This window comes from Aegilops tauschii, chromosome 2 (genome assembly GCF_002575655.3).
Source record: "Aegilops tauschii subsp. strangulata cultivar AL8/78 chromosome 2, Aet v6.0, whole genome shotgun sequence".
Taxonomy (NCBI): Eukaryota; Viridiplantae; Streptophyta; class Magnoliopsida; order Poales; family Poaceae; genus Aegilops; species Aegilops tauschii.
Genome location: NC_053036.3, coordinates 296,448,014 through 296,519,911, shown reverse-complemented (window position 1 = coordinate 296,519,911; position 71,898 = coordinate 296,448,014). Strand labels below are relative to the sequence as shown.

The window sequence follows — 71,898 nt, the reverse complement described above, 5'->3', positions numbered from 1 at the left end:
GCTGACCCTTACCATTGCCGCCCTTCTTCCCCTTGTTGGATTTTTCCTCATCAGACCCAGGGTCCTTAGTGTTGTCTGAGTCAGCATACTTGATGAGAGCCGCCATGAGCTCTCCCATGTCATTGCAGTGACGCATAAGCCGCCCCAACTTCTGCTTGAGAGGTGTGAAGTGGCAATTCTTCTCTAAAATCAGAACAGCAGAGCCGGCTGTAATGCTATACGATGAGTGGATAATAGCTGAAACCCGACGAACCCAATGGTGGGTCGACTCATCCTCTCGCTGCACACAAGCGTCCAGATCAATAATTGACATAGGTTGCTTACATGTGTCTTTAAAATTCTGAATAAAGCGCGCCTTCAAATCAGCCCATGAATTGATGGAATTGGCGGGTAGCCCCTTCAACCAGGTTCGAGCTGGCCCATCCAGCATCATGGTGAAGTATTTGGCACATACGGCATCATTAACATCCAACATCTCCATAGCCAGCTCATAGCTCTCAATCCAAGCCTCAGGTTGAAGACCAGTTGTGTAATTAGGCACCTTACAGGGGCCCTTGAAATCCTTAGGCAGATGCTCATTGCGTAGAGCCGGCACTAGGCACGGTACACCAACGGTTCTGGAAGTCATCACAACCTCCACAGACAGCGAAGGGTTTAACTGAAGTTGCTGGTGAGCCGTTAATTGAGCCGCCAATTCCGCTTCACAACGGGCTCTAGCCTGATCCACAAGGGCCTAGGCATTGTTAACATCACGTGGTGGGTTATGCCCACGAGGCGGGTCATCATTGTGAGGCGGGTTACGACGTTGTTCGCTGCTGGAAACCGCTGACGACTCAATGCGCCGGCTGTAACTTCGACTTATGCGCGGTGTTGAGTGAATCCACTCACGGCTATACAAGTAAGCCGCATGCTGAGCCACAATCATCTGGAGAAGCTCCATGTCATTCCAGGTGTCCATCGCAGCTGGAGACTCGCCCTCGATTGGAATAGCTGCCAACCGCGAAGCTGCGGCAATCATATTATCCACTGGGTTGGAGTAATGACCAGAAGGTGTTGGTACCCGTTGAGGCGGGGTCAAATCCATACGAGGCGGGTCTGGCACACGAGGCTGAGCCGCCGCTCTGGTCACAGGTGCCTCAGCAGCCCTGGTCACACCGAGCGGGTTACTCGGTCCTGCTCTGGTGTATTAAAAAGATTCCGCCCCTCAAATTGTCAAGGTAGGCGGCTCTGGTGCCTCCTTCGAAGAACAACGTTTGACGCATTCTGATCCAGATTTAAATGAAAAGCTTCTGCCCTTATCCGCTGTGTTTCGGCCTCCAACGCGGCTTGCTCCGTGGCCATCCTGACATTCTCTGCATCAAGATCCTCTTGGGCCTTTGCCACCTTGTCCCGCAGCTTCGCCACCTCTGTGTTGTGCTGTACTTGATTTGCCGGAGTTACCTCTGCAGCTAACAGAGTCGCCAAGGCATCCAAGAGCTCAGATAAAACTTGAGCCAGAGGCCGCAAAGAGCCGCTTGCCCCGGCTGTCGCAGCGGCAGTTGAGCCGGATGTCATGGCCGCGGTAGTTGAGGAGTTCAACATTGGTTATGTGCCAGCCATGAAAATAGCAGCCCTGCTCGGCGGCTTATAGGGATCCAGAATAATGTCACCATCGAAATAGCCCCCAAGCCCGCCATCCTGAAGCTGATAGATTGACTCGGTCTCTCTAGTTGAGGACTCACCACCTCAATAGATGGTCGTCTCTCCACCAGACACAGATCCTTCCTCAAGATCCGCCCCATGAACAAAGCCAACAAAGGCATGCTTCCGGCCGGGTTGAACCTTGGCGGGTCATGCACGCCGAGCCGTCTCGACGATGTTGGTGCAGGTGTACGGCTCAGGCTCTGACTCGCCGATCTTGCCGATGAAGACATGAATTCTGCCAAAGGGGACCCGGTACCCGTACTCGATTAAGTCGGCCTCAGGGCCCTAGCCAACGTCGTCGATGTAGATCTTGCAGCGACGACTCTTGGTCATACGGCCCACGACGTATCCTTTGATCCCTAACAAGCTGCCCTTCAAGAACTCGAAACCGCCGTGCTCTGGCCCCATGGTGGGCGCCAGCTGTCGTGGTTTTGTCACGGCAGATGCCCTTGTGAAAGGACTTAAGTGTGGAGCCATCACAACATAGGTTAGCTCAAAGGGGTTGAGCGGGACAAAGGACACAAAGGATTTACCCAGGTTCGGCCCCTCACAATGAGGTAAAAGCCTACGTCCTACTTCTAGTTGTATTGAGTTTCGATTATAAGGGAGCGAATACGCTTGACCTAGCTCTTGATCGTTTGTTTCTTGAGTTAACTCGCTGCCGGGTCTCGCCTTTATATACATAGGTCAAGGCCCGGCGGCTTACAGGAGTACGGGTTAGATCACACAATATAACTGACCCTGTCTCTAAGTCATCTTGCCTTGTTAGGCAAGTTACCATTGGGCGACTCACACCTTCGGGTCTTGAGTCGCCTCCGGGTCATAGGCCTTCAACAGGCCTGCTTGTAAGCCGCCTTCAGTCTTCTTATCTTGTCTTCTTAGGCCTTCAATCATAAGTCGCCAACGATATGACCCGGCCCCTCCTGGGCGGGGCATATCACGGGGTTATATCCCCAACGGCATGCATTTAAAGTACTTCGGCGTGAGTGCTTTCCTAGCTGACGAGTGCTGATTTTTTGTTTGGTTACTACCGGGTTGTTTCTATTTTGTGCATGTTACTGTTTCCAACACAACAGAACGCAGATGCTCACATACACGCACCTCAATGAGCGCATGCACGCACACCCTATCCCTGTAACGCTATTCGGAGAGCTTGAAATTAATCTAGGAAAATGCAAACACAAGTGCCAACACTATACAACACCGATGCTGACATACCCCCCCCCCCCCCATGAACGGCACACACTTACACCCTACACATATAATGTTATGAGTAGTACAAGGCGTACCATTTTTTGCTTGTCCTACCTTCTATATAAAGTTAGGTTAATTATGATGCGATACCTAGGAACCTTTTCCCGCAGGACATCATAGAATAAACAAATCAAAAAAATTATGTGCCTTAGAGTATCCAGGTTACTATCATTTATACTGTAAGAATTATGCTTGATTTTTGATTGATAATGCATCTCTAATTACATTGCTCACGCGTACCATTTCTCACAACTTAGGATTATGGGACGCAACAAATATTATCAAAATATAATGTATAAAGAAATCGTCAATGCACTGTAATGCCAAAGGCACTATCTTTTGATTAGAGTATTTTCATTCATTTTTTGCTGTTTTGTGAACTAAAATTTGTATGTATTGAACATTGATATTGTTAGTTTTTTGACAGGCCTGCCAACACCGAGCCTAAAAGTGTGGACCTTTCTATAAAAGTTAATCCTTTATATTTCCTAATTCATTTTTCTGGTGTTTTTTCTTCTTCTGTATCTTGCTTCATTCACTAACACAAATTTTCATCTGCTGTAGGATAAGATATTATCTGTAAAATGAGATCTTTAAAATGTACACTAGAACAATTTTTCTTCGGTTCGAAGGAAGCTTCATTGTACAACTTTTGGTTGAACCAGACGATTTTTGAACTTGACTATCATGATAGAAACAACTTTGGCTGAAACATTTAAGTTATACAAGAAGAACGCCCGTGCGTTGCAACGGGGCTACATTAACTTTAAGAGTTCAATATTAATATTCTCATACATATCAAGTGACATTGGCGACCTTTTTTACCATCAAATCCTCACACACATACTCTCTCCGCGGCAGCCACCCACGCTGGGTCCTTCAAGTGCCGCTTCCAAGTGCGTATGCGCGCCAGCCACCCACGCCGGATCCTTCAAGTGCCGCTTCCATCGCACCAACTCCCAGGGCCACGGCCACGGCCAGGGCCAAGGAAGTCGCCCTTCTTCGCCCCCTTCATCGGCCGCGGCAACGCGGTACCGCGGCACCCGGCCTCGCCGTCCTCGTCCTCCGGCACCGTCGCGACCCAGTGACGCAACCCAAGCATCGGCCTCGAGAATCAAGAACGCTCGACAACGGAGAGGAAAGGGAAGATCATATACATGTCATAAGAAAGGGAGTTTATTTACTGCTCCCTCGATGTATTGTTTCCTTTGTTTGGAGATTGATTACCATCCGAGTTAAGATAAGGTTAATGTGATTGAGCGATTTTTCTGAAAATTAATTATTTGTTTTTTAATTAATGTGATTGAGTGATTTAAGGTAAGGTTAATTAATTTAGATTTGATCTTTAGAGATTGTTCGTGATTGATTCTACATTACTAAATAACTTACGCCAGTATGGGAAGTTCTGATCTATTCAGATTTCTTTCGTTGTGTGAGAGGGTGACGCGAAAATAAACCGATGAAGTGGGGGAGGGGACGAAAAAAATATACGAAAAAACCAGCGAAGATGGGAGGAGATACCAAAAAAAATCATGGGAGGTGGGACAAAAAAACCTGAAAACGAGACTACCAACTACCCCATTAAAAGTAAAGATAGATAAGTGTTTGTAACCATGGGTGAACCATTTTTTCGTACCTGTCGGTATTTACCTAAGTTAAATTGGCTTTTCTTTCTGCTAAATCCTATTTGGCGTCTTAAGCGCCCGTTTTAGTTGTTCCCGCAATCGGGCGCATACCCCCCCTCTCCTCGCGTCGCGTTTTTGGGCCTGGCCCGTTTTGCTTCCCGCAAAAATCGCGAAGCAAAAGAAAGGCGGGTGAACTGGGATTCGACCAGGCAACCTCCTGCTTCACAATACACATCACTAACCACCACGCTAGCAAGCCTAATGTGGTTACGTGCATCTTTCTTGTTCTTTTCTTCCTTGTCTTTTCTTTTTTCCTTTTTTCTTTTTCTTTTTTCCATTTTCCATTTTCCGTTTTTCTTTTTTCTCTTTCTTCCTGGGTTTGATGCAAAATCTATGAACTTTTTCTCAAATTCGATGAAATTTATATTTCAAATTTTGGTGAACTTTTTCTCAAATTCGATGAACTTTTTTTTTAAATCGATGAACTTTTTTAAAATCTCGATGAACTTCTTTGAATCTCGATGAACTTTTTTCAAATTCTGTGAACTTTTTTCAAACTCGATGAACAGTTTTTGAGCTCGATGAACTTTTTCTCAAACTCGATGAATTTTTTTCAAACTCGATGAACTTTTTTGAAACACGATGATTTTTTTTTCAAATTCAATGAACTTATTTTTAAAGTCGATGAACTTTTTTCTAAGACAAGAGTACATACAGTAGCAAACCGTTTTTTTCTAAGAAAAATAGTCTGTACTGTAGCAGTTTTTAGAATGAAGAAAAAAAGATCAAGCGGGAGCCAGCGATCGAGCGGGCAGCGATAGCCAGCGATCAAGCGAGCGGCAGCAGCCAGCGTTCGCTGCTGGGCCAGGCCCATGCTAGTGACACAGTTGGTGCTGGAATCGCCAGCGGGCGCTGAAGGCGCCAAGGAGGAGCTCTCTTTCTTCCTTTCTATAAGAAAAACGACACAACCGTGCCTCCGCCTGCTAGTTTTATATAGTCGTGGGAAAGTTGTTTTTGGGAAGGTTGAACTCTGCCCAGGCCCATCTGGAAGGCCCAGGCCTGTGCCGAGTCCAGCGCGAACCGACTATTATTGCCACACTGTCTATCCTACCCCCCGTTCGCTCCCTTCGACCCAACCCATACAAACTCAAACCCCCACGAAAACCCCTCTCTCCTCTCCGCTTCTCCCTGGCCGCCGAAACCCTAACCTAGCCGCGCGTCGCCGCCGCCGCCGGCGCACCAGTCACCATGTCGAACCCCAAGGGGTCGAAGATGCTCCAGTTCGTCAACTACCGGATGCGCGTGACGATCCAGGACGGCCGCCAACTCGTGGGGAAGTTCATGGCCTTCGATCGCCACATGAACCTCGTCCTCGGCGACTGCGAGGAGTTCCGCAAGCTCCCGCCCTCAAAATCTTCCAAGACCACAGGCGAGCGCGAGGAGCGGAGGACGCTCGGCCTGCTGCTTCTTCGTGGCGAGGAAGTCGTCTCCATGACCGTCGAGGGCCCGCCCCCGCCCGACGAGTCCCGGGCCAAGGCCTCCGCTGGTGTTGCCGCGCTTTCCGGCACTGGCGTCGGTCGCGCTGCCGGCCGTGGGGTGGCCACCGGCCCGCTGCTCCAGGCGCAGCCCGGCCTCTCCGGCCCTGTTCGGGGCGTGGGCGGTCCGGCCCCCGGCATGATGCAGCCCCAGATCTCGCGTCCCCCAATGCCGAACCTCTCAGCGCCGCCGGTGGCGTACCCACAGGTCGTCCGCCCGCCACCGATGGGTATGCCGCCCATGCGACCTGGTGGCCCGCCACCGATGCAGATGCAGTTTCAGCGCCCGCCGGGTCCCCCGCCTGCGCCATACCCTGGGGCCCCGCCGCAGCAGTTCATGAGGGGACCGCCACCGATGGGGCCTCCACCAGGGAGGCCGGGGATGCCAAGCATGCCACCACCGCCAGGGATGAGGCCGATGCCACCAACGCAGTTTGGACAACCACCCAGGCATGGAATGCCGCCACCACCGCCTGGTCCACAGCAGCCTGGACAGAACCCCCAGCAGTAGAAAAACCTTTCTGGTAAGTATCAGTACTAGAATTCTTCGATTTGCATTCTAATGTTGTTAAATACTCTGGCTAGTTGTGATGATGCACTGTTATATTGTTCATACTTTTTAGTTCGAAGAATCGTATCTTGATCTGTAATATTTGCAGTGGTGTTTATAGCCTGATCGTATTTTGAAATTAGTGTTGTGGTGGTTTGCTTACCTGATCCTAGGTCTAGTGTTATGCACAATGTTTAGCTGATGAGACCCGTCTTGTGTATCTATAACTGAATAGTGTATCTTACTACCATGCTAGAAGCCTAGAACATGCCATAACTCGTGGCTCTCCTCAGATCTAGACACCTAGCTACTGTTCAAAAAATCTGCTGATTAATCAGTTTACTGCCCGATTAATAGCTGCTCAGAGAGTCACCGAGTAAGCAGTTAACTGATTAATCTGCCGATTGGCCAACCAAGCAGCTACCAGTTAATGATTTCTTGGATATTGCACTCAGCAGTCATATGTAGTTTAATACTTAAACTAGCAAAGTGTCCTTGCACTGCAACGGATCCAAAATAGATACATGTTCGCAAGCTTGAAAATAATCACCCTAGTTTGGTATATATCAGTAAAAATATGTTAGTTTTCACCCAAAGTCTATTCCTCTTATCTTTTTGGATGAGTTGGGGGAGGGATGGGGCTGGTCCAGAGAGACCAAGGGGTTTTCTGCAAATATCGAGCAGATTTGGGAGGGGGGGGGGTCTTTTTGCCATGTCTTACCTTGCATGCATTAAATGTGGATCGGATGGTCAGAAATGATGGATGGCAAACACACACCATCATCACCATCCGGGTCTTTTATAGGAGTGGAGATTTGTTCTACCTATGTATGTACAAAAGTTCTCTTCATTCCAAATCAGTTCCATTTCCTCCTCTAGTCTATTATGAGATGGAAGTGCATCTGCGGTTCACATGTTATGTAGTCATGAATTACCTTTGACATACCATGAGTCAAAAGGCTAACTTGTGTAATCAAATCCATCAAATCTTTGTCAAATGGATGGTCTATGGGAGCTGTGTAACATAAAAAAATGCTGCACCACGAAGTAAAATTCAGTACTCCCTCCGTTCCTAAATGCAAGTCCTTTTAGAGATTCCAATATGAACTACATATGGATGTATATAGACATATTTTAGAGTGTAGATTCACTCATTTTGCTCCGTATGTAGTCCATATTGGAATCTTTAAAAAGACTTATATTTAGGAACGGAGGGAGTAATGTAAGTTTAATATGTGTGGTAATATTCGCCCAAAAATTCTGGTGAGTGATGTCATGTTGGGTGGTCGTATACATAGGTATTGAGGAAAATTGTTAGATGCGTTTGTATGAAGCAGGAAGCAGGCGGCAGGCAACGTGGAATCCTTTGGCCTTTTATTATGATCATTTATACTTGGGAGTTCAAGTAGTATTAGATCGTTGTCTTGAGTCATAAGTATGACACTTGGAGTAAAGTTGGAAATTTGATTTCTTATTTGGCAGCATTATTTTTTTCAAATATAGAAGATACAAGATAATGTAAATGCCAGAGAACTCTTCTTTTGTAGTGTTTTTTAAGAGTCTTCTGTGTTATCACAAAAGTACATCATTATGTACTCCTGGAGGTGTTGTATGCATAAGCATTTAATACGTGCTGTGTTGTGCATATTTGATTATTGGCGTGTGCCTTTTTGGATGCATCCAAATGGTGCTCGAGTTCGTCATAACCCCAAGCCATGATTAATCTATAATTTTTATTAGATACCCGTGTTCTGTCTAACGGCAATGATGATGCCTTAGTTGTAGGTAGTATTTGTGTTGAGCTCACCCCTATGGACCACATTAGTACTGATGTTTCCTAATGATTCTGTCATAGAGTGTGGCACATGTGCCCATTGTTCTGGTTTTGCTTGTCTTTGTACGTTTAGTTTTTCCCTTGTGAATCCTGGTGTACCTTGTGTTGAAGTATTTTTATGGAGAAACCTAGATCATCCTATAGGGACAGGGCAGAGAATGGGGTCGAATCACATGCTTATTCAACTTTAGGGACGTGTTTAAGCATGGAGAAAGATGTTTATAGCCAATAGGGATTGTTGAAATATGTGGTTATATTTGTTCATTTAGACTCTTTCATGTGATGTTCTTGCTGTAGCTACTAAACATTGTTAGCACAGTTGTAAGCTAGGTAATTCAGCTTGAGTCTGTATTACGCTCACCTTTATATTTGTTGCGGTTTCTCCTTGCACATCATTCTTCGATGTATGTTGTACTGAAATACGATCTCCTCTGCAGGTTTGGTCCTTGCAGTCCCACCTGTGGAAGATTCATCTTCGGAAGAGAGAAAAGTCTTGTCGGTGCAGCACTCTTGCTTTTGATGGGAGGAGACGGACTGTTTTCCAACGCAATGTACGTAAAAGAGGCTGAAGCTTGTTTAACTGTTGGTTGTTAAGCTAGGGACATGGATAGACTGTTTCGTTGTGTCAGTACCTTGTTGCTGGATGTGCTTGCACTTGTATTGAGATATTATTTCGCACTATTAACTTCAGATCATAAATTGCTTTGCTTGCATGTGTGTCTGTTTCAATTGTTCACACTTTTATGTGAATTATGCTATTACTCATGTGATCTATTCCAGTGTGCGGTGCTGTGTCATGGAAACAAATTTAGGGCTCCTTTGTTTGAAAGGATTTTTGTATGATTAGAAATCTTAGGATTTTTCCCTATGTTGGTTGTTTGATTCATAGGATTTAATCCTGTTGGAATTTTTCTAAAGATTGTTTTGTACTAATAGGATTTGTAGCATCCACTCAAACCTCCTTTGTTTTTTCCTGCGATTCAAAATCTTGTTGGACTGGATGAGCATGACATTCCAATCCTATGTTTTTATATTCCCACATCCATAAAAATACTTCCGTTGCATCCAGAAATGCAAGGGATAACTCCAGTTATTGTGTTCCAAAATTTTCTTCGTCTGAAATTGTATTTGGTCAAGTTATTGTGTTTATTGGATTTCCCACAAAAAGGCAGAATGTGGAAAGTTTCTTCTGCACACTCGTTGCCAGTATTGCCCTCACCCCCCCCCCCCCCCCCCCCCCCCACCTATTTTTCTGCAAACCCTCCGCAATTTTTGCTGTACCCGGCTGCGCTCATATTTCTTCCAAATGTATCTGTTCCTGTCGTTTCAGAACTATATTTTCCCACTACTTCTAGATCTATTTTCTATTATAAACAAGTCAAAGATAAATATTACTGCAAAGCAAACAATTCAAATATAATGTTTTCAATTACAAAGTTCAAATTCATATTCAATTTTATTCGGAGGACATATGCTCCTACTAGTTTCCATGATGCACACACAAGTGCTCTAACTAGATCATTGATAAGTTGTTAATGCACTTCTCAATCACGAAGTTTTTGATAAATCTTAAGAAAAAATTCAACTTCGGGCGCCTTTTGTGGGAGTTGAAATATGCAAATTTGACATTGGTTATGCTCTCATCCCCATCCTCCTTAATCATGCATATTTCATAATCATAGTGTTCATGATCACACGACAAATATATCACCTCCCACTCATTTGCACGCCCCTGGATCATGGTTTTAAAACTGGACTACCAGTTCTGGTTTTCATCAGTCGAACAGTCAGTTCAATTGTTGGATTTTAGAAAGACAAGCATATGCAAAAATAGGTAAAATAACTTATGTTCCATCATTTGACAGAAATTTTCATCGGTCGAACAGTCGGTTCAATTGTTGGATTTTAGAAAGACAAGCATATGCAAAAATAGGTAAAATAACTTATGTTCCATCATTTGACAGCCTGTTTGTGGGCCATTCTTAGCTTTGCGTCTTGCTTCCAATGCAACCTGGGTTTGATTCCCAGCGGGAGCAAATCCTTTTAATAGTACGTATTTTCTACGACCAACAAAATAAAAACGTCGAAAATGCCATGTTTCATTTAAATATGCATGTGCAGCTCAAGCACACGGTTAGTCCGCAAAAATTGTGTTGTCATCAACACCAAAACACTTAGGGAGGAAATGTCCTTTCACTTTGCTATTTGCCGGTGTGATTTTGTGTGTGTGCGTTAGTGTTGGTTGTGTGTTTTTTAATTATGCAGAGGTCAGGCATATGCTCATTATGTTTGTATCTCATTGATGTTTTATTTTTAGTTGACCAGGTATGTGTAGCATTGTCACGGGGCGAAATATTTTTTAGCACAATAAAACGGCAATACGGGATAAATCTTGATGCAGATAAAACGAAAATACTCCTTTATTTTGATAACTCAATAAAGCAGATCCCCGCAAATCCATGAAGCGTCGCCTCCGGGAACCGTGTCTTCTTTGGAGGCATCCGTACATGTTGTATATAAGGGATCCGAAACTATCAATAAAGACAACTCATTCATTCTATTTGATTGTCTCTGTCTCTCCACTTTTACCTTCGAGCAGGTAAAATGAAAACTAACGTAAGATGAAACCTTAATTTCTTTTCAATTAGTATAGTTATTATACAGAGATAACGTTTTTCTTGTGAGTAGACGTATAGAGATAAAATTCACCCTTCATAAAGAAAATGCTGACGGGAACCAACCATAGCACAGAGAGAGCAGGGAGGGTCGCAGGAAGCAACGTGATTATGGCACCTGCAGAATTCAATATGTTTGGCTTTTTCCGCCACCTCCCACCACTGCGACCCTTTTTGTCACAAATGACGTGCCACCGTGTCAGGCTAAGAGTTGTTTTCTCTTTTTGTAATTCCTACGTTTCTCTATGAAAGCAACTTTTCTGTGGTGAAGATGTGGTAGGTGCTTGTGCTTTACCACAAGAGCAGTACTAGACGATGTTACATGCCTAGGTGACATTAGACATCTACTGATGGGTCCTTGTGAAAAATTTCATCCTCAGCTTCAATGAAAACGTAACTGAAACTGAAAACTTAGTTGACTGTTCCACTGTCTAGAAAAAAAAGGAATACATAAGGGGAAACGTTCCAAATCACCCGACAGATTTTCATCGCTCGCGTCGACGCCTTCATTGGTTGCCACGCGTCCATGTGTGCCCCACATACAGCGCACCCCACCGTTTTAGAAATATCCGAGATGACTCGTCCCTCTTCCTCTCGTGTTTCACCCTCATTCTCTCAACCTTATGTTGTGAAAAGACCTCTGAAACATTTCTGTAACAAGACCTCCGTTGCAGAATAATTTTGCAACACGACCTTTGTTACGAAATTTTCTGAAATATTTCTGACTTCTATTAAATTTCTGCAAAAGGACCTTTGTCACGAAAAATTCTGCGACAAGACCTCTGTTGCACAAAATAATCTGCAACTTGACCTATGTTGCAAAAATTTCTGTAACATGGGATGTGTTGCAGAAAATTTCCGCAACGTGACCCGTGTTGCAATTGTAGAGACTGGCGCTCGTCCGCTTAATCCGCTAAATCGGGCGTCTCGCAAGGCGGCGTAAAAAGATCCGTCGGCCGACGCGTAGCAGCGCCCATACAAAAGCCATTCGACATAGATTTGTGTCACACACAGGAAAATCAGGTCGGCTAATCAGCCAGAAAAAGTCTACTATTGCGTGTTAACTTCATTTTGTCTCATGTGAATGAAGCACCATTCTGAATTTCTGATAATGCATAGTCGATCTTAGGCCTAGACCCATGAGGTGGGTGGAAAAACATGTCACTATTTATTGATGTACTTAACAAAAAAAGTCAAGTCAAGCGAGTGGTCACAAATCTGACAAACATGAAACATCCTTTTTCTCTCTTTGTCCATGCTGAGCCTAGGGTTTTTCCACTCATCACTAGCCGCGCCTTCACCATCATTGACCTTTCCTTCACCGTCTCCAACATCTACGCGCCTTGCATCCAGATCAGAGGACTTAAGCCACGTCGCCGCTAAGAATAGCCGATTATCCTTTGCCAAGTTTTACAGACTTTGCCACTTCTGTGGTTTGATTGCATCGATTGTGGAGTTTGGTCGATCCATGCTCTTGGTCGGGTGCGTTTCTCCGTCTAGCTACTGGTTTCAGTGCGAATTGACATGAGAGATGTTCTCATGCGCAAGAAAATCGTTGACAGGGCCACGACATGATGCCCCCTTTGTTTCGGGCCTCTCAAGATGGCCGACTGCCTCATCCTACGGTGCCCCTTCGCTCGGGGCTTTTGGGCGGCGGTGGGGATGTCTAATCATGACATGGCTGAGGATCGCCTATGTGACGCCCCCGATTCAATCATACACTAATCATGCACGCAAACGTGTACGATCAAGATCAGGGACTCACGGGAAGATATCACAACACAACTCTAAAAACATAATTAAGTCATACAAGCATCATAATACAAGCCAGGGGCCTCGAGGGCTCGAATACAAGTGCTCGATCATAGACGAGTCAGCGGAAGCAACAATATCTGAGTACAGACATAAGTTAAACAAGTTTGCCTTAAGAAGGCTAGCACAAACAGGGATACAGATCGAACGAGGCGCAGGCCTCCTGCCTGGGATCCTCCTAACTACTCCTGATCGTCGTCAGCGGGCTGCACGTAGTAGTAGGCACCTCCAGTGTCGTAGGTGTCGTCGTCGACGGTGGCGTCTGGCTCCTGGACTCCAACATCTGGTTGTGACAACCAGATAGAAAAGAAAAGGGGGGGAAAGAGGGAAAGAAGCAACCGTGAGTACTCATCCAAAGTACTCGCAAGCAAGGAGCTACACTACATATGCATGGGTATATGTGTAAAGGGGCATATCAGTGGACTGAACTGCAGAATGCCAGAATAAAAGGGGGATAGCTAGTCCTGTCGAAGACTACGCTTCTGGTCATCTCCATCTTGCAGCAGGTAGAAGAGAGTAGATTGAAGTCCTCCAAGTAGCATCGCATAGCATAATCCTACCCGGCAATCCCCTCCTCGACGCCCTGTTAGAGAGCGACCACCGGGTTGTATCTGGCACTTGGAAGGGTGTATTTTATTCAGTATCCAGTTCTAGTTGTCATAAGGTCAAGGCACAACTCCGGGTCGTCCTTTTACCGAGGGACACGGCTATTCGAATAGATAAACTTCCCTGCAGGGGTGCACCACATAACCCAACACGCTCGATCCCATTTGGCCGGACACACTTTTCTGGGTCATGCCCGGCCTCGTAAGATCAACGCGTCGCAGCCCCACCTAAGCACAACAGAGCGGTCAACACGCCGGTCTAATCCTAAGCGTGCAGGGGTCTGGGCCCATCGCCCTATGCACACCTGCACGTTGCGAGGGCGGCCGGAAGCAGACCTAGCCTAGCAGGCATTCCAGTCCAATCCGGCGCGCGCCGCTCAGTCGCTGACGTCACGAAGGCTTCGGCTGATACCACGACGTCGAGTGCCCATAACTGTTCCCGCGTAGTTGGTTAGTGCGTATAGACCAAATGGCCAGACTCAGATCAAATACCAAGAACTCGTTAAGCGTGTTATTTTGAAGTAACCGCGGACGCCGTCCAGGGCCAGGCCCACCTCTCTCCTAGGTGGCCTCAACCTGCCCTGTCGCTCCGCCACAAGATCCACCCAGAGGGCCGTCGGGACAAAGGTCCTTTCAGCCCCCAATCCGTGAATCACTCGCGGGTACTCCTCGAGTCGGCCCGACTTTAGTCACCACATGTATCATGTATAAAGTATATAGTATATACCGTGATCACCTTCCGAAGTGATCACGGCCCAGTAGTATAGCACAGCAGGCGGACAAGAAGGTAGGGCCACAGATGGAATACTAGCATCCTATACTAAGCATGTAGGATTGCAGGTAAAGGTAACAACAGTAGTAGCAAGGACAGGCTATGCATCATGATAGGATTAACGGAAAGCAGTAACTGTTGGGAATCGTAGCATAATTTTAAAATTTTCCTACGCTCACCAAGATGCATCTATGGAGTCTACTAGCAACGAGGGGAAAGGAGTGCATCTACATACCCTTGTAGATCGCGAGCGGAAGCGTTCCAATGAACGTGGATGACGGAGTCGTACTCGCCGTGATCCAAATCACCGATGACCGAGTGCCGAACGGACGGCACCTCCGCGTTCAACACACGTACGGTGTAGCGACGTCTCCTCCTTCTTGATCCAGCAAGGGGGAAGGAGAGGTTGATGGAGATCCAGCAGCACGACGGCGTGGTGGTGGATGTAGCGGGTCTCGGCAGGGCTTCGCTAAGCTTCTGCGAGAAAGAGAGAGGTGTTGCAGGGGAGGAGGGAGGCGCCCAAGGCTGTTGTGTGCTGCCCTCCCTCCCCCCCTTTATATAGGCCCCCTGGGGGGGCGCCGGCCCCAAGAGATCAGATCCAAAGGGGGGTCGGCGGCCAAGTGGGGGGGAAGGGGTGCCTTGCCCCCCAAGGCAAGGGGGAACTCCCCCCCTAGGGTTCCCAACCCTAGGCGCATGGGGGGAGGCCCAAGGGGGGCGCCCCAGCCCACTATGGGCTGGTTCCCTTCCACTTTCAGCCCACGGGGCCCTCCGGGATAGGTGGCCCTGTTGGGAATCGTAGCATAATTTTAAAATTTTCCTACGCTCACCAAGATGCATCTATGGAGTATACTAGCAACGAGGGGAAAGGAGTGCATCTACATACCCTTGTAGATCGCGAGCGGAAGCGTTCCAATGAACGTGGATGACGGTCGTACTCGCCGTGATCCAAATAACCGATGACCGAGTGCCGAACGGACGGCACCTCCGCGTTCAACACACGTACGGTGCAGCGACGTCTCCTCCTGCTTGATCCAGCAAGGGGAAGGAGAGGTTGACGGAGATCCAGCAGCACGACGGCGTGGTGGTGGATGTAGCGGGTCTCGGCAGGGCTTCGCTAAGCTTCTGCGAGAGAGAGAGGTGTTGCAGGGGAGGAGGGAGGCGCCCAAGGCTGTTGTGTGCTGCCCTCCCTCCCCCCCCTTTATATAGGCCCCCTGGGGGGGCGCCGGCCCTGGAGATCAGATCCAAAGGGGGGGGGGCGGCGGCCAAGTGGGGGGAAGGGGTGCCTTGCCCCCCAAGGCAAGGGGGAACTCCCCCCTAGGGTTCCCAACCCTAGGCGCATGGGGGGAGGCCCAAGGGGGGCGCCCCAGCCCACTAAGGGCTGGTTCCCTTCCACTTTCAGCCCACGGGGCCCTCCGGGATAGGTGGCCCCACCCGGTGGACCCCCGGGACCCTTCCGGTGGTCCCGGTACAATACCGGTAACCCCCGAAACTTTCCCGGTGGCCGAAACTGGACTTCCTATATATAATTCTTCACCTCCGGACCATTCCGGAACCTCTCGTGACGTCCGGGATCTCATCCGGGACTCCGAAAAACTTTCGGGTTTCCGCATACATATATCTCTACAACCCTAGCGTCACCGGACCTTAACTGTGTAGACCCTACGGGTTCGGGAGACATGCAGACATGACCGAGACGCCTCTCCGATCAATAACCAACAGCGGGATCTGGATACCCATGTTGGCTCCCACATGTTCCACGATGATCTCATCGGATGAACCACGGTGTCGAGGATTCAATCAATCCGTATGCAATTCCCTTTGTCAAACGGTATGTTACTTGCCCGAGATTCGATCGTCGGTATCCCAATACCTTGTTCAATCTCGTTACCGGCAAGTCTCTTTACTCGTACCGCAATGCGTGATCCCGTGACTAACGCCTTAGTCACATTGAGCTCATTATGATGATGCATTACCGAGTGGGCCCAGAGATACCTCTCCATCACACGGAGTGACAAATCCCAGTCTCGATCCGTGCCAACCCAACAGACACTTTCGGAGATACCCGTAGTGCACCTTTATAGTCACCCAGTTACGTTGTGACGTTTGGCACACCCAAAGCACTCCTACGGTATCCGGGAGTTGCACGATCTCATGGTCTAAGGAAAAGATACTTGACATTGGAAAAGCTCTAGCAAACGAAACTACACGATCTTTTATGCTATGCTTAGGATTGGGTCTTGTCCATCACATCATTCTCCTAATGATGTGATCCCGTTATCAATGACATCCAATGTCCATAGTCAGGAAACCATGACTATCTGTTGATCAACGAGCTAGTCAACTAGAGGCTTACTAGGGACACGTTGTGGTCTATGTATTCACACATGTATTACGATTTCCAGACAATACAATTATAGCATGAATAATAGACAATTATCATTAACAAAGACATATAATAATAACCATTTATTATTGCCTCTAGGGCATATTTCCAACAGGCCCCACCCGGTGGACCCCCGGGACCCTTCCGGTGGTCCCGGTACAATACCGGTAACCCCCGAAACTTTCCCGGTGGCCGAAACTGGACTTCCTATATATAATTCTTCACCTCCGGACCATTCCGGAACCTCTCGTGACGTCCGGGATCTCATCCGGGACTCCGAACAACTTTCGGGTTTCCGCATACATATATCTCTACAACCCTAGCGTCACCGAACCTTAAGTGTGTAGACCCTACGGGTTCGGGAGACATGCAGACATGACCGAGACGCCTCTCCGGTCAATAACCAACAGCGGGATCTGGATACCCATGTTGGCTCCCACATGTTCCATGATGATCTCATCGGATGAACCACGGTGTCGAGGGTTCAATCAATCTGTATGCAATTCCCTTTGTCAATCGGTATGTTACTTGCCCGAGATTCGATCGTCGGTATCCCAATACCTTGTTCAATCTCGTTACCGGCAAGTCTCTTTACTCGTACCGCAATGCATGATCCCGTGACTAACACCTTAGTCACATTGAGCTCATTATGATGATGCATTACCGAGTGGGCCCAGAGATACCTCTCCGTCACACGGAATGACAAATCCCAGTCTCGATCCGTGCCAACCCAACAGATACTTTCGGAGATACCCGTAGTGCACCTTTATAGTCACCCAGTTACGTTGTGACGTTTGGCACACCCAAAGCACTCCTACGGTATCCGGGAGTTGCACGATCTCATGGTCTAAGGAAAAGACACTTGACATTGGAAAAGCTCTAGCAAACGAAACTACACGATCTTTTATGCTATGCTTAGGATTGGGTCTTGTCCATCACATCATTCTCCTAATGATGTGATCCCGTTATCAATGACATCCAATGTCCATAGTCAGGAAACCATGACTATCTGTTGATCAACGAGCTAGTCAACTAGAGGCTTACTAGGGACACGTTGTGGTCTATGTATTCACACATGTATTACGATTTCCGGACAATACAATTATAGCATGAACAATAGAAGATTATCATGAACAAAGAAATATAATAATAACCATTTATTATTGCCTCTAGGGCATATTTCCAACAGTCTCCCACTTGCACTAGAGTCAATAATCTAGTTACATTGTGATGAATCCAACACCCATTGCGTCCTGGTGTTGATCATGTTTTGCCCTAGGGAGAGGTTTAGTCAACGGATCTGCTACATTCAGGTCCGTGTGTACTTTACAAATATCTATGTCTCCATTTTGAACACTTTCACGAATGGAGTTGAAGCGACGCTTGATATGCCTGGTCTTCCTGTGAAACCTGGGCTCCTTCGCAAGGGCAATAGCTCCAGTGTTGTCACAGAAGAGAGTCATCAGGCCTGACGCATTGGGAATCACCCCTAGGTCGGTAATGAACTCCTTCATCCAGACTGCTTCCTGTGCTGCCTCCGAGGCTGCCATGTATTCCGCTTCACATGTAGATCCCGCCACGACGCTTTGCTTGCAACTGCACCAGCTTACTGCTCCTCCATTCAGAATAAACACGTATCCGGTCTGTGACTTCGAGTCATCCAGATCTGTGTCGAAGCTAGCGTCGACGTAACCCTTTACGACGAGCTCTTCGTCACCTCCATAAACGAGAAACATATCCTTGGTCCTTTTCAGGTACTTTAGGATATTCTTGACCGCTGTCCAGTGTTCCATGCCGGGATTACTTTGGTACCTTCCTACCAAACTTACGGCAAGGTTTACATCAGGTCTGGTACACAGCATGGCATACATAATAGACCCTATGGCCGAGGCATAGGGGATGACACTCATCTTTTCTCTATCTTCTGCCGTGGTCGGGCATTGAGCCGTGCTCAATTGCACACCTTGCAATACACGCAAGAACCCCTTCTTGGACTGATCCATATTGAACTTCTTCAATATCTTGTCAAGGTATGTACTCTGTGAAAGACCAATGAGGCGTCTTGATCTATCTCTATAGATCTTGATGCCTAATATATAAGCAGCTTCTCCAAGGTCCTTCATTGAAAAACACTTATTCAAATAGGCCTTTATACTTTCCAAGAATTCTATATCATTTCCCATCAACAGTATGTCATCCACATATAATAAGAGAAATGCTACAGAGCTCCCACTCACTTTCTTGTAAACACAGGCTTCTCCATAAGTCTGTGTAAACCCAAACGCTTTGATCATCTCATCGAAGCGAATGTTCCAACTCCGAGATGCTTGCACCAGCCCATAGATTGAGCGCTGGAGCTTGCATACTTTGTTAGCATTCTTAGGATCGACAAAACCTTCCAGCTGCGTCATATACAACTCTTCCTTAAGGAAGCCGTTAAGGAATGCCGTTTTGACGTCCATCTGCCATATCTCATAATCATAGTATGCAGCAATTGCTAACATGATTCGGACGGACTTCAGCTTTGCTACGGGTGAGAAAGTCTCATCGTAGTCAACCCCTTGAACTTGTCGATAACCCTTAGCGACAAGTCGAGCTTTGTAGATGGTCACATTACCATCCGCGTCCGTCTTCTTCTTAAAGATCCATTTGTTTTCTATGGCTCGCCGATCATCGGGCAAGTCAGTCAAAGTCCATACTTCGTTTTCATACATGGATCCTATCTCGGATTTCATGGCTTCTAGCCATTTGTCGGAATCCGGGCCCGCCATCGCTTCTTCATAGTTCGAAGGTTCACTGTTGTCTAACAACATGATTTCCAGGACAGGGTTGCCGTACCACTCTGGTGCGGAACGTGTCCTTGTGGACCTACGAAGTTCAGTAACTTGATCCGAAGCTTCATGATCATCATCATTAACTTCCTCCCCAGTCGGTGTAGGCACCACAGGAACATTTTCCCGCGCTGCGCTACTTTCCGGTTCGGAAGGGGTGACTATCACCTCATCAAGTTCCACTTTCCTCCCACTCAATTCTTTCGAGAGAAACTCCTTCTCCAGAAAGGACCCGTTCTTGGCAACGAAGATCTTGCCTTCGGATCTGAGGTAGAAGGTATACCCAATAGTTTCCTTAGGGTATCCTATGAAGACGCATTTTCCGACTTGGGTTCGAGCTTTTCAGGTTGAAGTTTCTTGACATAAGCATCGCATCCCCAAACTTTTAGAAACGACAGCTTAGGTTTCTTCCCAAACCATAATTCATACGGTGTTGTCTCAACGGATTTCGACGGAGCCCTATTTAAAGTGAATGCGGCAGTCTCTAAAGCATAGCCCCAAAATAAGAGCGGTAAATCGGTAAGAGACATCATAGATTGCACCATATCCAATAGAGTGCGATTACGACGTTCGGACACACCGTTTCTCTGAGGTGTTCCAGGCGGCGTGAGTTGTGAAACTATTCCACATTTCCTTAAGTGTGTACCAAATTCGTGACTTAAATATTCTCCACCACGATCTGATCGTAAGAATTTTATTTTCCTGTCACGTTGATTCTCAACTTCACTCTGAAATTCCTTGAACTTTTAAAGTTAGTAAATTCGTTTAACCCGAGTAGAAGAGAGTTCAGAGTCTCAGAGTAAAGGTCGAGGAGTAAAAGATCCTAGTACCACCCAATGGCGACGTGGGCCCATAAGACACACAGCCATGTTAGTAAAAGTTTTGTAACGTCTAGACTCGACTTCGGCCAAGGAGTGTGGAAAGGGGGATTCCTACAGGCAGTCGGCTCTGATACCAACTTGTGACGCCCCCGATTTGACCGTACACTAATCATGCACGCAAATGTGTACGACCAAGATCAGGGACTCACGGGAAGATATCACAACACAACTCTAAAACATAAATAAGTCATACAAGCATCATAATACAAGCCAGGGGCCTCGAGGGCTCGAATACAAGTGCTCGATCACAGACGAGTCAGCGGAAGCAACGATATCTGAGTACAGACATAAGTTAAACAAGTTTGCCTTAAGAAGGCTAGCACAAACAGGGATACAGATCGAACGAGGCGCAGGCCTCCTGCCTGGGATCCTCCTAACTACTCCTGATCGTCGTCAGCGGGCTGCACGTAGTAGTAGGCACCTCCAGTGTCGTAGGTGTCGTCGTCGACGGTGGCGTCTGGCTCCTGGACTCCAACATCTGGTTGTGACAACCAGATAGAAAAGAAAAGGGGGGGAAAGAGGGAAAGAAGCAACCGTGAGTACTCATCCAAAGTACTCGCAAGCAAGGAGCTACACTACATATGCATGGGTATATGTGTAAAGGGGCATATCAGTGGACTGAACTGCAGAATGCCAGAATAAAAGGGGGATAGCTAGTCCTGTCGAAGACTACGCTTCTGGTCATCTCCATCTTGCAGCAGGTAGAAGAGAGTAGATTGAAGTCCTCCAAGTAGCATCGCATAGCATAATCCTACCCGGCAATCCCCTCCTCGACGCCCTGTTAGAGAGCGACCACCGGGTTGTATCTGGCACTTGGAAGGGTGTATTTTATTCAGTATCCAGTTCTAGTTGTCATAAGGTCAAGGCACAACTCCGGGTCGTCCTTTTACCGAGGGACACGGCTATTCGAATAGATAAACTTCCCTGCAGGGGTGCACCACATAACCCAACACGCTCGATCCCATTTGGCCGGACACACTTTTCTGGGTCATGCCCGGCCTCGTAAGATCAACGCGTCGCAGCCCCACCTAAGCACAACAGAGCGGTCAACACGCCGGTCTAATCCTAAGCGTGCAGGGGTCTGGGCCCATCGCCCTATGCACACCTGCACGTTGCGTACGGGGGCGGAAGCAGACCTAGCCTAGTGGCGTTCCAGTCCAATCCGGCGCGCGCCACTCAGTCGCTGACGTCAAGAAGGCTTCGGCTGATACCACGACGCCGGGATACCCATAACTACTCCCGCGTAGATGGTTAGTGCGTATAGACCAAATGGCCAGACCCAGATCAAATACCCAGATCTCGTTAAGCGTGTTAAGTATCCGCGAGCGCCGACCAGGGCCAGGCCCACCTCTCACCTAGGCGGTCTCAACCTGCCCTGTCGCTCCGCCACAAAGATCCACTTGCGGCTACTCCTACGAGCCGACCCGACTTTAGTCATCACAGGTGTCATGTATGTAGTATATAAGTATATACCCGTGATCACCGCCCAGGTGATCACGGCCCGATAGTATAGCACAGCAGACGGACAAGAATGTAGGGCCACTGATGGAAATCTAGCATCCTATACTAAGCATGTAGGATTGCAGGTAAAGGTATCAACAGTAGTAGCAAGGATAGGCTATGCATCAGGATAGAATATCGAAAAGCAGTAACATGCTACACTACTCTAATGCAAGCAGTATAGAGAAGAATAGGCGATATCTGGTGATCAAGGGGGGGGCTTGCCTGGTTGCTCTGGCAAGTAGGAGGGGTCGTCGACTCCGTAGTCGAACTGGGCAGCAGCAGTGTCGGTCTCGTAGTCTACCGGAGAGAAGAGGGGGAAGAAACAGTAAATACAATGCAAACATAAGCATGACGATGCGTGACATGACAGTGAGCGGTGCTAGGGGTGTCCTAACGCGACAGCAGGTGGTATCGGTGAAGGGGGGGGGACATCCGGGAGGTATTCCCGATGTTACGCGTTTTCGGACAGACGGACCGGAGGGGGAAAGTTGCTAGTTCGATAGGTTAGGGAGGTGTGGTGGACGAACGGAATGCATATCCGGATTCGTCTCGTCGTTCTGAGCAACTTTCATATAGAAAACCTTTTCATCCGAGTTACGGTTTAAAAGATATGAATTTTCAAAGTTTATTTGAATTTCTGGAATTACTTATATTAAGAAAAATGAATTATGACGTCAGCATGAGGCAACGCTGACGTCAGCAAGTCAACAGGTCGGCTGACCAGTCAAACCAGACAGGTGGGTCCAGTGGGACCCACATGTCAGTCTCTGTTATTCTAATATCTATTTAAACTAATCTAACAGTATAATTAGAGGGGTGGGCCCCACATGTCAGTGAGTGATTAGTTAAAATAATTATTTTTATTTATAAAACATTTTTTTCTTTTATTTTTGTGGCGGGGCCCGCATGTCAGTGACTGGGCCTGCCCAGTCAGCAGTTGACTGGGTCAACCCAGTCAACTGGGGCCCGTGGGGGCCACTGGCAGTGACCCAGGGGTGGCCCCAGGTGTGCCACGTCGGCGGCCGGCGCCGGAGCAACGCCGGCGACCAAAACGCGCGGCGGCGCGCGCGGGAGGGGCGCGGGTTTCACCCACAGTGGGTTTGCGGGGGCGGGGCTGGGCGCGTTCGACGCGGCTCGACGTCGCGCGTCCAATGGCGGTGGTCGGAGGGGCTGAAACGGCCGGGGACGACCGCTACGAGCTCGCCGGCGGCGAGGTGCTACGGGTGCCCGACGGAAGCCGCGTTAGAGCGCGCGAACGGCCGAACTAACTACCTAGGCGGGTGCGGCACCGTGCGGTCGGGCTAGCGGGCCTACGCCCGTGACCATTTGGTCACCGGAGACACGCCGGCGGCGAGCTCCGCGGCGTGGCGTTCAGGCGCGCGTGGGGGAGCAGCTACGGAGCGCGAGCGAGCTAACGGAGAGGGGGAGGAGAAGGAGAGGCTCACTGCGAGGCTGTAGGGAGTGGCAGTGAGCTCGGGGAGGGCGCGGGGTAGCCGGAATCGGCGACGAACGACGGCGGCCGAAGGTTGAAGACAAGCTCGGGGAGGCCGGTGCAGAGGCGCTCGACTCGTTCCCGAGGGCGTAGTCGACGTAGTCGACGGCGGGAAGTCGTTCGGGCACGTCGTCGGGGCGATCGGGGCACGGTGGCCGCGAGTTCGACGGTGAACGGCGGCGAGCACGCGCGGGCAGAGGGGATCGAAGGGGAGAGAGAGGTGGATCTGGCGGGGGGGAGAGGCGCAGAGGCCGAGGGAGTGAGCGGGGTGAGTGGGAGAGAGGCCCGAGGGGGCGGGGGCCGCTGGCGCCCTTATCCTCTCCGGCGTCGGTGCCGGCGAGGTGGTCGGGCGGGAGCGCGCGCCCCTGTTCCGACCCGGTCGGGGGAACAGGGAAGGGGACGCGGGGGGGGGGGGAGAGTGGGCTGGGGCGACTGGGCCGGGGGGGTTCGGGGGTGGCGGCCCAGTTTGGGCCGGGGTGCAGTGGGGGAACGGGCCTTCTCCTTTTTTTCTTTTTCTGTTCTGTTTTGTTTTCTGTTTTCCTTTTATTTATTTATTTCCTTTTCTGTTATATTTCATTTAAAGTATTTAGGCATTTTATAAAAAGGAGTTTTCTCCACCATAATTGCCAGTGTATTATTTAGCACCCACAGAACATTTTTGTTTGAGTTTTTGAAAACTTTTATTTTTCACTTTAATTCTATTTGAAGTTTGAACTAGGAGTTAGAAAAGGAAGGTGATTCAAATGTGATCAAGCCCTGTTTAGCAACATGATTAGCTTAATCACAGGGAGTTACTGTAGCATGATTCCCAGGGTGTTACAAATCTCCTCCACTACAAGAAATCTCGTCCCGAGATTTAGGAGGTAGAAGGAAACAGTGCGGGGTATTCTTCGCGCAGACGATCCTCTCGTTCCCAAGTGGCCTCATCTTCAGAATGGTGCGACCACTGGACTTTGAGAAACTTGATCGCCTTCTGACGTGTGCGGCGTTCAGCTTGGTCGAGAATGCGGACCGGATGCTCCTTATAGGAGAGGTCTTGCTGCAATTCGAGCACTTCATGATCCACAGCTCGGATTGGATCCTTGAAGCAACGGCGGAGCTGTGACACATGGAACACATCGTGAACCTGAGAAAGGTTCGGCGGTAGTTCCAGTTGGTATGCCACTTTTCCACGCCTTTCGAGGATAGTGAATGGGCCAATATAGCGAGGAGCTAGTTTGCCCTTGATCTCGAAGCGGTGAGCACCCTTCATAGGTGTGACTCGAAGATAAGCCTTTTCGCCAGGTTGATAGACCATGTCTTTATGATGACGGTCATACTGACTCTTCTGACGTGACTGAGCAGTCTTGAGATTCTCGCGAATAATGCGGACTTGTTCTTCGGCATCTTGGATAATATCCGGACCGAAGAGTGGACGTTCCCCAGTTTCTGACCAGTTCAGAGGGGTTCGGCACTTTCGTCCATATAACACTTCGAAGGGGGCCATCTTCAGACTAGCTTGATAGCTATTATTATAAGAGAACTCAGCATACGGGAGAGATTCCTCCCATTTCTTGCCGAAGGAAATAACGCAAGCTCGAAGCATGTCTTCGAGAACTTGATTGACGCGTTCAACTTGTCCTTGCGATTGAGGATGAAACGCAGTACTGAATGACAGATGAGTTCCCATTGCTTCTTGGAAACTTGCCCAGAATCTTGAAGTGAATAAGCTACCACGGTCTGAACTGATAACCAATGGAATACCGTGGAGTGAAACAATCCTGGACATATAGAGCGTTGCCAACTGGCTAGCAGTGATCGTTTCTTTGACCGCCAGGAAATGTGCAACTTTGGAAAGCCGGTCAATGACGACAAGAATAGCATCATTACCTTTCTGTGATTTGGGAAATCCAGTGACGAAGTCCATCTCAACATGGTCCCATTTCCATTCAGGAATAGAGATAGGTTGCAGAGTTCCAGCAGGCCTTTGATGTTCTGCTTTGATACGACGGCAAACGTCACACTCAGCAACATAACGAGCAATGGCTTGCTTCATATTAGACCACCAGAATCTCTGACGGATATCTTGGTACATCTTTGTACTACCAGGGTGGATACATAGAGGCGTATCATGAGCTTCTTTCATAACTTCCTGTGTCATATCCAGGTTTTTCTCTGCACATGGCACCACTAGGCGGCCCTTGAAGTATAAGGTGCCATCTTCAGCAATGGTGAAGAATGAGGGCTTTCCTTTTGCGAGGTAACGCTTAATCTTGTGGGCTTCAGAGTCATACTTCTGTAGCCTTTTGATGCTATCCACGAGATCTGGTTTAGCAACTAGGGTATTGAGGGAACCCTGGGTAACAACGTGGAGGTTCACCTTGCCAAACTCCTTAGGAGGGGGAATGAGTGCACCCGGAGGAACAATATGGAGGTTCAGCTTCCTGAATTCCTCAACAAGCGAGGGCTGAACTTTGTGAACCTGAAGGTGGTTGCAGTAAGACTTGCGGCTCAAGGCATCAGCCATTAAATTAGCCTTGCCTGGCGTATAGGAAATACCCAAGTCAAAGTCTGCAACAAACTCCATCCATCTCTGCTGGCGGAGGTTCAGATCTGGCTGAGTAAACAGATATTTCAGACTTTGGTGGTCAGTGAAGATCTCGCAACGATTACCGAGAAGGTAATGTCGCCACTGCTTCAGCGCATGAATGACAGCAGCAAGTTCGAGGTCGTGAACTGGGTAGTTCTCTTCGTGAGGGCGCAATTGTCGAGAGGCATAAGCAATCACTTTGCGGTCTTGCATTAGGACACGGCCTAATCCTTGACGGGAAGCGTCACAGTAGATGACGAAGTCCTTCTTAGTATCAGGTGGAGCTAGAACTGGAGCAGAAGTCAACTTGTCTTTGAGTGCCTGGAAACTTTCCTGACATTTGTCTGTCCATTGGAACTTGACGCCCTTATGCAACAGGTTAGTCAGAGGCCTGGCGATCTTAGAGAAGTTCTCGACAAATCGACGGCAATAGCTGGCGAGACTGAGAAAACTTCTGACTTGCTTAACGTTCTTGGGAGGAGTCCAATCAAGAATAGCCTGAACTCGTTCAGGGTTGACGGCAATACCATCCTTAGAGATGACATGCGCAAGATAGGTTACTTCGGGTAGCCAGAATTCACATTTGGAGAACTTGGCATATAGTTGATGTTCTCGTAGCTTTTCCAGCACAAGTCGAAGATGTTCAGCATGTTCTTCTTCGTTCTTGGAGAATATCAGGATATCATCCAGATAAACCACGACGAACTTGTCGAGGTAATCCATGAATATGTAGTTCATCAGACGAGAGAAGGTGGCTGGAGCATTGGTTAAACCGAAAGACATGATGGTGTACTCGTATGAACCATAGCGAGTCACGAAGGCGGTCTTTGGGATATCCTCTTCGCGAACACGGATCTGGTGGTAGCCCAACCTCAAGTCGAGCTTAGAGAACACTGACGAACCCGCCAGTTGATCATACAGATCATTGATCCGAGGAAGAGGGTATTTATTCTGAATGGTAGCTTGGTTTATAGGACGGTAGTCTTGAACCAATCGGTTAGTCCCATCCTTCTTCTTGACAAAGAGAGAAGGTGCTCCCCAAGGAGAGCAACTTGGGCGAATGAATCCTTTGCGAAGAGACTTGTCGATTTCCTCCTTAAGCTCAAGGAGTTCATGCGGCGGCATTTTGTAGGGTCGCTGGGCTATGGGAGTGGTGCCTGGTTTCAAGTCGATGATGAATTCGACAGCTCTAGCAGGGGGAATCCCCGGAAGTTCTTCAGGGAAGACGTCGAGGAATTCACGCACGACGGGAATGTTTTCAATGCCCTCGAGTGGTGCAGCGTTCAAGGCATTCAATGCGTAAAGCCTTGCCTCGGCATTTTGCACCAGATGAGCTTGGTAAGCAACTATTTCATCAGAAGGGTGTAGCAGATGGACGGTCTTAGTGGCGCAAACTATAGAAACAGTATGCGCTTTCAACCAATCCATACCCAAAATGAGGTCGATGTTAGACGACTTCAGGATAATGGGAGAGGCATAGAATTCCAGCCCTTCGATTTCCACGGGGACATCGATGCCAACCAAGGAGGTTTGACACTGTCCCACGGGGGTTTTGACCAATACAGAGGTGTTCATCTCCTCACATTTAACGTCGTGCTTGTATGCAAAATCTTCTGACATGAATGAATGCGATGCACCTGTATCAAATAAAACGGATGCTGGTACTGAATTTACGAGGAGTGTACCCATCACAGTAGCAGGCTGGTCTTGAGCTTCGTTGAGATCAACGTGGTTGGCATGAGCACGACCATAAGGCTTAGCATTGTTGTTGCGAGGCTGATTGTTACCATGGCCAGTTGCTGGAAGGGCCAGTTGATTCTGGTTCTGGTTGCATTCTCTAGCACGGTGTCCTGGTTGACCACACCTGAAGCACAAGCCATTATTCGGAGTGGGAACAGGAGCTTGGGATGGTGGAGCCGGAAGTCTTGACTGCCTAGTTGGTGGTGGAGGCAGACGAGGTGCAGCATAGGTCTGCCTTGGGGCAGATGCATTTGGACGGTACATGCTGTTCGGGATCCATATCTTACGCTTCTGTGAGGGCGGGCCCGAAGATGAGCCCGTGTCACGGTTGCGTCTGTGAGAGCTCTGGTATTCCTGCAGACCAGTTTCGACATTGATGGCCTTGTTCACCAAGGTGGCGAATTCAGCAAAGTCATGCACTAGAAGTGCGAGCTTGATGTCAGCTTGAAGGCCATCACGGAACTTCTCCTGTCTGCGTGCATCAGTTGCAATGTCTTCTTCAGCATAGCGGGACAAGTCCAGAAACTCCCGCTGATAAGCTTCGACAGTTTTGTTGCCTTGGGTGAGGTTGCGGAACTCACGCTTCTTCCGGTCCATGACTCCTTGAGGAATGAAGCGGGCACGGAAAGCAGCTTGGAAGTCTGGACATGTGATGATTGTTCCAGCTGGCAGAGTACGCATGTGGCTGTCCCACCATTGAGCTGCGGGTCCCTTCAAGAAGAAGGAAGCAAAGGTGACATAGCTGGCAGGGGCTACATCAGCAGACTCCATCTCATAGGTGATGTCACGGAGCCAGTCATCAGCATCCAGAGGCTGAGTTGAGCTGCGGTAGATGGTTGGGTTGAGGCGTATGAAATCTTGAAGAGTCACTTGGGCTTGCTGCTGGTTCATATTGGGGCGAGGAAACTGAGCCATCATATTTTCCATGAATTGGCGGTTCAGTTCGAACTGTTGGATCATACCAGCCATGTACTCAGGTGGTGGTGGGGCATCGCCACCACGGCCACGACCACCTGGTCTAACCATCCTGCTAATATATAACAGGGGTAGTTCAGCATTTAGAAAATTTGCAATGACAAGAATCATTCATGATGAAACATGCATAATGAAAGGAGCACGATAGCTACTACTCAGTAGTCGGCATAGCTTACAAAAGGGGTCATGCATAGAGTTCAGTACACAGGGTTCAGTACATAGACTAAAACATCATAGGCGGCACACAGGCTCGCGGCGAATGCCTTTAACACTACAAACAAGCCTACATCAGTCCCAAGAGGTACTGTGGAGGTAATCGTAGCCCGACAGCTGGTAGTGAGGCAACGGATAGCCCTCCACGTCAGCAGACTGGGGGCCGCGGATACTCAGGTGTAGAGCCCGACGCTCAGGTGGCAGAAGAGGACCAAGTGCGGGAGAGTAGCCTCCCACCTCTGGCCAACCGACACCGTGGGGCATCACGGTCCTGGCTGGGTAGATCGCAGTACGCGGTACCTGTCCAGACCGGACAAAGGGGTGCAGCAGCGTCAGAGCACGGAAAAGGTGCTGCCGGGTGGTGTACATCTCGTGGCGAAGAGCTCGGTTAGCTCGATCCAGCCCATCAGCATGCAGAACCAGGTGCTGATGGTAGAAGGGCTCTCGGGTGACAGTGGAGTAGGCAGCAGTATAGTATCCCTCCGCACCAACATCAGAGGCGATAGCAATGTGCCTGAAAGGGGAGGTGTCCAACTCCTGATACTCTCCACGAAGACGTGTCAGAGCAGCATAGGCAGCATCGTGGACAACCATATCGATGGTCACACCAACACCATGTGCGGTGTGCAGCACAGTAGTGGAGTCATACTCCCGAGAGTAGAGGTGGACGATGGCACGGTACTGCTCCTGGTTAAAGTCCTGGTACTCCTCGTAGACGGTGTACTCAGGGTGCCAGCGATAACCCAGATAGGTCATCATCTCAGCTAGCACCGCAGGTGATCCCGAGGCACCAATGGCCGTCGTGTGGCGAACGACCTGCCTCGTGGATTCCATCTGAAAGCAAAGACGTTTCAAAGGAGTCAAATGACAGTGTGTGAATTGTTCAAAATACTATTCTAAGAAACAACTATGGCTTATCCAACTTTGGGGTGAACGCGGTCACGGGATCCTAGTGTTAAAGTTAGTAAATTCGTTTAACCCGAGTAGAAGAGAGTTCAGAGTCCCAGAGTAAAGGTCGAGGAGTAAAAGATCCTAGTACCACCCAATGGCGACGTGGGCCCATAAGACACACAGCCATGTTAGTAAAAGTTTTGTAACGTCTAGACTCGACTTCGGCCAAGGAGTGTGGAAAGGGGGATTCCTACAGGCAGTCGGCTCTGATACCAACTTGTGACGCCCCCGATTTGACCGTACACTAATCATGCACGCAAATATGTACGACCAAGATCAGGGACTCACGGGAAGATATCACAACACAACTCTAAAACATAAATAAGTCATACAAGCATCATAATACAAGCCAGGGGCCTCGAGGGCTCGAATACAAGTGCTCGATCACAGACGAGTCAGCGGAAGCAACGATATCTGAGTACAGACATAAGTTAAACAAGTTTGCCTTAAGAAGGCTAGCACAAACAGGGATACAGATCGAACGAGGCGCAGGCCTCCTGCCTGGGATCCTCCTAACTACTCCTGATCGTCGTCAGCGGGCTGCACGTAGTAGTAGGCACCTCCAGTGTCGTAGGTGTCGTCGTCGACGGTGGCGTCTGGCTCCTGGACTCCAACATCTGGTTGTGACAACCAGATAGAAAAGAAAAGGGGGGAAAGAGGGAAAGAAGCAACCGTGAGTACTCATCCAAAGTACTCGCAAGCAAGGAGCTACACTACATATGCATGGGTATATGTGTAAAGGGGCATATCAGTGGACTGAACTGCAGAATGCCAGAATAAAAGGGGGATAGCTAGTCCTGTCGAAGACTACGCTTCTGGTCATCTCCATCTTGCAGCAGGTAGAAGAGAGTAGATTGAAGTCCTCCAAGTAGCATCGCATAGCATAATCCTACCCGGCAATCCCCTCCTCGACGCCCTGTTAGAGAGCGACCACCGGGTTGTATCTGGCACTTGGAAGGGTGTATTTTATTCAGTATCCAGTTCTAGTTGTCATAAGGTCAAGGCACAACTCCGGGTCGTCCTTTTACCGAGGGACACGGCTATTCGAATAGATAAACTTCCCTGCAGGGGTGCACCACATAACCCAACACGCTCGATCCCATTTGGCCGGACACACTTTTCTGGGTCATGCCCGGCCTCGTAAGATCAACGCGTCGCAGCCCCACCTAAGCACAACAGAGCGGTCAGCACGCCGGTCTAATCCTAAGCGCGCAGGGGTCTGGGCCCATCGCCCTATGCACACCTGCACGTTGCGTACGCGGCCGGAAGCAGACCTAGCCTAGTGGCGTTCCAGTCCAATCCGGCGCGCGCCACTCAGTCGCTGACGTCAAGAAGGCTTCGGCTGATACCACGACACCGGGATACCCATAACTACTCCCGCGTAGATGGTTAGTGCGTATAGACCAAATGGCCAGACCCAGATCAAATACCCAGATCTCGTTAAGCGTGTTAAGTATCCGCGAGCGCCGACCAGGGCCAGGCCCACCTCTCACCTAGGCGGTCTCAACCTGCCCTGTCGCTCCGCCACAAAGATCCACTTGCGGCTACTCCTACGAGCCGACCCGACTTTAGTCATCACAGGTGTCATGTATGTAGTATATAAGTATATACCCGTGATCACCGCCCAGGTGATCACGGCCCGATAGTATAGCACAGCAGACGGACAAGAATGTAGGGCCACTGATGGAAATCTAGCATCCTATACTAAGCATGTAGGATTGCAGGTAAAGGTATCAACAGTAGTAGCAAGGATAGGCTATGCATCAGGATAGAATATCGAAAAGCAGTAACATGCTACACTACTCTAATGCAAGCAGTATAGAGAAGAATAGGCGATATCTGGTGATCAAGGGGGGGGGCTTGCCTGGTTGCTCTGGCAAGTAGGAGGGGTCGTCGACTCCGTAGTCGAACTGGGCAGCAGCAGTGTCGGTCTCGTAGTCTACCGGAGAGAAGAGGGGGAAGAAACAGTAAATACAATGCAAACATAAGCATGACGATGCGCGACATGACAGTGAGCGGTGCTAGGGGTGTCCTAACGCGACAACAGGTGGTATCGATGAAGGGGGGGAACATCCGGGAGGTATTCCCGATGTTACGCGTTTTCGGACAGACGGACCGAAGGGGGAAAGTTGCTAGTTCGATAGGTTAGGGAGGTGTGGTGGATGAACGGAATGCGTATCCGGATTCGTCTCGTCGTTCTGAGCAACTTTCATATAGAAAACCTTTTCATCCGAGTTACGGTTTAAAAGATATGAATTTTCAAAGTTTATTTGAATTTCTGGAATTACTTATATTAAGAAAATGAATTATGACGTCAGCATGAGGCAATGCTGACGTCAGCAAGTCAACAGGTCGGCTGACCAGTCAAACCAGACAGGTGGGTCCAGTGGGACCCACATGTCAGTCTCTGTTATTCTAATATCTATTTAAACTAATCTAACAGTATAATTAGAGGGGTGGGCCCCACATGTCAGTGAGTGATTAGTTAAAATAATTATTTTTATTTATAAAACATTTTTTTTCTTTTATTTTTGTGGCGGGGCCCGCATGTCAGTGACTGGGCCTGCCCAGTCAGCAGTTGACTGGGTCAACCCAGTCAACTGGGGCCCGTGGGGGCCACTGGCAGTGACCCAAGGGTGGCCCCAGGTGTGCCACGTCGGCGGCCGGCGCCGGAGCAACGCCGGCGACCAAAACGCGCGGCGGCGCGCGCGGGAGGGGCGCGGGTTTCACCCACAGTGGGTTTGCGGGGGCGGGGCTGGGCGCGTTCGACGCGGCTCGACGTCGCTACGGCCGGGGACGACCGCTACGAGCTCGCCGGCGGCGAGGTGCTACGGGTGCCCGACGGAAGCCGCGTTAGAGCGCGCGAACGGCCGAACTAACTACCTAGGCGGGTGCGGCACCGTGCGGTCGGGCTAGCGGGCCTACGCCCGTGACCATTTGGTCACCGGAGACACGCCGGCGGCGAGCTCCGCGGCGTGGCGTTCGGGCGCGCGTGGGGGAGCAGCTACGGAGCGCGAGCGAGCTAACGGAGAGGGGGAGGAGAAGGAGAGGCTCACTGCGAGGCTGTAGGGAGTGGCAGTGAGCTCGGGGAGGGCGCGGGGTAGCCGGAATCGGCGACGAACGACGGCGGCCGAAGGTTGAAGACAAGCTCGGGGAGGCCGGTGCAGAGGCGCTCGACTCGTTCCCGAGGGCGTAGTCGACGTAGTCGACGGCGGGAAGTCGTTCGGGCACGTCGTCGGGGCGATCGGGGCACGGTGGCCGCGAGTTCGACGGTGAACGGCGGCGAGCACGCGCGGGCAGAGGGGATCGAAGGGGAGAGAGAGGTGGATCTGGCGGGGGGGGAGGCGCAGAGGCCGAGGGAGTGAGCGGGGTGAGTGGGAGAGAGGCCCGAGGGGGCGGGGGCCGCTGGCGCCCTTATCCTCTCCGGCGTCGGTGCCGGCGAGGTGGTCGGGCGGGAGCGCGCGCCCCTGTTCCGACCCGGTCGGGGGAACAGGGAAGGGGACGCGGGGGGGGGGAGTGGGCTGGGGCGACTGGGCCGGGGGGTTCGGGGGTGGCGGCCCAGTTTGGGCCGGGGTGCAGTGGGGGAACGGGCCTTCTCCTTTTTTTCTTTTTCTGTTCTGTTTTGTTTTCTGTTTTCCTTTTATTTATTTATTTCCTTTTCTGTTATATTTCATTTAAAGTATTTAGGCATTTTATAAAAAAGAGTTTTCTCCACCATAATTGCCAGTGTATTATTTAGCACCCACAGAACATTTTTGTTTGAGTTTTTGAAAACTTTTATTTTTCACTTTAATTATATTTGAAGTTTGAACTAGGAGTTAGAAAAGGAAGGTGATTCAAATGTGATCAAGCCCTGTTTAGCAACATGGTTAGCTTAATCACAGGGAGTTACTGTAGCATGATTCCCAGGGTGCTACAAAGTAGGGGTCGTCAACAATGTACTCGGTCGGGGCACCAGCAGCGGCGTCGGTCTCGTAGTCTACCGGAGAGAAGAGGGGGAAGAAACAATGAATACAATGCAAACAGATACGTAACGATGCATGACAAAGCAAACAGCGGTGTTAGGTGTGCCCTAACGCGGTAGGAGGAGATACCGACGAAAGGGGGAAACATCCGGAAAAGTATCCTCGGTGTTTCGCGTTTTCGGACAGATGAACCGGAGGTGAAATGTTGCAGGTTTGCTATGCTAGGGATGTGTGGCGGTCGAACGGGCTGCGTGTCCGGATTCGTCTCGTCGTTTTGAGCAATTTTCATGTACAAAGTTTTTTCATCTGAGCTACGGTTTATTTTATATTAATTTTTAAAGTTTTAAATCATTTTCTAAATTACTTTTAATTCAAGTTGACCAAGTCAATTTGACTAGTCAAAAAGAGAGCTGTGACCCACATGTCATGGACTATTTACCTAAAAATTAAATAAACATAACTTATTTAATTGAGGGCCTACATGTCATCTACTATTAGGCTAACTTAGCACTAATTAATACTACTAGCTAAACCTAGTACTAACAAGGGCCGGCCACACACACGGCACACACACAGCACGCAACACACGGTGCTAGAGGTTAAAACTGTCTTCTGTTAATAAAAGATAGCATTTTGTGATTTAATACATGCATCAAATGGATTTGATCCAGTGGGATAAAATGGAATTTGTCAAGTATACTACCTTCACATAATCTTTTTGCTCTTGTTAACAGTCGTTTAGGCGCTGTCTATGGGCTGTCTAGAGGGTTAGTTATTGTAGAAATTGAAAAGCTAGCTAGCAGCTACAGTTGCTAGCAGGAGTAGTACAGGCGGAGCATTAGCAGTGGTGTGGCGTGGGCGATGCAGTGGCGGGGAGCACGTTGGGGAGGCGCGGGCGCAGCGGAGGTTGGCGAGCAGGGGCATGGCATGAGCGAGGCAGGCGCGAGGGAGCGGAGCTCCGGGCGCGGCCACGGGATTTCGCAGGCTGCGGCAGACGCTCGCCGGAGCGGCACTATAGGCGGCAGTAGGTCCAGCCGAGCGCACTAGGGAGCAGCCCTTTTCCGAGCGCATCCAGGGGCGCCCGCACAAGGCTGTGGGGTGGCCGGATTCAACAGCAACTTCGCCGTCCGGCGGCGGCACTAGCATTGGTTCGATGGGGGTAGTGCTCCGGTCCGAAATCGATCAATTTGATCGCTGCGTTTGTTTCACGGGAGACTAATGAGGCTACCGGCGACGCACAGAACCAACTGGTCAACGGAGACCATGTTGGCGACGAATACAAACGACGGCGACGGCGGAGCTATGCGGGCGAGCTATAGGGCGAGAGGGAGAGGGGTAGAGGGTGCACGGCACCGGCGGCTCACAGCGTTGTCGAGTAGCAGCACGGGGAGGCCCGGGAGGTCGCGGTGCGGCAGATCGACGACGACGTCGCGGTGGCTGAGGCGGAGAAGAGCGGATCGAAGGAGACGTTCGGTGGTTCCCCCGGCTCAATCCAGGGGCGCAGGCGACGTGGTTGAAGACGAGGGTCCTCCTGGACACCTCGGGTCGGCGAGGGTTGGCCGGTGGCCATGGCTATAGTGAGCGGCGGCGACGGCTTTGCTCGGGAGAGAAGGAAGCGGCGCGGGGTAGAGGGATTGAGGGCTAGGGTTCGCTGGGGGGTTGGGGGCTCGGCCTTATACTCCAAGGGGACCGGGGAATGGCCGGCACGCGCCATGGCGCGGCCATGGCCGGTTGGATGTCTGCCACGATCCCCTCCCTCCCTATAGCAGGAGGTTGGGGATGAGTGGGGGTGCGGGCTGGGCCAGTTGGGCTGGCCTGGCTGTCAGCTGGGCCAGTTGGCCCAGTGGGGGTCCCTTTTCTTTTCTTTTCTTTTTTCTTTTTTATTTATTTTACCTTTTCTGTTTTAGTTTTGTTTTCTATTATTTTAGTTTTAGTAAAATATACACGTAGCATCTAAATTAGTATTTCAACTTAGTCCATAGTCACAAAAGTCTAATCCTCAAATAAATTAGTTCGACATTTTATTAATTACAAAAGGTATTTAAATAATTGTTTTTACTCCTGTTTTATTCATCCTATAGTATTTAATTATTTTATAAAGGTGTGGTTTCTCCACCATAATAACCTATGGAATATTTGGTTCACTCCAAACATTTTAGTTTTAATATTTGAAAACTTTTATTGTTTGCTTGATTTTGAATTTGAATTTGAATCGGTTTCGAACTAGCGCGAGATTAGCAATAGTAATCTAGGTGGCATGGCATCATTAGCAGGAAATTACTGTAGCTTAATTATCCGGGCGTCACAGCCTACTCCAATTGTCTCCCGGCAACCGTCGTTTTTTTCGTGAATACGCAAAGCTTGCGTATCTTTTCATTGATAGAAGGAATAGAATGAGTACAGCGAGGGATACAACACATGACACGAACGTAGACAGGCGCGAACATGATGCCCGAAGTAGAGAGACAAGGGATGCTCGGCCCGAATAGAAGATACAACACAACTAAACCTACCAAATCCAAACCAAGAGCGGCCATGCCAAACCAGCAAGAACTCCAACATCACCCGAGCTAATACAACGGACACCGCGAGCAAGCAAGATAGCGCCTTCAAGAAGGAAAATGATGTCGAGACGCCGTCGCCATCCGGTCTGGAGAAACCGGACCTAGGGTTTCCCCTGAGCACGAACAGGGGCACAACTTAAGGCCTTGGCAACGCCTCTAATGAGGAAACGACACCCTCAGGCGCCGCCGTTGCCAGCACCGGCAAGCCGAGCAGAGATCTGTCCCTGGCCTGAAGCACAACAATCCCTTAGCCGTTGGATCTGGAATCGAAGATGAGGGAGCCGACAATGGTCGGCAGCACCATGGTGGAAGGGGGTTGACAGGGCTGCACCTACCTTCGAAGGGTGCCACCGCCTCCGGACCCACGAGCAACAGATCTGGCAAAAGGAGAAGGCTTCGAGGCGTACTGGGTAGGGCAGGCAACGAGGTGCACCATGCGCGCGGGGGGGGGGGGGGGGGGGGGGGTTGGGGCGACGGCGTCCAGCAACATCAGCAAGCTAGGACTGGAGGGATGCAGATTCGAGCTGCCGTGGCCTTAGCCATTGGGACATCGGGCAGCCAAGTGAGCTGGAAGGGTCGCAGCCACTCGGTCACCGAGGCCGGAGCTGCCCGGCAGAGCAGAAAGCAGGGAAAACAGGAGAGACGCGGGCCCGAGACCCCGGGGCCGGGACAGCGCTAGCAAGGACCCACCGCAAGATGTCTCGTGTCAACCATAACCACATAAGCATCGTCGCCTTCATTCGAGAGCCGTCACCATGGCTCGGGGAGAGGGAGTGCCGCCGGAGACGAGGGGGGCCGCCTGCGTAGGGAAGGTCGCAGGCTGCGAACACGCTCGCAACCAGCCGTAGGTCCCACACCCCACCCATGCCCGATAGCAGCAATAACAGAGGCTGGACCGTGCCACGGCGAGGGGTGGGGAAGGCTGCAGGGGATGGCATCCATGGCCATGGCCAGGAACGTCGGATCCATCTCTAGACCGGCAGGCTCAGGCAGCAGCGGGAATGGACACCCAAGCAGCGTCGGGGAGGGATCCCGGGGTCGAGGGCGGGGCACCCGCGACGGTTGATGGAGCTCGTGGACAGGGGGGCCGCGGCCAGCTCAGAGCAGCGGGGGATTGGATCCGACTGCGCAGCACAACCTGGGACACCACAGCCTCGCCGGAGGGAAGGAGGGCGCGATGCAGAGTGGGGCGGTGGTGGGGAGCGAGAGAGGCCAGATCCGCCCCGACGGCGGCGATGCGAGGGAGGGCGCCGGAGGTGGCCGCTAGGTACGGCGACCAGGGTTCCCCCCGTGCCGCCAGAAGAGAGGGGGGGTGGGGGAGTGCCTAATTGGTTTGTAATGTGTGGTTGCCCCAGCAGCCCGCCTCTCCTTCCTTCTACTGTGCTTTTGGCTCCTACGTAAGCATCGGAACTCGGTTGTGTTCCAAGGCATGGAGCCCTCGCCACTCCGCACCCTGAAGCTCTATCGCGATGAGACGGTTCTCTGGCACGTTCGCCTTCTTGTTGAACTTCGTTGCGTTGATGATGGTTGGCTGACTTGCTCCGACAGCGTCGCCTACACCCCACTGAGCACCCTCTTGCTCAATGCTCCCTGCATGCATGTTGCGATTGATGTACATGTAACGATCCTCTACTTTCAACGAAAAATCTGGTGGTGAAAACTCCCCTAGCCTGAAAATTTAAAAAATAACGGGGGTGTGGCTCACCGGCCACCGCTCACATGCGCCCAGGATTCCAACTTTCTCTCTCCGTGTTTGTTGCCCAATGTTACACTGTACAAAAAATTCATGTGCTGTGTAGCCTCAAGTGAGGAGGGTTGGTGCATGTTTGCCACCTAGAGAGAAAGTGATGCTTCCGTTGTCTTTTCTCCTTTGAGTAAAGCAAAGGAATTTTGTGGCAAAAACAGTAATGAACAGAGAGAAATTATAGGAGGCACACAGATCCCGGGCAATGTTTCGTAAATAATCACAACATATGAAGTTGTTACAGAAAAGAAACATTTTCTCGCTAAAACAGTAAAAAATACACTCTGAATTTACTAGTTCACCCCATCTCAAATTCTTTTACTACTTCACTCATCCATTTTTGCTGCCAGGCCGAGATGATCCTAGATTCTTTTAAGAAAAGAATCTCTGCATGCAGAAGAAGTTCACGCTAAGCAGTGTTGTCACTGGTATAGTTCTTTCTTGTGATTTAAGCTGTGAAGCAAGAAACCAGGCATCAAAGTGTAGTGTCCCAAAAGCAGCAGTAAATCACAGTGTGATTGGGTGTTGCTTGCTTCTCCACCAGCTGAACTGTCATCATATCCCTATCAATTGCACACTAAACATTGATGCCAGAAAACAACAGGTTGCTTACTTACACTCGAGCTTTAGCAAATCTCAGCAACGTCAACCAAGCAACCAACCAGGAAACAAGAGAGATATCCTGCTGCTTTGTGCTTTAGCAGAAACTTACGAATGAAAATATTGAGAGAGATCCCAGAAAAAAGGCACAACCAGTAAAGAAAGCAACCATTTGGCTGCTGAGCCCTTTTTCCCGCCGGGAAATTCTGATTTTATTTTGACGAATCTGCATTTGATGATAGATAGTGGAAAGGGAGAGAGAGAGAAAAGGCAGCACCGGGCTCACACCCCCTTGTCCCTTTGCCAGCCTCCGTTTCTCTACAGCTCAATCATTCTGAGAGCAAAGAATCCGTCTTGTCCCTTTGCCCCGCGGTTGTGCAATCCCGTGATGCCCCGCCTACCGCTGCTCTGCCACAGTGGAGTATACTAGTAGTACTGAGCAGAGTAGAGTACTAGACGACACTAAGCATATGATTCCCTCCCTTGACAAATCCCCAAAACTAAAAAAGCTTTTTCAAGCTGTTCCATTCACTTCACTTGCACGCACTCATCTCATTATCATCATTCAAAGGTGTGGTGAGGTGAGATTTCTTGCACTTTCTCTAGGTTATAGTAATAATATGGTTAATTTCTATTGCCAGTTCTTCATGCTGACATGACATAGTGTGGTTAATTCCTCTTGCCAGTTCTTCAAGAAAGGAATGCAAATCTGGTGATGTTTCTTGAGGGAGAGCATCTTGTTCTTGCTTGCTTTGCGGTGTCAAGGACGGACCACTCAGTCGGTCAGGCCAGGCCAGGCCAGATCCCTGTGCGGACTGCACAATGTTTTTCTGGTGACCAGTACCTATCTCCATTAACTGTATGTACAAGCTCCTCTCACATTAACTTTTCTGAGCTCTCAAACTCGACTTTTCCTCCCAGTCCCAGTGTCCAACAACTTTATTTGCTAATCGCTTCTGCTCCTGCGCTAGAATCCCACAATCACAATTCTTGGTTCCTCAGCTTCTTGATCCAGGAAGAAGCTGAAAGAAATCTTGTAAAAAATGGGTGGCCATGCTCTGCTCATCTTGCTGTCGGTGGCGTCCCTGGCATTGCTGCCGGGAGCCACGCCGCTGCAGCCCTCACAGGCCTGGTCCCTCTTCAAGCTCCGGCAGCTCCTGGGCGACCCGCCGGTGCTCGGCACCTGGCACAACTACACCGACTTCTGCTACGGCGGCGACTACAAGACCGCCTCCGCCTTCGTCGAGTGCTACGAGGACAGCGTCACGCAGCTCCACATCATGGGCGACCCCGGGGCCGGGGCGCGCCCGCTCCCCGCCACCTTCTCCATCGACGCCTTCTTCACCACGCTGTCCAGGCTGCCGGATCTCAAGGTGCTCACGCTCACCAACCTCGGCCTCTGGGGGCCACTGCCGGGGAAGATCTCCCGCCTCCAGAAGCTGGAGATCGTCAACGTCAGCTCCAACTACCTCTACGGCGAGCTCCCGCGGGGGCTCTCCCAGCTCGGCAGCCTCCAGACGCTGGTCGCGGACCACAACATGCTGGGAGGCAAGCTGCCGGGGTGGCTCAAGGACATGCCGCTGCTGGCGGTCCTCAGCCTCCGGAACAACATGCTGCAGGGGACGCTGCCGGAGTCGCTCAAGGACATGCTGTCGCTGAGGTCGCTGGTGCTGGCGTCCAACAACCTCTCCGGGAATCTGCCGGACCTCAAGAACCTCCAGGTGATTGACATGGCCAACAACGCGCTAGGGCCCAAGTTCCCGCGGCTGGGGCGGAAGGTGGCCAGCGTGGTGCTCGCCGGCAACAAGTTCAGCGACGGCCTCCCCGCCGACATGCTCGCCTCGTGCTACCTCCTGGAGCGGCTGGACGTGTCGGGGAACAGGTTCGTGGGGCCTTTCCCGGCGGCGCTGCTGTCGCTGCCGTCCATGGAGTACCTGAGCATCGCCGGGAACAGGTTCACCGGGCGGCTCTCGGGCAACGCCTCCTGCGGCGAGAACCTCCGGTTCGTGGACCTCTCGTCGAACCTCCTGACGGGGAGCCTCCCCGGCTGCCTGCTGGCCGCCCCCGGCAAGAGCGTGCTCTTCTCGGCCAACTGCCTTTCCACAGCCGGCGACGACTCCCAGTCCCAGCACCCGTCGCCCTTCTGCCGGAACCAGGCATTGGCCGTCGGGATCGTGCCTGAGCAGGGACACAAGAAGAGTGGCGCCAAGGCCGGTGTGGTGGCCGGCATTGTCCTTGTGGGAGCATTGGTCGTGAGCGCGGCGGTGGTGTTTGTGGTGAGGAAGGCGAGCGCGCCCAAGGCGAGGCCTGCACGGAGACTGGTGGAGAACGCGTCGAGCGCTTACCCTTCGAATTTGCTGGCCGACGCGCGTAAGAATCTTTGGTCTTTGGGTTGTCTTTGGGTTGGGTTGGGAGGCAGAAAGGGAAGGAATACTGCTGCTAACTTGTAGTGTTTGAACAAACAATCAAACAAACAAACAAACAGGTTACATATCTCAGACGGTGAAGCTGGGGGCTCTTGGCATTCCGGCATACAGATCATTCTCCTTGGTGGAGCTGGAGGCGGCCACCGATAACTTCCAGGTGTCTAGCCTCATGGGGCAAGATGCTCATGGCCAGGTAGGTACTCTCTGTTTTTTCGACATCTACTACGTATCTTATAGTGCTCAACTCATGAGGTTATTATTGTTGTTGATGGTCAGATGTACCGTGGACGGCTAAGCAATGGGACCCCGGTGACAATCAGGTCCCTCAAGGTGAACAAGAGCCAGAGCTTCACCCGCCACATCGAGATGATATCCAAGCTGAGGCATCGGCACCTGGTGAGCGCGCTGGGGCACTGCTTCCAGTACAACCTCGACGATTCCACCGTCACGCACCTCTACCTCGTCTTCGAATACGTGCACAATGGCAACCTCAGGGGCAGGATTTCACGCAAGTTCTTTTTCTTCTCCCTCACCTCCATTGTTACCTAGCTAGTGTTTTTGTCATAGTCTATAATCGGCTAACCCAACTGGAGCTTCCTCTTCAGAAGGAACGGAAGGCCGGAGGCTGTCGTGGGGCCAAAGAATATCGACCGCCATTGGTGTGGCCAAGGGCATTCAGTTCCTGCATGGAGGGATCATACCAGGCCTGTTTGCGAATAACCTCAAGATCACCAACATTCTTATGGACCAGAATCAGGTCCCCAAAATCGGCAGCTACAACATCCCCATTCTGTCAGAGACCATGAAATCAGAGGTACTCCACTAGTAGACTAGTAATTAACTAACTTGTACTAGTTCTCAAAAAAAGAAGAAAATAGACTAATTATTAACTAACTATGTTGTTGCTTTGGAGATGCAGGGAGGAGCTGGAAGCAAGTATCCACCGGATAGGTAGCTAGCTAGCTACTTAAACACATGGATTACTCTTATTTATCTCAATTTCAGTTGGGCCGGTGTTGCTGAAAACTAGCTAGAATTTGCAGGGTTCCGAATGGCGATAAGATTGACATGTACGATTTTGGTGTGATACTGCTGGAGGTTATCTCCGGCAGGCCCATCAGTTCCATATACGAGGTGGAGATGATGAAAGAACAGGTTCGTTTCCTTTCCTTTCCTTGTATTCTTGCTAATAGTATATTATATACTACTCCCTCTGTCCCAAAATATAAGAACGTTTTTGACACTCCACTATCGTTAAAAATGCTCTTATATTATGAGACGGAGGGAGTACATAGTAGAGCGAGTTGTAATCGGAAAAAGTTTGTGGATCGAAAAAGTTGCAATCGGCGCTGACAGCACGAGGACCGAGCAAGAGGAGCAACTTGGTGGACCCGGCGGTCAGCAAGGGCTGCTCCGACGACTCCATGAGGACCGTCATGGAGGTCTGCCTCGGCTGCCTGGCCAAGGAGCCAACGCAGAGGCCCTCAGTGGAGGACGTGCTCTGGAACCTGCAGTTTGCGGCCCAGGTGCAGGATGGCTCACGACGCAGCAGCGAGGAGTCCCCGCTCTCGCCCTCGCAGCCCCATGCACAATCCGCACACGACTCACCCACCCACCGCTAGGGTACGTCTAATTAATAACTTTGCCACACATCTAATAACTTCCCAATGATGATCTCCAAAGAAATGTGCAACTAGGATCTGAATTCTGAAATCCCATGCTCATCTTGCAGGCTCACAAAAATGCATTGCCAAGCATCATCATGGATTCATGGCTCAAGGCAAGGATACAAGTGTACAGCAGCTCAAGCTGGACCCCGTGATGCATATAGAGTTTTCGCCAAGACGCCACTGGATATGATGAGTTTTCAACTTCTCAAATTAAGTAGAACCGACTTTTTCTTTTTCTTCTTCTTCTTCTTCTTTCGAGAAATCTCCAATAGAACGACTAGTAACCATAATCTCGTTATGGATTGGAATGCACTCCCATAAAACCATTATTTGTTCCCACAGTGTCCGGAAAATTCCACTTTGTCTAGTCTAGAAATACAAATTTGTATGGTTTTCGAGAACCGGATATTGTAATATTCCAATGCATATTATATCTAAAAAATAATGTTGCTACTCCCTCGAATCCAAATTAATTGGCATAGATTTAATACAACTTTGAACTAAAGTTATACAAAAGCAGCACCAATTAATTTGGATCGAAACATTATTTGTAACAGATTTGCTATTTCACGTCTAGATGTGAAATAACCATCTCACATCTAAGTCGAGAGTCTTTGGATCACCTGTTTTTAATATTTGTGCAAAACGTGATGGTGTGGCTGGTGCGCTCGCTCGTTGAGCCTGCTCTCGCGCGTAGCTCATGTCCAGGTTGTTGCTAGTGCCAGGTCGGGCCGTTGTCGTGTTTCTTTGGTGATATTGGGCTGGCAGGCCATTTTTTGTCTATAGTCCACTCACGTGCCTCTCATTCAGTGGGCCTTAGTTTCTTTTCACCGTCGGCTGTGTTTTTCTATTTTCTCTTCACAAGTCTGTGCAACGACTCAACTCTAGTTCTTCTCATTTTTATAAACTTTCATTTGATTCTTAGTATTCATTTTTTGTTCGTTTCCGTTTTATTTTTTTTTGTTTTTTTGTTTTTCTATTTCATTATTTGTTTTCAATTATGAATTAGTTTTAAATTCATGGTTTTTTATTTTTATTTTCTCCTTTTTTCCCTTTCCCTTTCCCTTTCTTTATTTATTTGTTTAAAATTCATGAACTTGTTTTTGCTCTGTCATATGTTTGTTTTGAATGTCGAGCAAATCCTGATCGCTGGTTATTTTTGTCATGTGCGCTATGTGTCGCGTCGTTTGATTGGTGTCTACTTGTCGACATGTTCGCGCATGTCTTTTGTTAGGCCGTTTTCGCCGTGCGGTCTGGGGTCTCATTTCGGATTGGTCTGCTAATTCCCATCTAAATAAGAGTTACCAATGTTTTATCCAACTCACATACTGTTAGATACACGTGTTTCTGAGTCGTGCTTGTTGTCTTATCGTGTTTTTCTGTTTATCCCTCATGAAGCAGTGAGGCCTGATATGGTATTTTTTTAGTGGGCTGTCATTATGTTTTGTGTATTGGTTTTTTCTTTGTGGGCTTAGTTTTTTTAGGGCCACGTGTCTTTTTATTCCCTCCTTTTGTTTTATTTTTGGTTTGACCGTGTAGCTAGATTTTTTTTTTCAGATTTGCTAAATTCAATCTAGATGAATTTTTAGCTCATCTAGGTCTATAACTGTCTGATTTGTTTGCTTTAATGTTCATACAAACCAAACATGCGCGCCCGTGTCCATTCGTCAATTTTTTGTCATGTGTCATCTTTGTTGGGGAACGCAGTAATTTCAAAAAAATTCCTACGCACACGCAAAATCTATCATGGTGATGCATAGCAACGAGAGGGGAGAGTGTAGTCCACGTACCCTCGTAGACCGTAAGCGGAAGCGTTATGACAATGCGGTTGATGTAGTCGTACGTCTTCACGATCCGACCGATCCTAGTACCGAAAGTACGGCAACTCCGCGATCTGCACACGTTCAGCTCAGTGACGTCCCACAAACTCTCGATCCAGCTGAGTGTCGAGGGAGAGCTTCGTCAGCACGACAGCGTGATGACACTGATGATGAAGCTACCGGCGCAGGGCTTCGCCTAAGCACTACGACGATATGACCGAGGTGGATTATGGTGGAGGGGGGCGCCGCACACGACTAAGACAATGATCAACTTCTGTGTCTATGGGGTGCCCCCCTCCCCCGTATATAAAGGAGTGGAGGAGGCAGGCCTCCTAGGCGCGCCCCAAGGGGAGTCCTACTCCCACCGGGAGTAGGATTCCCCCCTTTCCCTAGTTGGATTAGGAGAGAAGGAAGGGGGAGGAAGGAGGAAGGAAAGGGGGGGCCGGCCCCCCTCCCAATTCGGATTGGGCTTGGGGGGGGGGGGCGCCCCCTCCTTTGCTCCCTTCTCCTCTCTCCCACTAAGGCTCAATAAGGCCCATATACCTCCCCGGGGGTTCCGGCAACCTCCCGTGCACCGGTATATGCCCGATCTCTCCCGAAACCATTCCGATGTCCAAATATAGTCGTCCAATATATCGATCTTTATGTCTCGACCATTTCAAGACTCCTCGTCATGCCCGTGATCACATCCGGGACTCCGAACAACCTTCGGTTCATCAAAACACATAAACTCATAATACCGATCGTCACCGAACGTTAAGCGTGCGGACCCTATGGGTTCGAGAACTATGTAGAAATGATCGAGACTCATCTCCGGTCAATAGCCAATAGCGGAACCTCGATGCTCATATTGGTTCCCACATATTCTACGAAGATCTTTATCGGTCAAACCACATAACAGCATACGTTGTTCCCTTTGTCATCGGTATGTTACTTGCTCGAGATTCGATCGTCGGTATCTTAATACCTAGTTCAATCTCGTTACCGGCAAGTCTCTTTACTCGTTCCGTAATGCAACATCCCGTAACTAACTCATTAGTCACAATGCTTGCAAGGCTTATAGTGATGTGCATTACCGAGAGGGCCCGGAGATACCTCTCCGATACTCGGAGTGACAAATCCTAATCTCGATCTATGCCAACTCAACAAATACCATCGGAGACACCTGTAGAGCATCTTTATAATCACCCAGTTACGTTGTGACGTTTGATAGCACACTAAGTGTTCCTCCGGTATTCGTGAGTTGCATAATCTCATAGTCATAGGAACATGTATAAGTTATGAAGAAAGCAACATCAACAAACTAAACGATCATCGTGCTAAGCTAACGGATGGGTCAAGTCAATCACATCATTCTCTAATGATGTGATCCCGTTTATCAAATGACAACTCTTTGTCCATGGTTAGGAAACATAACCATCTTTGATTAAGGAGCCAGTCAAGTAGATGCATACTAGTGACACTCTGTTTGTCTATGTATTCACACATGTACTAAGTTTCCGGTTAATACAATTCTAGCATGAATAATAAACATTTATCATGATATAAGGAAATATAAATAACAACTTTATTATTGCCTCTAGGGCATATTTCCTTCAGTCTCCCACTTGCACTAGAGTCAATAATCTAGATTACATTGTAATGATTCTAACACCCATGGAGTCTTGGTGTTGATCATGTTTTGCTCGTGAGAGAGGCTTAGTCAACGGGTCTGCAACATTCAGATCCGTATGTATCTTGCAAATCTCTATGTTTCCCTCCTTGACTTGATCGCGGATGGAATCGAAGCGTCTCTTGATGTGCTTGGTTCTCTTATGAAATCTGGATTCCTTTGCCAAGGCAATTGCACCAGTATTGTCACAAAAGATTTTCATTGGTCCCGATGCACTAGGTATGACACCTAGATCGGATATGAACTCCTTCATCCAGACTCCTTCATTTGCTGCTTCCGAAGCAGCTATGTACTCCGCTTCACACGTAGATCCCGCCACGACGCTCTGCTTGGAACTGCACCAACTGACAGCTCCACCATTCAATAAAATATGTATCCGGTTTGTGACTTAGAGTCATCTCGATCAGTGTCAAAGCTTGCATCGACGTAACCATTTACGACGAGCTCTTTGTCACCTCCATTAACGAGAAACATATCCTTAGTCCTCTTTAGGTATTTCAGGATATTCTTGACCGCTCTCTAGTGATCTACTCCTGGATTACTTTGGTACCTCCCTGCTAAACTAATAGCAAGGCACACATCAGGTCTGGTACACATCATCGCATACATGATAGAACCTATGGCTGAAGCATATGGAATGACTTTCATTTTCTCTCTATCTTCTGCAGTGGTCGGGCATTGAGTCTGACTCAACTTCACACCTTGTAACACAGGCAAGAACCCTTTCTTCGCTTGATCCATTTTAAACTTCTTCAAAACTTTGTCAAGGTATGTGCTTTGTGAAAGTTCAATTAAGCGTCTTGATCTATCTCTATAGATCTTGATGCCCAATATATAAGCAGCTTCACCGAGGTCTTTCATTGAAAAATTCTTATTCAAGTATCCTTTTATGCTATTCAGAAATTCAGTATCATTTCCGATCAACAATATGTCATCCACATATAATATCAGAAATGCTACAGAGCTCCCACTCACTTTCTAGTAAATACAGGCTTCTCCAAAAGTCTGTATAAATCCATATGCTTTGATCACACTATCAAAGCGTATATTCCAACTCCGAGAGGCTTGCACCAGTCCATAAATGGATCACTGGAGCTTGCACACTTTGTTAGCACCTTTTGATCGACAAAACCTTTTGGTTGCATCATATACAACTCTTCTTTAAGATATCCATTAAGGAATGCAGTTTTGACATCCATTTGCCAAATTTCATAATCATAAAATGCGGCAATTGCTAACATGATTCAGACGGACTTAAGCATCGCTACGGGTGAGAAGGTCTCATCGTAGTCAATTCGTTGAACTTGTCGAAAACCTTTTGCAACAAGTGAGCTTTGTAGACAGTAACATTACCGTCAGCGTCAGTCTTCTTCTTGAAGATCCATTTATTTTCTATGGCTTGCCGATCATCGGGAAAGTCAACCAAAGTCCATACTTTGTTCTCATACATGGATCCCATCTCAGATTTCATGGCCTCAAGCCATTTTGCGGAATCTGGGCTCATCATCGCTTCCTCATAGTTCGTAGGTTCGTCATGGTCAAGTAACATGACTTCCAGAACAGGATTACCATAACACTCTGGTGTGGATCTTACTCTGGTTGACCTACGAGGTTCGGTAGTAACTTGATCAGAAGTTTCATGATCATGATCATTAGCTTCCTCACTTACTGGTGTAGGAATCACTGGAACTGATTTCTGTGATGAACTACTTTCCAATAAGGGAGCAGGTACTGTTACCTCATCAAGTTCTACTTTCTTCCCACTCACTTCTTTCGAGAGAAACTCCTTCTCTAGAAAGGACCCATTCTTAGCAACGAGTATCTTGCCTTCAGATATGTGATAGAAGGTGTACCCAGCAGTCTCCTTTGGTTATCCTATGAAGACACATTTCTCGGATTTGGGTTCGAGCTTATTAGGTTGAAGCTTTTTCGCATAAGCATCGCAGCCCCAAACACTAAGAAATGACAACTTGGGTTTCTTGCCAAACCATAGTTCATAAGGTGTCGTCTCAACGGATTTTGATGGTGCCCTATTTAACGTGAATGCAGCCGTCTCTAAAGCATAACCCTAAAACGATAGCGGTAAATCAGTGAGAGACATCATAGATCGCACCATATCTAGTAAAGTACGATTACGACGTTCGGACACACCATTACGCTGTGGTGTTCGAGGTGGCGTGAGTTGCGAAACTATTCCACATTGTTTCAAATGAAGACCAAACTCGTAACTCAAATATTCTCCTCCACGATCAGATCGTAGAAACTTTATTTTCTTGTTACGATGATTTTCCACTTCACTCTGAAATACTTTGAACTTTTCAAATGTTTCAGATTTATGTTTCATCAAGTAGATATACCCATATCTGCTCAAACCATCTGTGAAGGTAAGAAAATAACGATACCCGCTGCGAGCATCAACACTCATCGGACAACATACATCAGTATGTATTATTTCCAACAAGTCTGTTGCTCGCTCCATTGTTCCGGAGAACAGAGTCTTAGTCATCTTGCCCATGAGGCATGGTTCGCAAGCATCAAGTGATTCATAATCAGGTGATTCCAAAAGCCCATCAGCATGGAGTTTCTTCATGCGCTTTACACCAATATGACCTAAACGGCAGTGCCACAAATAAGTTGCACTATCATTATTAAACTTATATCTTTTGGCTTCAATACTATGAACATGTGTATCACTACTATCAAGATTTAGTAAAAATAGACCACTCATAAAGGGTGCATGACCATAAAAGATATTACTCATATAAATAGAACATCCATTATTTTCTGATTTAAATGAATAACCGTCTCGCATCAAACAAGATCCAGATATAATGTTCATGCTCAATGCTGGCACCAAATGACAATTATTTAGGTCTAAAACTAATCTCGAAGGTAGATGTAGAGGTAGCGTGCCGATGGCGATCACATCGACTTTGGAACCATTTCCCACGCGCATCGTCACCTCGTCCTTCGCCAATCTTCGCTTAATCCGTAGCCCCTGTTTCGAGTTGCAAATATTAGCAACAGAACCAGTATCAAATACCCAGGCGCTACTGCGAGCATTAGTAAGGTACACATCAATAACATGTATATCAAATATACCTTTCACTTTGCCATCATTCTTCTCCGCCAAATACTTGGGGCAGTTCCGCTTCTAGTGACCAGTCCCTTTGAAGTAGAAGCACTCAGTCTCAGGCTTAGGTCCAGACTTGGGCTTCTTCACTTGAGCAGCAACTTGCTTGCTGTTCTTCTTGAAGTTCCCCTTCTTCCCTTTACCCTTTTTCTTGAAACTGGTGGTCTTGTTGACCATCAACACTTGATGCTCCTTCTTGATTTCTACCTCCGCAGCCTTTAGCATTGCGAAGAGCTCGGGAATTGTCTTATCCATCCCTTGCATATTATAGTTCATCACGAAGCTCTTGTAGCTTGGTGGCAATGATTGAAGAACTCTGTCAATGACACTATCACTAGGATGATTAATTCCCAGTTGAGTCAAGTGGTTGTGGTACCCAGACATTCTGAGTATATGTTCACTAACAGAACTATTCTCCTCCATTTTGCAGCTGTAGAACTTATTGGAGACTTCATATCTCTTAATCCGGGCATTTGCTTGAAATATTAACTTCAACTCCTGGAACATCTCATATGCTCCATGATGTTCAAAACGTCGTTGAAGTCCTGGTTCTAAGCTGTAAAGCATGACACACTGAACTATCGATGCGGTGGAGCAATGGGACGCGGATCGGCGGAAGGAAAGCTTCAGCGCACCCCTACCTGGTGCGCCAAATGTCGGATTTCGGGTTCCGGCAAAACCCTTGAGGTTCGAACACTGGGGTGCGCATGAAGATCTCTCCTCCCCCTAGCACTCACCCTCACCGCGATCTCAAGGCTCAGCGCGTCGAACTCGCAGAACAAAGGGACACAAGGTTTATACTGGTTCGGGCCACCGATGTGGTGTAATACCCTACTCCAGTGTGGTGTGGTGGATTGCCGCTTGGGCTGAGGATGAACAGTTACAAGGGAAGAACATCCTCCTAAGGGGAGGTGTTCTTGTGCTTGGTGAGTTTGTGTGGATGAGGATGATCTGAATAGCCCCAGATCAGTTGCCTCCTACTGTGGTGGCTAGCCCTATTTATAGAGGCCCTGGTCCTCTTCCCAAATGTTGGCGGGAAGGGATCCAACTTCTGCCAAATTTGAAGGGAGACAACTAGTACAAGTTATCCTGACTAAAGGTGGTCTTCGCCTGCCAAAGGCTCTGGTGGTGACACCATCTTGGGCTCCACGGTGACCTCCGTCCTGCTGGTCTTGGTCTCGTTGCACTGATATGGAAACCTTTGTCTGATGCCTCGGGACTCCTCGCATGCGCTTGCCTCTTTAGCACCAAATAGGAAACGAGGATGCTGTGCGTGCTGGCACCCGCCTGGCCTCGGTCGTCATGGCTTGCGTCACAGAAACCTCGCGAGGTGCCCCTTGCCTTGATCTCTCCACCCCTCGCGAGCCAGCCTGGTGAGGCCGCCCCCGAGGAGGTCTTGCGTCGTCCGCCTCGCGAGGCTTGGCCCCTCGCGAGGGTCTTGAGTGTTTGCTGATGATCATGGGCCGCACGGGGCCGCTGGTGGAGCCACATCATGGGCCGCAGGTAGGCAAGTCTGGGGACCCCCATTCCCAGGACGCCGATAGTAGCCCCCGGGTCCAAGGCGCGCTCGGACTTGGCTTCGAGGCGAAGCTAAAGGGCAAGTGCGGAGCGCAGCGGGCCCCAACAGCCTGTGGCCTCGGTTGATGCGTGTCGACTGATGGGACGTGGGCGTCTCTGCTTCCCCACGCTGCCTCGGCAAATGCCTGGCTTGACGAGTTCCTGCTGTATGCAGAGAAAAATCATCATTACCTATGATCGTGGGGATCTCCGGTTGGCCTTCTCCCGCTATAAATGGGGAGGGGGGCGGAGCCCCCGTCGGTCATCTCTTTCTGCTCCGCTCGCTTCTTCTCCCTTGCTCCATTGCCAGTAGCGACACATGGCGCCGATACGGAGGTTCTCGGCCGCAGAGAAGGGGAAAACCTCCTGTGATGAGCCGGGGCCGCTCCCGCCGAAGAAGAGGCTGGCCCATCGCCGTGACGTAGTCGTGAGGTCGGAGGTGTCGAGGCCTTGGTGCGAACGGCCTCCTCCCGGGTATCCGCTGCCTCTGTACGCCCAAGACGAGGGCTCCGGAGGGAGAGGTGTCGAGCAGCACCGCCCTCGCCGTGGCCGCGGTCGCCGTGACGTGGCGATGCGCGCTGTCGCGCTAGGAACCCATGCCGAGGGCTCCCCGCGCGAACTCGTGATGTGGGCGGCAATGCCCCTGCGCACTTTGATTCACTTTCCGCAGTTCTTCTTCGTCGAGATGCCGTCGAGGGCCCCCCTCGAGCTCTGGCTGCAGCACGCCGACTGCGACGTCCCGGTGACTGGAGCGGAGGTCGAAGTCGTCTCCCCAGGCAAGATCTTCATGACCCGCGGCTGGGGCGAGGTTGCCCGAGTCTGCCACATCGAAGGCGCCCTCGCCATCCATTTTGAGTATGATGGCGCCTCCACCATGTTCTTCAAGGTCTTCGACGAGGAAGGCCGCCGCCTGGAGTGCTGCCCTGGAGGGGGTCGCCGGGACGGCGCGGCGGCCAACGCCGGGCCGGCCGCTGGCCTCGCCAGCAGCTTCTCCAGCAGTAGCGGCGGTGCTTGGGAGTCGAGTGACTCTCCTGAGCCCTACGAGACTCCGGAGACGAGCGACGACAGCTACGTGCCCCCGAGCTCTCGCCGTGCCCAGAGCAAGGTCGCAGCGCCCAGCCGTCGCCGTTGCTGATCTGGATGGGGTTGGCGCCGGCCTTCCGTGGCCCACTGTTGATGATGGCATCGGTGGCGCTGGCGAGTGTAGATAGGGCTCCTAGAAGCTCCCTTCTTTTATTTCCTGCGAGGAATCGAGACGGACCCCGTGGAGGGGCGTGTAAGGGTTTGTAATGCCTTTTGTTGATATTATCCTTATTATGAAAATTTGCGAACGCATGTCCTGCTTCGTCTCGGTCTCCCCTTTCCAGCTTCGCAGTGACTCAGTGCCCTACACCGACAGGTCCCGGTTCCCAGGCAGGCTGCAGCCGTCGCTGGTATGCCAGGTCGCGATGCCATGGTCAAGGCCAGGAGGTGAGCGGCCCGAGGTCCAGTAGGAGCTCCTGAGGCGCGATGCTCAAGAGGTCCCCTTTAGCACGCAAGCAGTCACCTTGAGGTAGGAAAGGGAGGCGACGTTGCCATACCAGGGCTGCAACAAGTGGGGATCCTATGCCGTAGCATGTGGTCGACCCGGGCCCGAAACTTATCTTGGCAGTCCGGAGTCGATTCCTTGTGCTGCGTCAGACTAGTGTGTCGACGGTCGTAGTGCAACTAGATTAGGCCCGTGCGAACCTCCCTCTCTTTTCCACGCTCTTCTATGTGCTCTACGTCCTCAGGTCCCGGCTCTCGAGCGAGCTCAGCCGCCGCTGGTATGCCAGGTTGCGATGCCGTGGTCAAGGCCAGGGGGTGAGGGCTGGAGAGCCAGTAAGAGCTCCTGAGTCACGATGCTCAGGAGCCCCCCTTTAACGCGCAAGCGAATTGCATGGGAAAAAGGGAGCCCGCGGTACCGTCCGTTGTTGTCCTCAGGGGGTTCCTGCAGGTTAGCACGAGTAGGGACACAAATTGCCACCACGTTTGCCGATCTGTCATTGGTCGCTCCGCAAGAAGATGAAGGCACTGAGGGCCTGGTGAGGTGACGTGCGCGGGGCGTGCCGCGAGCTAGAGCTCGACCGCCCAGATTTGCCAGCGTTGCAGGGACGGACCCGAACACAAGCGCCGTGCCAGCGTGAGTAGCTCCCGTTGCAGGATGAGCATGAGGCAGATCGGCGACGCGGGCGGTCACGGTGGGTGACAATCAAGCAGGCGATAACCATAGATAACTCATGAGATGGAACAAGCTAACTTAGATAAACGCGAGAACGTTACATGCCTCTGGGACAGACCCGAGCGGCTTGGGGATGATGCAGCCCGAGGGGCGCCCCCAACAGAGTAATCTAAAGATGCAAAAGGATACATGCCGCAGGGGCAGGCCCGTGCGACCTGGGAATAGTGCAGCCCGAGGGGCGCTCCCAGTTAAATAAACTTGGAAAATGTCACCTGGTTCCGTTGTCGAAGGGATGTTGAGGTAGCTGAAGATGCGTGGCGAAGGGGTCGCTCCTCATGAGCCGTCGAGGCCCTGAGCCTGAGGAGGCTCTGGGGGTCCAGGCGGTTCCTTGAGGACCGCCTCCACCTCCATCAGGACCGCGTGATGCCTGGCCTCCTGGGTCGCCAGGACGCTCCGCAGGTTGCGCTAGAAGGCGGCTGCCACGCTCGGCAGGCCGAATGGCATGCGAACGTAGCTGTGGGGTGGGCCCTCACACCGCCCAACGCGCGAAGGCTAGAAGCGCTCCTGAGATGCGGCCCTGTTGAGCCCTGGGATATCGATGCAGACGCGCAGCCCGCCATCCTCGCCTGGATGGGGAGCTGCGCCAGGTGGGCGGCGGTCGCCGCGCATGGCTCTTGCATCCTGCAGCTCCTGAGTGGTCATGGCGATGAACTCCTGAGCGCCGGGCGCTCCTTGCCCGGGGTCCCCCTGAGGAAGACGTGCTACAAAGCATGCCTCCACGTGGTGCCCGAGCGCCTCCCTCGTGATGTTGGCTAGGTTTGAGGCCCTCCGGAAGAGAGCCCCTGAGCCCCGCCCGAGGAGGGCGCCGGGCGTGCCTTCCTATGCGAGGGAGGGAAGCGCCCCAGGTGCGGGTGCCGATCCTGATGTGGTACCGCTGGAGGGGCCGCTCCCCTGAGGTCCTGTGCGGAGTTGCTGCTTCTTTTTCTTGGGGATGGCCTTAGGAGTACTGCGCGCCATCGTTGCCAGGGTCTTCGATTGCTGCGGCTTGGAAGGCGCGCTCGAGGGAGCACACCGCATCTCTTTCCTCGCAGGGGACTGTGATGATCCCGCCGCTTCCTGGCATCTTGAGGACGTTGTAGCCGTGGTGGGTCACTGCCATGAACTTGGCCAGGGCCGGATACCCGAGGATGGCATTGTACGGCAGACGGATGTGAGCGACGTCGAAGTCGATGAGCTCGGTGCGGTAGTTGCCGCGCTGTCCGAAGGTGACAGGGAGGCGGACCTGCCCTATCGGGGTGGTGGAGCCGTCGGTCACTACTGAGAAGGGCTTGGTGGGCTGAAGCTGATCGTATGGCACTTGGAGGCTGTCGAATGTCTCGACGGACAGGACGTTAAGCCCTGAGCCGCCGTCGATGAGGGTCTTGGTGACTCTGCTGATGACGGGTGAGCAGAGCATCGGGAGGGCGCCAGCAGTGGCCGCGCACTTGAGCTGGTCCGCCGAGCTAAAAGTGATGGCGCACTTGGACCACCTGAGCGGGCGCGCGGCCTCGAGCCTGGGAAGGGCTGCGTTCACCTCGCGAGCAAATTGCTTGAAGATACACTGAGATGCTGGGGCCTGAGCTCCGCCCAAGATGCAGGCGATAACACGTGGTTTCTGGAAGCCCCCAGCCCCCTTGTCCTGATGTTGGTCGTCGTTCCTTCTTGGTGGTGGTGGCAGTGGAGGAAGACCGACATTGCCCTGAGGGCGGTCCTCGCGGGGCTGATCCCTCCATGCTCCCTCACGAGGTTGGTCCTGCCAGCGGTCCCCGCGAGGCCGGTCGCACCACTCCTGGCAGGGGCCGTGATCGTCCCAGTGTCCTCCTCGGCCGTAGCCCCGGTTGTTGCGCTCGGGGCGTCGACCGAAGCGTCCATCTCGAATGGCCCTGAGCTCTTGACAGTCATTGGTTTGTGGTTGTGTACGTTGTGGAAGGCGCAGAACGGTCAGCTGGTTTTGGATGACTCGGGATGGTCCCGGCCGCGCTTCGTATTTGGCTTCACCGCGAGCACGGCCACCCCCTTGTGCTTCACATCCTTGGCCTTGGCTTTCTTCTCCTCTGGGTCGGTAGCAGGGAGCTCGAGGAGGGAAAGGCGCCCCTCCTCAGCTCTTGCGCACTTGGTCGCCATGTTGAACAGCTCCAAAGCCGTGCATAACTCCTCGTGGATGGCGAGGTCCTCCTTCATCTTGACGTCGCGGACGCCATCAGAAAATGCGGAAATGATGGCCTCATATGTCACCTTGGGGATCTTGAGACGAACGCTGTTGAAGCGATGGATGTACTTCTGCAAGGTCTCTCCTGGCTGCTGCTTGATGCGGTGCAGGTCACCCGCGGCCGGAGGGCGGTCGTGAGTGCCCTGGAAGTTGGCGATGAAGCGATCGCGCATCTCATCCCAGGAGGAGATCGAGCCCGGAGGCAGGTTCAGGAGCCACGAGCGAGCACCATCCTTGAGAGCCATGGGGAACCAGTTCGGCATGACTTTCTCGTCGCCGTTGGCCGCCTCGATGCTCAGCTCGTAGAGCTGCAAGAACTCCGCAGGGTCGGGGGTGCCGTCGTAGCGAGGAGGCATGTATGGCTTGAACTTGCCCGGCCAGACGACACTACGCAGCTCCGGAGTGAAGGCGCGGCAGCCTGCTGTGGCCACCGGGGCCCTTTGCTAATGCGGAGCCTGCCCTGGACGTCCGCGCGCCGCCACCGCAGGTGGCACACGGTCTTGTGGCGGTGGCGCTGGGAGCGCGGGAGCGTTTCCCGCGGCCGAGGAATCTCTTGGCAGCTTCCTTCTTCTCGCACGGGCGCCCGGCGCGGTAGGTCATGCCGGGGGGCCGCGCGCCTTGGCGCCAGAGCGCCGTCTTGGTGCGGAGGTGGTGGAGGTGCTCCGTGAGCTACGTTGCCCGCAGCTGGCGGAGGGCTAGGCAGCGAGAGGGATGGTGCGGGGGAGCCCCCTGCGGCGCTGACGAGCTCGGTGATGCGGTCCAGCCAGTCCTCGTAGAGGTCGTCGATGGACGGTAGCGCAGGAGTTCGCGTGCCATGAGCAGCGCGGCCTGCGCGTCCGTGGGCGCGCGACGAGCGTGAGACGATGAGCCGGCCGGGGTCAATGACGGAATGGTGGTGCGGCCGTCCCGCCGCACAGAGGGGTGCAGTGAAGACGCTTGCTGCTCGTTTCCCGCCGGGCCGGTGGCGGCGTTGGCGGCGGGTGACGGGGAATGCTACCTCTTGAGCACTGCGTTGGTTTTCCCTTGAAGAGGAAAGGGTGATGCAGTAAAGCAGCGTAAGTATTTCCCTCAGTTTTTTAGAACCAAGGTATCAATCCAGTAGGAGGCCACGCACGAGTCCCTCGCACCTACACAAACAAATAAATCCTCGCAACCAACGCGATAAGGGGTTGTCAATCCCTACACGGTCACTTACGAGAGTGAGATCTGATAGATATGATAGGATAATATTTTTGGTATTTTTATGATAAAGATGCAAAGTAAAGTAAACAAAATAAAAAATGGTGCTAGAAATAGCTTGTTGTCGGGAGATTAATATGATGGAAAATAGACCCGGGGGCCATAGGTTTCACTAGTGGCTTCTCTCAAAAGCATAAGTATTTACGGTGGGTGAACAAATTACTGTTGAGCAATTGACAGAACTGAGCATAGTTATGAGAATATCTAGGTATGATCATGTATATAGGCATCACGTTCGAGACAAGTAGAACGACTCCTGCCTGCATCTACTACTATTACTCCACACATCGGCCGCTATCCAGCATGCATCTAGAGTATTAAGTTCATAAGAACATAGTAACGCTTTAAGCAAGATGACATGATGTAGAGGGATAAACTCATGCAATATGATATAAACCCCATCTTGTTATCCTCGATGGCAAAAATACAATACGTGCCTTGCTGCCCCTACCGTCACTGGGAAAGGACACCGCAAGATTGAACCCAAAGCTAAGCACTTCTCCCATTGCAAGAAAGATCAATCTAGTAGGCCAAACCAAACTGATAATTCGAAGAGACTTGCAAAGATAACCAATCATACATAGAAGAATTCAGAGAAGATTCAAATATTGTTCATAGATAAACTTGATCATAAACCCACAATTCATCGGTCTCAACAAACACACCGCAAAAGAAGATTACATCGAATAGATCTCCATGAGAGAGGGGGAGAACATTGTATTGAGATCCAAAAAGAGAGAAGAAGCCATCTAGCTAATAACTATGGACCCGAAGGTCTGAGGTAAACTACTCACACATCATCGGAGAGGCTATGGTGTTGATGTAGAAGCCCTCCGTGATCGATGCCCCCTCCGGTGGAGCTCCGGAACAGGCCCCAAGATGGGATCTCACGGGTAGAGAAGGTTGCGGCGGTGGAATTAGGTTTTTGGCTCCGTATCTGGTAGTTTGGGGGTACGTAGGTATATATAGGAGGAAGGAGTACGTCGGTGGAGCAACGTGGGGCCCACGAGGGTGGAGGGCGCGCCTGGGGGGGGGCGGGGTAGGCGCGCCCCCCTACCTCGTGGATTCCTGGTTGATGTCTTGACGTAGGGTCCAAGTCCTCTGGGTCATGTTCGTTCCGAAAATCACGTTCCCGAAGGTTTCATTCCGTTTGGACTCCGTTTGATATTCTTTTTCTATGAAACACCGAAATAGGCAAAAAACAGCAATTCTGGGCTGGGCCTCCGGTTAATAGGTTAGTCCCAAAAATAATATAAAAGTGTATAATAAAGCCCAATAATGTCCAAAACAGAATATAATATAGCATGGAGCAATAAAAAATTATAGATACGTTGGAGACGTATCAGCGAACGACTTGGAGGCCCGCCGACAGGAGCTGTCTGAGTGACACGGGCGGCAAGGGTGGCTCGGCGCTCAACGCGGGCTCGACGCGCGTCCGCCATGGGCGGTGGAGCAATGGGACGCGGATCGGCGGAAGGAAAGCTTCAGCGCACCCCTACCTGGTGCGCCAAATGTCGGATTTCGGGTTCCGGCAAAACCCTTGAGGTTCGAACACTGGGGTGCGCACGAAGATCTCTCCTCCCCCTAGCACTCACCCTCACCGCGATCTCAAGGCTCAGCGCGTCAAACTCACAGAACAAAGGGAAACAAGGTTTATACTGGTTTGGGCCACCGATGTGGTGTAATACCCTACTCCAGTGTGGTGTGGTGGATTGCCTCTTGGGCTGAGGATGAACAGTTACAAGGGAAGAACAGCCTCCTGAGGGGAGGTGTTCTTGTGCTTGGTGAGTTTGTGTCGATGAGGATGATCTGAATAGCCCCAGATCAGTTGCCTCCTACTGTGGTGGCTAGCCCTATTTATAGAGGCCCTGGTCCTCTTCCCAAATGTTGGCGGTAAGGGATCCAACAACAACCAAATTTGAAGGGAGACAACTAGTACAAGTTATCCTGACTAAAGGTGGTCTTCGCCTGCCAAAGGCTCTGGTGGTGACGCCGTCTTAGGCTCCACGGTGACCTCCGTCCTGCTGGTCATGGTCTCGTTGCACTGATATGGAAACCTTTGCTTGATGCCTCGGGACTCCTCGCATGCGCTTGCCTCTTTAGCACCAAAGAGGAAACGAGGACACTATGCTCGCTGGCGCCCACCAGGCCTCAGTCGTCATGGCTTGCATCACAGAAACCTCGCGAGGTGCCCCTTGCCTTGATCTCTCTGCCCCTTGCGAGCCAGCCTCGTGAGGCCGCCCCCGAGTAGGTCTTGCATCGTCCGCCTCGCGAGGCTTGGCCCCTCGCGAGGGTCTTGAGTGTTTGCTGATGAAGATGGGCCGTACGGGGCCGCTGGTGGAGCCACATCGTGGGCCGCAGGCAAGCTAGTCTGGGGACCCCCGTTCCCAAGACGCCGACAACTCCCACTTAGATAGACATCCCTCTAATCATCTAAGTGATCACGTGATCCATATCAACTAAACCATGTCCGATCATCACGTGAGATGGAGTAGTATTCAATGGTGAACATCACTATGTTGATCATATCTACTATATGATTCACGCTCGACCTTTCGGTCTCAGTGTTCCGAGGCCATATCTACATATGCTATGCTCGTCAAGTTTAACCCGAGTATTCTGCATGTGCAAAACTGGCTTGCACCCGTTGTATGTGAACGTAGAGCTTATCACACCCGATCATCACGTGGTGTCTCGGCATGACGAACTGTAGCAACGGTGCATACTCAGGGAGAACACTTATACCTTGAAATTTAGTGAGGGATCATCTTATAATGCTGCCGTCGAACTAAGCAAAATAAGATGCATAAAGGATAAACATCACATGCAATCAATATAAGCGATATGATATGGCCATCATCATCTTGTGCCTTTGATCTCCATCTCCAAAGCACCGTCATGATCACCATCGTCACCGGCTTGACACCTTGATCTCCATCGAAGCATCGTAGTCATCTCGCCAACTATTGCTACTACGACTATTGCTACCGCTTAGTGATAAAGTAAAGCAATTACATGGCGATTGCATTTCATACAATAAAGCGACAACCATATGGCTCCTCAGTTGCCGATAACTCTGTTACAAAACATGATCATCTCATACAATAAAATTTAGCATCCTGTCTTGACCATATCACATCACAACATGCCCTGCAAAAACAAGTTAGACATCCTCTACTTTGTTGTTGCAAGTTTTAGGTGGCTGCTAAGGGCTGAGCAAGAACCGTTCTTACCTACGCATCAAAAACCACAACGGTTTTTCGTCAAGTGTGCTGTTTTAACCTTCAGCAAGGACCGGGCGTAGTCACACTCGATTCAACTAAAGTTGGAGAAACTGACACCCACTAGCCACCTGTGTGCGAAGCATGTCGGTAGAACCAGTCTCGCGTAAGCGTACGTGTAATGTTGGTCTGAGCCGCTTCATCCAATAATACCGCCGAATCAAAGTATGACATGCTGGTAAGCAGTATGACTATTATCGCCCACAACTCTTTGTGTTCTACTCGTGCATATAACATCTACGCATAGACCTGGCTCGGATGCCACCATTGGGGAACGTAGTAATTTCAGAAAAATTCCTACGCACACGCAAGATCTATCATGGTGATGCATAGCAACGAGAGGGGAGAGTGTAGTCCACGTACCCTCGTAGACCGTAAGCTGAAGCGTTATGACAACGCGGTTGATGTAGTCGTACGTCTTCACGATCCGATTGATCCTAGTACCGAAAGTACGGCACCTCCGCGATCTGCACACGTTCAGCTCGGTGACGTCCCACGAACTCTCGATCCAGCCGAGTGTCGAGGGAAAGCTTCGCCAGCACGATGGCGTGATGACGGTGATGAAGAAGCTACCGGCGCAGGGCTTCGCCTAAGCACTACGACGATATGATCGAGGTGGATTATGGTGGAGGGGGGCACCGCACACGGCTAAGACAATGATCAACTTGTGTGTCTATGGGGTGCCCCCTCCCCCGTATATAAAGGAGTGGAGGAGGGGAGGGCCGACCCTCTCTATGGCGCGCCCTAAGGGAGTCCTACTCCCACCGGGAGTAGGATTCCCCCTCCCAAGTAGGAGTAGGAGAGGAAGGAGGGAGGAGAGAGGGAGGAAGGAAAGGGGGGCCCGGCCCCCCTCCCAATTCGGATTGGGCTTGGGGGGGCCTCCTATGCCGCCTCCTCCTCTCTCCCACTAAGGCCCATGTACTCCCCGGGGGGTTCCGGTAACCCCCGGGTACTCCGGTAAATGCCCGAACTCACCCGGAACCATTCTGATGTACAAACATAGGCTTCCAATATATCGATCTTTATGTCTCGACCATTTCGAGACTCCTCGTCATGCCCGTGATCACATCCGGGACTCCGAACAACCTTCGGTTCATCAACACACATAAACTCATAATACCGATCGTCACCGAAAGTTAAGCGTGCAGACCCTACGGGTTCGAGAACTATGTAGACATGACCGAGACTCATCTCCAGTCAATAACCAATAGCGGAACCTGGATGCTCATATTGGTTCCTACATATTCTACGAAGATCTTTATCGGTCAAACCGCATAACAGCATACGTTGTTCCCTTTGTCATCGGTATGTTACTTGCCCGAGATTCGATCGTCGGTATCTTAATACCTAGTTCAATCTCGTTACCGGCAAGTCTATTTACTAGTTCCGTAATGCAACATCCCATAACTAACTCATTAGTCACAAGGCTTGCAAGGCTTATAGTGATGTGCATTACCGAGAGGGCCCAGAGATACCTCTCCGATACTCGGAGTGACAAATCCTAATCTCGATCTATGCCAACTCAACAAACACCATCGGAGACACCTGTAGAGCATCTTTATAATCACCCAGTTACGTTATGACGTTTGATAGCACACTAAGTGTTCCTCCGGTATTCGGGAGTTGCATAATCTCATAGTCATAGGAACATGTATAAGTTATGAAGAAAGCAATAGCAAGAAACTAAACGATCATCGTGCTAAGCTAACGGACGAGTCAAGTCAATCACATCATTCTCTAATGATGTGATCCCGTTTATCAAATGACAACTCTTTGTCCATGGTTAGGAAACTTAACCATCTTTGATTAACGAGCTAGTCAAGTAGAGGCATACTAGTGACACTCTGTTTGTCTATGTATTCACACATGTACTAAGTTTCTGGTTAATACAATTCTAGCATGAATAATAAACATTTATCATGATATAAGGAAATACAATTAACAACTTTATTATTGCCTCTAGGGCATATTTCCTTCAATCTTGTCCCATTTTGTTTTATGTCATCATGTTCTCGTGTTTCTTTTCACATGGGCCCATATATGTCATCGTTTAGGGGTTCGACGATGAAGCTTATCCCCATCTTCTCACTGATCGACCTTTGGCCCCTATTATTTTGCCTGTGTTTTATTTTGCATCGCAGTTATAGGTCCACCCTTGACATGCAACTGGCCTGTAGTTTGTTTCATTTTGCCTGTGTTTTATTTTGCATCGCAGTTATAGGTCCACCCTTGACATGCAACTGGCATGTAGTTTGTTTCATCCTAATTGCAACAAACCTTGACTCACTACTAGGCTTGCAGTTTCATAGTTATCGACTCGCAACTAGGCTTATAGTTTTCCCAATTCCAAGCACTCTATCTTCTGCCTTGCTTGTCGCTATTTGTTTTTTGTGTATCCTGTTGTTGGCCTAGGCATGTTTCGCTTCACTTTTGTCCCTTCGACTTGCAACTGGGGTTTGACCAACTGGGGTCTGAACTAGATTATTGACTCTAGTAAACCCTTTGGGTGTTGGTCACATGATGATGTGAACTATTGGTGTTAATCACATGGCGATGTGAACTAGATTATTGACTCTAGTGCAAGTAGGAGACTGAAGGAAATATGCCCTAGAGGCAATAATAAAGTTGTTATTTTATATTTCCTATTCATGATAAAGTTTTATTATTCATGCTAGAATTGTATTGATCGAAACCTTAATACATGTGTGAATACATAAACAAACACCGTGTCCCTAGTAAGCCTCTACTAGACTAGCTCGTTGATCAAAGATGGTTTAGGTTTCCTAACCATAGACATGAGTTGTCATTTGATAACGGGATCACATCATTAGGAGAATGATGTGATGGACAAGGCCCATCTGTTAGCTTAGCCTAATGATCGTTTAGTTTTATTGCTATTGCTTTCTTCATGTCAAATACATATTCCTTCGAATATGAGATTATGCAACTCCCGGATACCGGAGAAATGCCTTGTGTGCTATCAAACGTCACAACGTAACTGGGTGATTATAAAGATGCTCTACAGGTATCTCCGAAGGTGTTTGTTGAGTTGGCATATATCGAGATTAGGATTTGTCACTCCGAGTATCGAAGAGGTATCTCTGGGCCCTCTCGGTAATACACATCATAAACCTGCAAGAAAATAACTAAGGAGTTAGTCACGAGGTGATGTACTATGGAACAAGTAAAGAGACTTTCCAGCAACAAGATTGAACTAGGTATAAGATACCGACGATCGAATCTCGGGCAAGTAACATACCGATGAACAAAGGGAATTACGTATGTTGTCATAACGGTTCGACCGATAAAGATCTTCGTAGAATATGTAGGAGCCAATATGAGCATCCAGGTTCCACTATTGGTTATTGACCGGAGAGGTGTCTCGATCATGTCTACATTGTTCTCGAACCCGTAGGGTCTGCACGCTTAACGTTCGATGACGATATAGTATTATATGAGTTATGTGATTTGGTGACCGAATGTTGTTCGGAGTGCCGGATGAGATCACAGACATGACGAGGAGTCTCGAAATGGTCGAGAGGTAAAGATTGATATATAGGATGATGGTATTCGGACACCGGAAGTGTTCTGGAGGGTACCGGGTACATATCTGGTCACCGGAAGGGGTTTCGGGCACCCCCGGCAAAAGATATGGGCCTTATAGGCCAAGAGGGGAAACGCACCAGCCACAAGGGGCTGGTGCGCCCCCCATATGGGCCGGAAAATGAGGATACGGAAAGGGGAAGGAGGAAAGGAAAGAAAGGGAATAGGATTCCCCCTTCCTTCTCCCTTCCCCCTCCTTCCTTCCCCCTCCAACTAATATGGCAAGGGGCGCCACTTGGGAGGAGCCCAAGTAGGACTCGGCCTACTTGGGGCGCCCTCCTGGCTGCTCCCTCCTTCCCCCACCTATATATATGTGGGGGGAGCACCTAGCCCACCCAGACAATTGCCTAGCCGTGTGCGGCGCCCCCCTCCACCGTTTACACCCCCGGTCATATTTTCGTAGTACTTAGGCGAAGCCCTGCGGAGATCACTTCACCATCACCGTCACCACACCATCATGTTGACGAAACTCATTGATAACCCATAAGTATAGGGGATCAATTGTATCCTCTTTCGATAAGTAAGAGTGTCGAACCCAACGAGGAGCTAAAGGTAGAACAAATATTCCCTCAAGTTCTATCGACCACCGATACAACTCTACGCACGCTTAACATTCTCTGTACCTAGAACAAGTATGAAACTAGAAGTACTTTGTAGGTGTTGTTGGAAAGGATTGCAAGATAATAAAGAGCGCGTAAATAAAAAGTAGGGGCTATTTAGATAAAGACACAACTAAGTTAGTTTTAGTAGAGAGTTTTTGTCAACAAGAAAGTTATTTGTCCCTAAGCAATCGATAACTAGACCGGTGAGCAGTATTGCAATTTTATATGAGATAGAGGCATAAGCTAACATACTTTCTCTCCTTGGATCATATGCACTTATGATTGGAGCTCTAGCAAGCATCCGCAACTACTAAAGATCATTAAGGTAAAACCCAACCATAGCATTAAAGTATGAAGTCCTCTTTATTCCCATACACAAACAACCTACTTACTCGGGTATGTGCTTCTGTCACTCACGCCACCCACCATAAGCAAATCATGAACATATTGCAAAACCTACAGCAGGGATCCCTCATGATTGCGCGACACGGAGAGCACCATAGGACATCACCAATAATAAAACATGCAACTCAAACCAATCACGATCATCAATGAACCCATAGGACAAAACGGATCTACTCAAACATCATAGGATAGCCATACATCATTGGGAAATAATATATAGTGTTGAGCACCATGTTCAAGTAGAGATTACAGCGGGTAAAAGAGGGGTTACACCGCTGCATAGAGGGGGGAGAGTTGGTGATGACGGTGGTGAAGTTGTTGGTGTAGATCGTTGTCGCAATGATGGCCCCGGCGGCGTTCCGGCGCCACCGGGAGAGAGCCCCTCTTCTTCTTATTATTATTCTTCCTTGACCTGCCCCCTAGATGGGAGAAGGGTTTCCCCTCTGGTCCTTGGCTTCCATGGCAGCAGAGGGGCGAGAGCCCCTCCGAGATTGGATCTCTCTCTCTCTGTTTCCTTCTGTTTCTGCGCTCCCTGATTCTGCCCTTTCACTGTTTCTTAAATTCCTGGAGATCCGTAACTCTGACTGGGCTGAAATTTGGACACGATTTTTATCCGGATATTGGCTTTCTTGCGGCGAAAGAAGGGCACCAACCGCCTTATGGAGTGTCCACGAGGGCCCAGGGCGCGCCCTGCCACCGGGGGCGCGCCCCTCGCCCTCGTGGGCCCCTCGGGCTTCATTTCCCGTTGATTCCACTTCCCAAAATTCACATTTATTCCAAAAAAAATCTCCGTAAGTTTTTATCCCGTTTGTACTCCGTTTGATATGGATTTTCTGCAAAACAAAAAACATGCAACAAATAGGAACTGGCACTGGGCACTGGATCAATATGTTAGTCCCAAAAATAGTATAAAAAGTTGCCAAAAGTATGTAAAAGTTGTAGAATATTGGCATGGAACAATAAAAAATTATAGATACGACGGAGACGTATCAGCATCCCCAAGCTTAATTCCTACTCGTCCTCGAGTAGGTAAATGATAAAAAAAGATAATTTTTGATGTGGAATGCTACCTAGCATAATCTTGATCATGTAATCTAATCATGGCATGAATATTAAGACACGAGTGATTCAAAGCAATAGTCTATCATTTGACATTAAGGCAATAATACTTCAAGCATACTAATAAAGCAATCATGTCTTTTTCAAAATAACATGGCCAAAGAAAGCTTATCCCTACAAAATCATATAGTCTGGCTATGCTCCATCTTCACCACACAAAATATTCAAATCATGCACAACCCCGATGACAAGCCAAGCAATTGTTTCATACTTTTGATGTTCTCAAACCTTTTCAACTTTCACGCAATACATGAGCGTGAGCCATGGATATAGCACTATAGGTGGAATAGAATATGATGGTGGAGGTTGTGTGGAGAAGACAAAAAGGAAGAAAGTCCCACATCGACGTGGCTAATCAATGGGCTATGGAGATGCCCATCAATTGATGTCAATGCGAGGAGTAGGGATTGCCATGCAACAGATGCACTAGAGCTATAAGTGTATGAAAGCTCAAATTGAAACTAAGTGGGTGTGCATCCAAGTTGCTTGCTCATGAAGACCTAGGGCATTTGAGGAAGCCCATCGTTGGAATATACAAGCCAAGTTCTATAATGAAAATTCCCACTAGTGTATGAAAGTGATAACTCAAGAGACTCTCTATATGAAGAACATGGTGCTACTCTGAAGCACAAGTGTGGTAAAAGGATAGTAACATTGTCCCTTCTCTCTTTTCTCTCATTTTTTATCTCTTTTCTCTCTCTCTCTTTTTTATAGGCTTCTTTGGCCTCTTTTTTTATTAGGGCTTCTTTGTCCACTTTCATTTTGATAATCTCACATGGGACAATGTTCTAATAATGATGATCATCACACTTTTATTTACTTACAACTCGATATCTAGAACAAAGTATGACTCTATATGAATGCCTCCGGTGGTGTACCGGGATGTGCAATGATCTAGCGTAGCAATGACATCAAAAAACGGACAAGCCATGAAAATACCATGCTAGCTAGCTTACGATCATGCAAAGCAATATGACAATAAATGCTCAAGTCATGTATATGACGATGATGGAAGTTGCATGGCAATATCTCTCGGAATGGCTATGGAAATCCATAATAGGTAGGTATGGTGGCTGTTTTGAGGAAGATATAAGGAGGCTTATGTGTGATAGAGCGTATCGTATCACGGGGTTTGGATGCACCGGCGAAGTTTGCACCAACTCTCGAGGTGAGAAAGGGCAATGCACGGTACCGAAGAGGCTAGCAATGATGGAAGGGTGAGAGTGCGTATAATCCATGGACTCAACATTAGTCATAAAGAACTCACATACTTATTGCAAAAGTCTATTAGCTATCGAAACAAAGTACTACGCGCATGCTCCTAGGGGGATAGATTGGTAGGAAAAGACCATCGCTCGTCCCCGACCGCCACTCATAAGGAAGACAATCAATAAATAAATCATGCTCTGACTTCGTTACATAACGGTTCACCATACGTGCATGCTATGGGAATCACAAACTTCAACACAAGTATTTCTACAATCCACAATTACCCACTAGCATGACTCTAATATCACCATCTTTATATCGCAAAACTATTGCAAGGAATCAAACATATCATATTCAGTGATCTACAAGTTTTACGTAGGATTTTATGACTAACCATGTGAATGACCAATTCCTGTCAACTCTCTAAATGGATATAAGTGAAGCAAGAGAGTTTAATTCTTTCTACAAAAGATATGCCCATGCTCTAACAAATATAATTGAAGCAAAAGAGCATTCTACAAATAGCGGTTTTCTATGTGTAGGGAAACACGCAATCCAAACTTCAAATGATATAAGTGATGCACATGAAGCATTCTATAAATCAACCATGGACTATCTCATACCAGCATGGTGCATAAATGAAAAAAGGGAAAACTAAATGCAAAAGACGCTCCAAGATTTGCACATATCACATGAACGAAACGAAACCGAAAACATACCGATACCTGTTGAAGAAAGATGGGATGCCTTCCGGGGCATCCCCAAGCTTAGACGCTTGAGTCTACTTGAATATTTACTGGGGGTGCCTTGGGCATCCCCAAGCTTGAGCTCTTGCCTCTCCTCCTTCTCCTCATATCGAGACCTCCTCGATCTTTGATCACTTCATCCACACAAAACTCAACAGAAAGTTCGGTAAGATCCGTTAGTATAATAAAGCAAATCACTCCTCTAAGTACTGTTGAAAACCAATTCATATTTTTTTTGCATTATAGCTACTATAATATAACTTTTGCATGGCTTAATCCACTGATAGAAATCGATAGTTTCATCAAAACAAGCAAGCAATGCATCAAAAACAGAATATGTCTTAAACAGGACAGTCCGTAGTAATCTGAACATTAACCATACTTCTGGTACTCCAAAAATTCTGAACAATTTATGAAAAATAAACAATTTGTATAGAAAGACATTGCAAAAAGTTTCAGAACCGTTTGACGTTCAAGTAAAAAACGTAAAATCGCGCACTACAGCCAAAGTTTCTGTTTTGCACCGCACAAACCAACAAGCAATGTAAACATCCTAAAGGCAAATCTTGGCACATTATCTTTTAATACAATGGAATTGTACAAGGGGATAATTATTTTTGTTGAGAAGTTTCTGTAATCAAGATTCACAAAGTTTCCGTGAGCATGAACAAAGTTCAAGGAGCTCCCTCACTTCAACAATGCTTGCCTCTCTCACTTTCACTTTCCTTTTTGAAAAGTTTTGGGTTCCCCTTTTTATTTTTTATTTTTTTAAACTCTATAAAAGCACTCAACAGAAATAAATGACTCTATAAAACTTCAGGTTGTCTCCCTGGCAGTGCTTTCTTTAAAGCCATTAAGCTAGGCATAAGGTGCTCAAGTAATGAATCCACCCGGATCCCAAGGTATATCAAAGCCAATTTGAATTAGCAATGATTTGGCATTTAGTAGTGAGCACAAAGCAACATATATCAAGCAATGACGAAGTCTAACTCTCTTCCTATGCATCGGCATGTCATACAAGAACAATTCATGCACATCAAGTAAAGGCCAATACATAGAATAAGCAGTTTCTTGCAATTTTATCGTGTTGGAAACATAGAGAGGTGGAGATATAGTTCGTCTCTCATAATAATTGGAAGTAGGAGCAGCAAGCACATTCATATTATATTCATCAAAATCATCATGTGCAACGGTAAAAGGCAAGCCATCAATATAATCCTTAATAAGTGCAAACTTCTCCGATATAGTGTAGTTTGGAGAATTCAAAAAGATAATAGGACTATCATGTGTGGGTGCAATAGCAACAATTTAATGTTTAACATAAGGAACAATAGCAAGTTCATCTCCATAAGCATAATTCATATTGGCATCTTGGCCACAAGAATAGCAAGCATCAAGTTCATCAAAAAGGGATATTTCAAACGAATCAACGGGATCATAGCAATTATCATGGCATTCATCCTTCGGTAAGAACGAAGGGACATTAAATAATGTATGAGTTGGAGAGTTACTCTCATTAGAAGGTGGGCACGGGTAGCTAATCCGATCTTCCTCCTTTTGTTCTTCGCCCTCCTCATCATCTTTTTCTTCCAGTGAGCTCACAGTTTCATCAATTTCTTCTTCCATAGAGTCCTGCAAAATATTAGTCTTTTCTCGGACAGCGGAGACTTTCTCAATAAACTCATCAATATCATAATTTTATTTATAGTTCTCATAGAAATATTGAAGGATAACTAAATTTTCATGTCTATAAACTGAATCATCAAAATCTTCAAACTCTTTAAACAAAGATTCAATTTCACAAGCAACCTTAAAAGCAACAAATTCTTCTATTCGTTCCACGTCATAGTAATCATATATATACCATTAGCATAAGAAGCTAAGGTTTTATTATCATTAAATTTGCATGAAAAGGGAAGGTGTGGAGCCCTCATCCTAGAGCAACAAGTATAATCATATCTCAAGCTTAGTTCCCGAGCATACAAACGCAACATATAAATTTGATCCCATAATAGTTTCCCTTTTTGAGTCAAGCGATAATCCCTAAAGTATTCACGTTGATCCAACGTGTCTCCCATTATATAATTGAATGGGGTTTTCTCAGGATTATTAAAGTAGTGCATAATATCTTTCACATAATGAGCATCGAGGGTTTTAGGAGGTTCCCCATCTCCATGAGTAGCAAGTAAACCTAATTTTTTTGGTATTTCGTGTTCCATATCCATAACTAAAGATAGAGAACAACTTAGAATAGCAAATAAAATCCACTTAGTGATAAAGCAAACAAGCACACACGAGAATATTCACCCCACGCTATTGCTCCCCGGCAACGGCGCCAGAAAAAGGTCTTGATAACCCACAAGTATAGGGGATCAATTGTAGCCTCTTTCGATAAATAAGAGTGTCGAACCCAACGAGGAGCTAAAGGTAGAACAAATATTCCCTCAAGTTCTATCGACCACCGATACAACTCTACGCACGCTTAACGTTCGTTTTACCTAGAACAAGTATGAAACTAAAAGTACTTTGTAGGTGTTGTTGGAAAGGATTGCAAGATAATAAAGAGCGCGTAAATAAAAATTAGGGGCTCTTTAGATAAAGACACAACTAAGTTAGTTTTAGTAGAGAGTTTTTTTCAACAAGAAAGTTATTTGTCCCTAGGCAATCGATAACTAGACCAGTAATCAGTATTGCAATTTTATATGAGGGAGAGGCATAAGCTAACATAATTTCTCTCCTTGGATCATATGCACTTATGATTGGAGCTCTAGAAAGCATCCGCAACTACTAAAGATCATTAAGGTAAAACCCAACCATAGCATTAAAGTATCAAGTCATCTTTATTCCCATACGCAAACAACCTACTTACTCGGGTCTGCGCTTCTGTCACTCACGCCACCCACCATAAGCAAATCATGAACATATTGCAAAACCTACAGCGGGGATCCCTCACGCTTGCGCGACATGGAGAGCACCATAGGACAGAACCAATAATAAATCATGCAACTCAAATCAATCATGATCATCAATGAACCCATAGGACAAAACGGATCTACTCAAACATCATAGGATAGCCATACATCATTGGGAAATAATATATAGCGTTGAGCACCATGTTCAAGTAGAGATTACAGCGGGTAAAAGAGGGGTTACACTGCTGCATAGAGGGGGGAAGAGTTGGTGATGACGGCGGTGAAGTTGTTGGTGTAGATCGTTGTCGCGATGATGGCCCCGGCGGCGTTCCGGCGCCACCGGGAGAGAGGGGGAGAGAGCCCCCCTTCTTCTTCTTCTTCTTCTTCTTCTTCCTTGACCTTTCCCCTAGATGGGAGAAGGGTTTCCCCTCTGGTCCTTGGCTTCCATTGCGGCAGAGGGGCGAGAGCCCCTCCGAGATTGGATCTCTCTCTCTCTCTCTGTTTCCTTCTGTTTCTGCGCTCCCTGATTCTGCCCTTTCACCGTTTCTTAAATTCCCGGAGATTCATAACTCCGATTGGGCTGAAATTTGGACACGATTTTTAATCGGATATTGGCTTTCTTGCGGCGAAAGAAGGGCACCAACCGCCTTACGGAGTGGCCATGAGGGCCCAGGGTGCGCCCTACCCCCTGGGGCGCGCCCTCACTCTCGTGGGCCTCTCGAGCATCGTCTCGTGTTGATTCCACTTCCCAAAATTCAAATTTATTCCCAAAAGAAGCTCCGTAAGTTTTTATCCCGTTTGGACTCCGTTTGATATGTATTTTCTGCGAAACAGAAAACATGCAACAAACAGGAACTGGCACTGGGCACTGGATCAATAAGTTAGTCCCAAAAATAGTATAAAAAGTTGCCAAAAGTATGTAAAAGTTGTAGAATATTGGCATGGAACAATAAAAATTTATAGATACGACGGAGACGTATCACTCATCTACTACCTCGACGTCTTGCTGGATCATGAAGGCGAGGGACGTCGCCGAGCTGAACATGTGCAGAACACGGAGGTGTCGTGCATTCGGTACTTGATCGGTTGGAGCACGAAGAAGTTCGACTACATCAACTGCATTGTGAAACGCTTCCGCTTACGGTCTACGAGGGTACGTAGACACACACACTCCCCCTCGTTGCTATGCATCTCCATGGATAGATCATTGTATGTGCGCAGATTTTTTTTCCATGCAACGATTTCCAACAGAGGTCCACCTTCATGATCTCCACCCCCGCCATCATGCTAGCGAGAGCCA

General features: G+C 49.1%; 2 protein-coding genes across 3 annotated transcripts; both read left to right on the top strand.

Moving 5' to 3' along the window:
• The first annotated feature begins 5,675 nt into the window (after positions 1 to 5,675).
• Positions 5,676 to 9,194, top strand: LOC109741594 (uncharacterized). The gene is made up of 2 exons (XM_020300677.4): positions 5,676 to 6,621; positions 8,919 to 9,194. Exon 1 carries the CDS (start codon positions 5,811 to 5,813, stop codon positions 6,606 to 6,608), a length of 798 nt encoding a protein of 265 aa, XP_020156266.1. The 5' UTR covers positions 5,676 to 5,810; the 3' UTR covers positions 6,609 to 6,621; positions 8,919 to 9,194.
• Positions 9,195 to 39,036: 29,842 nt separating this feature from the next.
• Positions 39,037 to 43,305, top strand: LOC109741580 (probable inactive leucine-rich repeat receptor-like protein kinase At3g03770). 2 transcript variants are annotated; one of them, XM_020300669.4, is made up of 10 exons: positions 39,037 to 39,337; positions 39,443 to 39,615; positions 39,759 to 41,126; positions 41,242 to 41,375; positions 41,459 to 41,690; positions 41,788 to 41,996; positions 42,102 to 42,133; positions 42,217 to 42,337; positions 42,520 to 42,805; positions 42,915 to 43,305. In XM_020300669.4, exons 3-9 carry the CDS (start codon positions 39,800 to 39,802, stop codon positions 42,802 to 42,804), a joined length of 2,340 nt encoding a protein of 779 aa, XP_020156258.1. In that variant the 5' UTR covers positions 39,037 to 39,337; positions 39,443 to 39,615; positions 39,759 to 39,799; the 3' UTR covers position 42,805; positions 42,915 to 43,305. The 2 variants fall into 2 exon arrangements, with proteins under 2 accessions (XP_020156258.1, XP_020156259.1); XM_020300670.4 differs by having other exon boundaries at positions 39,040 to 39,337; positions 42,226 to 42,337.
• Positions 43,306 to 71,898: the final 28,593 nt, after the last annotated feature.

Coding starts and splice junctions, on each gene's coding strand:
- LOC109741594 (XM_020300677.4), top strand. CDS start 5,811: ATGTCGAACCCCAAGGGGTCGAAGATGCTCCAGTTCGTCAACTACCGG.
- LOC109741580 (XM_020300669.4), top strand. CDS start 39,800: ATGGGTGGCCATGCTCTGCTCATCTTGCTGTCGGTGGCGTCCCTGGCA. Junction 41,127..41,241: donor GAATTTGCTGGCCGACGCGC/GTAAGAATCTTT, acceptor ACAAACAAACAG/GTTACATATCTCAGACGGTG. Junction 41,376..41,458: donor GGCAAGATGCTCATGGCCAG/GTAGGTACTCTC, acceptor GTTGATGGTCAG/ATGTACCGTGGACGGCTAAG.